Genomic DNA, 72089 nt, shown 5'->3' on the forward strand with positions numbered 1-72089 from the left:
AATTCTCCTTCTTTCTTGAAGAGGCTAGTGTCCTTCTTTCTGATCTCCACCAGGAATCCTTACACTTTTTGTGTTAATGTTTCCCTATAGTTAGTCTGTTATTTCATCTCAAAATGTTTTCAGGATTTCCTTTTCTTGACATTAGTTATTAACTTAGCACAATTGTGGGGAGGTTTGTACTATTTGAAATTTTCTCAGCTCAGCTTTTTGAATATGTAGGGTTTGGCTTCAAGCTCCTTTTGTAAATCTAATAACAGAAAGGTTGGGTTTATTTGTCTTTTGTCCCACAGCAGCACAGCCTTGTTGTACTTTGGAGAATTTATCTTTTGTTTCTGCCTTCTTTCCTCCTGCTGTTCATATACTAAATTCACTTGAGTTTATTGATTTTTGTCTTCCTTTGCCTCCTACCATCAGCACATCCAGTGAATTTCACTTTCTGCTACTATATTTTTCAATGTTACATTTTATATTAGTTTGGTTCTTTAAAAAAAAATCACTTTCTTTTTTGGAATATCTTAGTTTTTCAAATGAACTTATGATTCATTATTAAATTATTAGGATGGTTACCATAAAAATTCTTGACTTTTGATTTTTTTTTTTTAATGTTAGCATTAACTTTTTTTTCCATTCAAATTGTAGTTTGACTGGTTCTTGGAGTGACAGGTGGTTTTTCGATTATCTGGACATTCTATGTCGTGTGTCTATTTCAATACTTTATTGGAGCACATAGTTGAGGGCCTATCCTGTGACAGTTAGTGCTAATTGCAGTGTAATTTTAAGAATCTTTGTTATATTACTTGCTTTGCTTGGTTTTCATGATTACATTTTGTCCACTGATTCTTGCTACTGATGCTTAGGACACGTCAATGTTTCCCACACCAAGCCACAGTGTTCCTTAGATTTGGGATTTAAAAAAACATCTAATTACTGAAAGAGGAATTTTAGAAGTTTAGGCATAGGGTTTAATTTAAAACTCCTGTATATATGTAAGAGGAAAAGGTAAAGGCACTGGTTCAAGTGTTCCCATTTTTTTCTATATGTAAAGTACAACTTTTAGGAGTTAAGGACTAAGTTCTGTTTGAGAACATAGGTGTTTATATTTTCCCACAGAGTTATCTTTCTGCATAAGTGCTTCTTGGTGCAGAAACAGGCCACTGCTCTCACTGGCACAACCCCATATTGGAGTCACGTTCGGAGAACATCAGGAAAGCAGGTGAACACCTGCAATGACCTGTGTGGTGCCCACTAGCCTTCGAGATGTGCAAAGTGCTCAGCATCATGCCCAACATAGCCTGTATTCCTTCCTCTGGTTTAATCTTCACTTAATAAAATTAAGAAAAAAATGGTGACTCAAATGCAAGAAACAGCCCAGAGAGATGTGTATCTGCAAGACTCCTGCTCAGAGTCCTGACGCCCACAACCATAAGACAATAAGTTATTTTTTTCTTTTTTAAAAAATGTATTTATTTATTATATATACAGTGCTCTGCCTGCATGTACACCCGCAAGCCAGAAGGCACCAGATCCCATCATAGATGGTTATAAGCCATCATGTGGTTGCTGGGAATTGAACTCAGGACCTTTGGAGGAGCAGCCAGTGCTCTTAACCTCTGAGCCATCTCTCCAATGAGTTATTTATAACCGCGGACTCTTTGAGATCATGCCTTACTGTGTAGCCCAGGGTGGCTTCTAATTGGCAATGCTCCCGCTTCTGCTTTCCAGTGCTAGGTTACAGGCGTGTGACACCACACCTGACTTTTAATGGCCTGGATGTGTTTACACCACTAAACGTGCAGCCATTTGTCACAACAGCAATAGTATGCGTACGCGTGTGAGATGAAGGCATTGATGTGTTTTGCATCTTCAGGGAATGAAGAAATTGTACTTTTTGCACATGTACAATGAATGTACATCAATTTAAGACAGGTAACAGTTAGGATCTCAATTTTATCTCATGAACAAATAACTCACAGCCTTCTTTACCAAGAAGGAAAACCACACCTGGGTCATTTGAAAAGTCTATTTATTATATACCAATATACACTTTCTGTAATAAAAAAAATCCTCCCAATACATTGAATTGTCTTATAAATGACATAAGAAAATATAATTTGTATCTGTTTACAAAGGGGTTAAATTTACCAGAACAAGGCGCTCTGCATATCTGCCCTACAGCCTGTATGAGCTCTGATCCTGAAAATGGCTACGCAAAAGAACGGTGCTGTGTGTAGTCTTTGGCACTGTCAAACTGCTCTTGGACATTTATATAATTACACATGTGGATACTTTGAAGTTAGTCATTCTGCATGTAAAATATTCAAAATATATACAGATTTTTACAGGCTTCCAATGTTTTTTGGATTAATCTTTTATATTTACATTTAAATATGTTCAGGTTGAACATATTTAATATTTGCAAGACAGTTTTCCCACCTTCTGTCTTGGTTTATTTGTTGGGCAATTGAGAACTGAAAGACATCTTAAAGATGCTGTTTGGTGATTTTTTTTTCCCTCCAGAATCATAAGAATTTAGAAGTTATGATCATTTGTAGCAATGCTCAATTTCTATCACAAAGCACACCATTTTATAGTATTATAACTCCAGAAAATGATACATAAAACAAATACATGTTTCTTAGGCACACTGCACAAAGGCTGTTTTGGTGTGACAGTATGATCATTGCTGGTGGGGGCGGGGGAGGGTGGTAAACACCAGGAGCTCTAGCCAATCGATGGCAACCAAGCCCCGTCTCCTTCCTTCCAAGCATCTGCCGACAGGAACTAGCGCAGAGGCTGGGTTCCAGTGCGACCTGTTGGCACACGGGCTTCTAGCCACTTGACATTCCATCAACGGCAGATGCATGTCAGCAAGTTCCCATGGGAGCTAAAATGAACTGAACCCTATTCTGGACATGCCAAGGTCAAAGACCATTGTCAGCACTGAGCATTATTTACAAACGAGGAGCCCCTTTCTCCGCTACTTTCCTGTAGATGGTTCTAGTGTTGTAAACAGTGATGAGCATTACTGAGCTATGTACAACTTTGATTTTAATTTTTAGATGTCTCCAATGGACAGATTCATACGCATGGATTTTTGAGCCCACCAGCTTAATTCCCTGTCCCACCCCATAATATAAATTTTTTGTCTGTGAAGAAAGAAAACTACACATGTAAAAAAAAAAATCCAATGTACCATATGTCAACATTCTGATAAGCACAGAATGAGATTATATACACAAACATATAGCAAAAATCACAGTTTCCTGCACTGAATGTTTATCGAATAAAAATGTATCAAACAATACTGGGTAGTGTGTCTCCACACAAACTGTGGTCTTCTGAAAATTATGAACGAGAATGGAAGACAAGAGGGGAAGCCTTGTTCAAAGACAAAAATGTGACAAAAGTATCAGGAACCACGTGAAAAAGCAGATGTTTCCTCATTAGGCATTTTAGCTAAAAGCATTAATATTTTTTGTAGTTGTTTCTTGATAATTAAATAATGCCCCCTCTATGTTTAGTGAAATGTTAAAACATTTACAATTAAAAAAAAACTGAATGAAAGAGCCACTAATTCAGTGTAACAAGCAGCCTGGGCAAACTGGTTCTTGAATACTGACAACTCTAGACTGGTATCCACCATCCATGCACCTCGCGGGGACAGTTCCCAAGACACACCCCTGCCTCAGTCAGTCAACAGACCTTAGTGCTGGTGCAGAGTGGGAGACGGCCTTAAGTGATGGTAGCTTTTCCAACCAGGGCATCTTTGTTTGATGTTCTGAGAATATAGTTATTTGTTACTGTGGGGTGGTGAAATGTGGGGAGTGAGCATGGGGCAGGGCTTGCCTGCTGACCAAGACATACAGCCAACTGGATTCTGCTTGCACAGTAGCAAAACACGCCTTGGGCGTCACAATACTGCACTAGAAGACCTGGGTTGAAATGTGTGCCACGGATTTTTAATACATCATTCGCCACTCCTGAAAAAACCCATAATTTTCTCTTCCGCAGGTATCAGGTGATAGAGCTAGAAAAGGTCTTTAGAATCTTTCTCGCTATTTCGTCTGACTAAAATCCCAATCTAGGCAACTAAAATGTCCTCTGGAGCTTGACTTCAGCCATTTCTGTTAGAAAAGCCTTCCCCGGCCGGGGTTAGTGATGCTTAGGGTTCGGAGGGTTGTAAATCCAGTCAATTATAATGAGCGCCATGCTTCCCATCATGAAGACGATCCCAGGTCACAAGGAAGACCAAAGCCTGCAATTCAGAAAGAGCACGTCAGGGAGCAGAGACAGAGGCCAGCACAGTTTGTGTCAGGACAGAGTCACGGGGTGGCCGTGCGCCCTGCGTGTGCTTAGTGAAAAGTGGCAAGCCGACTTAGAATGCTCGTTGGGAAAGGAGGAGAAAAAAACAGTGAAAACACATGGCACAAAGGCCAAGAAAAGAGTAAGGGGTGATTCATGCGACAGGATGATCACTGATGTCGGAGACACTCGTGCTCTTTTGAGGGGAAAGAGCTGAGCGCTGTAAGAGGAGCGTGTATGATGTAACCGATAAACCACAGGAAGAAAATGAAAGCCCCAATGTGTGCTGAATATTTCCGGAAAAAGAAAAAAGAACAAGTATAGGTGTCTTTGTACTTAGGAAAATTGAGAACACATCGGCATTTCAGAATTTTAACTGGAAAGGGTCTTAAATATTGCACGTAGATCAGTCTTCTAATTCTTCCTGTTGGAGAGCAACAGGTGAAGGTTGTCCTTAGCAGGGGGCCTACGAGACAACCTTACCCACTTGACATCTGGTCACAACCGAGTGGGTGCTTTTCCCCAGGGCACACTGCTGCAGACAGCAGGCAGGGTAAGACACAGTCCCAATTTGAGGAAAAGAGACAGCAGGAGAGGGTTGAACCATCACACTGCCCTGGTGTTCCTGCGCAACCCGGGAGGTGAGTGAGTGACACAGACTCAAACTTGGATTTACAAGTATTCTTTTCAAGCTTTTAATAGAAGACCTATTTTAAACTGGTCACCGAAAATATTTAATTATTGGTAAAAGCATCTTTTGTAGTGTACATTTCTGTGGTATTTATTATGGAAAAATATGCAGTCCACAGTTTAACAAGATGATATTTTACACCTGAAAAGATTAACTGGAAAAGCGTGGCTTCTGTTTGTTTGTTTGTTTTACATTGCGATACAAACAACAGCGCCTATAGGGCATGCTGGAAGGGAAGTGGAAACCATCTTTGCCCTTGTGAATCTAGCAAATGGGACTAAAACACTGGCATCACCCAACACTGGGAGGGAGCCTGATACTTTACCACGTCACAAATCATATGCAGCCTGGCCCTGAATACGAGTAGTGTGCACATGCCTGTGGGAAGTCTACCAAGCCGGCATTTACCCCATAGAAGGAACTCGACAGAAATATATAGATATTTGCTACGTTGAAGGAGAGGGTTCTCCAACCATTGTGCCATCCACCCTCGGCTGGGGCGTCTCGTTTACTGTTTCGTTTGTCTAAACAATGTGTGTCGTCTGGCGTACTCTGAGTAACCGAAGAGATATTAACGGCAGGGGATGTTACGCGTCTTACTTACCCCAACCTTCTGAGGTGATCTAAGAGGTTCTTTCTTGACGAGTTTGAGATAAAAAGCGGCTGGAAGAATGAAAATCAACATAGTGGCAGAGGAAGCCCCTGAGGAAAGAGACGCGGGGTGCGTTAGAGTCTCCAGAGGCTGCTTGTCCTGGAAAAACAGCCGTCTGCAAGCACTGGCTTCGGGACAAGCCCGCGCAGCGCTATTTTGTTATTCCCAGCATGAAAAGCAACACTTAAGTCATCTTGATTCTGTACTTCTAGAATGGTGTCTCAGTAGAGAATGTTAAAATATGCCTCACATTATAGTCTTTAAAAGGCCCACCAGTATAAGTTGGTAAAGACTTGGAAATATAGCTACACAATCAAGAGGCTGAGCTCATCGCGCATGCTCACTGCCCAGTCTTACTTTGCAATTTATCCGCACCCTGCTCTCGTAAATCATTCTACCTTTAATACCTAGTAAACCCTTTGCCCACACTGAGAAATTAAGTGTACCAAGAGACTCTGAAATTTACCTATGAACCCAAAGATGTATTTGATGGTGGGCACAAGAATGACCAGGACGTTGTTGAGGGCGATGAGCACTGCGGCGATCAGGAAATGCTTCACCCAGCTGAAGGGTCTTTTGGGGAACAGCAGTGTGATCACTGAGGTACGAATCTGGAACAAGGCGGTTCAAAAGCACAGTCACTTCCTTAACTCTCATTTTTAATTTTTTTTTTTGCTATGATTTTAAGTATTCTAATCTAAAGTATTTTGTTTTTTATCTTACTCCCCCCCCCACGCCCACACACACACACTTAAAAATATTTCACCACTTTCTTACTTTCGTTCTTACTTTCATAATGTGGAAACACACACAGAGTAGCATTTATCACCTAAACTCCTTCTAAGCTTGTACCATCCGGCAGAATTAAGTCTGTTCGGATTGCTGTGCAAACCTCGCGCAGAGTTTTTCGTGTCCGGGAGTGATACTTTTCCTCGGTTGTATTATTATGCATTCACTTTTTTTGGATCTTAGAATTCTTATTTTTAAAAATTAATCTTGGGCAGAAGAGGTCAAGTGGTAGCTACAGACAACTTGGCGGCGGCAGCGCCCTTGCTGATAGCTAAGTGCGTCTTATTCTCATTAGACCGGCCTAAGCATCAAGGGCAAGACACAGAAGACCCACACAGGCTGGAAAGCAATTTCCACACGCCTGGCTCTTTTCATAGTTTTCCATTTTATTCAACTTTCTCCACTGGTTATTTTGAAAAAGAAAAAATGTGAAACTTTTTGGGTCTCCCCCTTTCTCCCCACACATTAATAGATTACAGATCCACAAAAGGCAAACAATGCGACTTAATAACCTCAACATTCCGCAGAGGCCCTTGCTCAGTCATTCGCACATAGCAGACACTCAGTAAATGCCGAATAAAAGTGACAGCAGGAATCCTTTCACTCCCTTTGGGGTTCTAGACAGACTCCAACCCTATTTCAGCAGCTGAAGTTTAAGTACGCGAAGGCGCAAAGGCTCACGGGAGGCTCCGCTTGCAGCGAGCCCCAGTAACCGGGTAGTGTCGGTAGATAAAGAGGTCACCGTGGCAGAGGGACAGAGAGCATTTGGGTTCCGACAGCCTGACACAGAGACATGCTTATCTCTGAGATCTGTTTATGAGGACACTCTTTCTGGACGTAGTTGAGTTACTCTCTCCGCCTTTCGGTGAATAAGCCCTTCGGGTTTAGCTAGAGCTTTCCCTGTCCGGAAGCGATGGGAGTGGTTTTCATTTAAAAATTTCAGTCCCGAACTCTCATAACAGTGCACAGGCGGGAATAAACCACAAAGACAGCAAACGTGAACTCCATTTTGAAACACGTATGGACAACCAAAAATGCAAGCTAAATCACCCACAGTTTCTCCTGCGGCATTCCTTTCATACCGTCGTCGGAAAATTAAAGCCATCTGTGTAGGTCAAAGGGAATTTCGTTTCAAGAACGGCAAACTACACAGTCCAGTTGTTGCAAATGGTTTAAGAGTTTGTGAAAGATTTTAAAAGTGGGATTAGTGGAAAACAGGAAGCTTATTGGGAAAGCCACCCAGAGGAAAGCGAGCCGTTTGGTGGCTGTCCCGGAAGGTGGGGGGGGGCGGGGTCTACATTCTGACTTCTGGTGATGAACGCCTGATATTGACCATTGTGGGGCCAGTGGGCTTGCAGTAAAGGTCTTGCAGTAACTTTGCGTTTCACTCAGGGGTATGTCTGAGTCTGGGAAGCAAGCTGAATGCAGACTCTTGTTTCATGAAGACACCATGCTTATGTTTGTTGTTGTTGTTTTGTTTTGTTTTGTTAAAACGATACACTCAGTTTAAAAACAACAACAACCAGAGACAAGGGCAGCCCTGTATGTCCAGGGCCTCTGAGAGTAAACACAGTTTCATAAGGTCACGTAGAAGATGAAGGTTTGGCCTACTGGAACGACAGGACAGGGAATGTACAGGAATAAATGTAGCTTTCATGGTGACTGTGCAGAAGAGAAGCCCTCACGGAAGTGAGGGAACATGGAGTGTTAACACTCGCCTGAAGAGGGCAACAGTGCCAAGAAAGAGGCAGGATGCAAGAGGTCTTGGAAAGCATTAGAAGGAAACTGGTCAATACAGCACTCTCTTTAGGAGAGAGGGAGGAAGCAACTGAGGCCATTCGGGCCCCATTACCCACAATGCCCTGGACCGCTTCCCCTTCTCCATGTACCAGGTTATCTCCAGATGCGAGCTGATAGGGATAAAAATGTGGGTCAGATGCAAGCCAGGCAAGTCCCAAGCACCAGCTAGGGCCCCTGACCCAGAACAGCTTCAGGAAGTTTCCATGCACTTCTAGGTAGAATGTCAGTTGTTCCTACACAGTGTCTGGGGCACAGCCTGTGAGGAGGCACTCTGTGCTAATGTGGGGGACCCCAGGGTGAAGATCACAGACAGTGAAAGTCAAGTAGAAACTGACACTCTCAACAAACACAGCTTCTCCCATCGCGTAGAAATGACTCCTTGTTTGTGTTACAGGATTGCTTTGGGGATGACACCTTTGGAATACCAACTCTACTGTCGTGTGTCTGCCAATGTTCCCCCAAATTTCTATTCCTGTGTCTGTGATGAAATAGAAGACACTGGAGAACCCGAGAGGTGGTCTTCTGAACACATCACAGATAGAGCATGGGCCCAACCACTCAGGATGAATCATAAAGGCTGCTTGTCTTCCTGTCCTTTGGTGACATGTGAGCCTCATGGCATGCAGGGAAACACAGTGGCAAGTGTTATCCTCCATCCTGTGGAAGGAGGTGCATCTCATAGTGGACACGCCCCTCCCAATGCCCCACACCCCTCAGGAGATCCGTGTTAAGGTGCTAGTGGAAAGCTAGCTTCAATTTATTCGAGTTCTGCTTCTTTCCAACAGACATCACAGACGGCTCCGATACACTTGTCCTAAGAAGCCCAAGCAAACTCGGGATGACAGGTAGGACTAGAGAAAACCGAGCAGACAAACTCTTACCCTATCCTGACATCTAAGAAAGGGCCCAGTTACTGTTTGCTGGAAGAAAAACAGTGCAACTTAGTAGCTAAAATTGGTAGATTTGAACCCAGACCTAGGTTTGTTTTATTTCTTGTATATGGGAACATTAAGGCCAATAAAGAAGCTTCTTGGCTGTCAAGCTGTTCTGAACGCAAAGAAAGCCCTGTGGGAGAGCCACGCCCTCCCGGAGAGCCACGCCCTCCCGGAGAGCCACGCCCTCCCGGAGAGCCACGCCCTCCCGGAGAGCCACGCCCTGTGATCGATTCACGGAAACCCTACCCACAAGTTACAAGAAACGAATAAAAACGCTACCCACAACATCTACCTCTTTGTCAAAAAATGCATCAGAATTTGGCCTTTTAGAACTTGACTGGGACAATGAAGTTGCCACTTATATGTCACTGTCACATCCGTGGCCATTCGATCTGCTTGCCCCATCTCACTCACATGGATTAATGGAACACCACAAAGCTAGAAAAGGCAGTTCATACATTTCAGAAAAGGCAAGCTTCACTCAAAAAACGTTTTTCACATCCAATAGCGCCAGTGCATCCTCTGTGCCGGCCACCATCCTGTCGGTGACCGCTGCTAACTGTGGCAGTGGAAGATCATGCCGTGCATGATGTCATACTGCTAACACCGAGTGAAAGCACAAGAAATGGCAGACACCGGTTATTTTTCTGGATGTTGGCTCTTATGCCCAATTTTGGTCCTAATGGCATCTTCACACGGACGAACTGCTGCAGTTCCTGATGATCCGATCTAGTCCGGGGCATTTACTCTTACACAAGATAAGAATTTTTAAGAGAGGTTTGGATTTCTGATGTGACAATGGGCCTTGCATTAGCTCAACAGCTATCTACTAGCTACGTGACCACAGTGACACCCATCAGTCTCTCGAGACTATGGCTCAAAAACATTGTATTAAGGGCTTGCCAGTAAAGCAAAACAAAAGCATGTTAAATACTTAAACAACAGTGCGAGTGTCTCTGGTATTCCAAAACGTAGGGACTCACTGACTAACAACAAGGACTCCACATAGGCTTGGCCCTCAGTAGCTGTCTCCTAGAAATTTTATCCTGTAGAATATCCTGCTCAAGCCTGAGCTCGCTTTATGCTAAAGATCCACATATGAATCCAGAATGCTCTCAGATATGTTAGAGGCCAGGCGCTATTTGAGAGTCAAGTATTAGCCACGATGGTAACAGGGATTTGATTTCATGCACTCATGAAAAAGGAATGTGCCAAAATACACTTTCAGCACACAAGCTTTGCTTAAAGTGACCGCGGCACATTATTTAAGCAGCTCTCTTATTGCCGAGTCTTGTGTGGAACATTTTGTACGCAGCAAAGCTGGCTACTGTGTCGCTTATTTTTACATCCCTAAAATGGATGAGTAAACTGAATGTTTACAAAAGGGATAGAGTTGGCAGGAGGGTGAAAACCCACACTTGTCCTTAGGTGGTGTTTAGCTCATGTAGCCCACACCCTCACCTCCAGCCCAGTGCTATGGGACACACTGATAGATACCCTGACCAGAGCCAAGAAGCAGGAATCTCAAATGCCAGAGGGCATGTGCCAGTGTTGATGGGAAAGGTCAAAATATCTCTTCTGGTACGTCGTCTGCTTAAGGAGTCTCCTTGCCATCAGCCATCAAGACGTCAGGTTCAATAGTCTGACTTTTAGATGCTTGGTACCTCAACACAACAACCGAGAGGAACAACTGAAAAACCGTCAAAACTACAACAAGCTGCAGTGTGATGTTTAAGTTTATGTGGCTTTGGCGTCTACGTTTCTGGAGTCAGAAGCACTTCTCTTATTTTTATTAGTCTATAGATAACAGCCGAAGCTCTGCTTTTTTTTTTTTTTTAATTAAAAAAAAGTTCATGTTTTTTCCCCTCATACTTGAAAAACACTAACATTGCTCACTGTGCATGCACATATATGCTTTAAGTGGCTTCTAAATTCTATGAGAAAATAATAATTGGCTGGGATACACAACTCCAAACACACAGATACCTAAATTAACACCGAGTCAGAACATTGCCGCAATCCCTCAGAACTCCGTGTACTTACTGGGAACAGGACGATGGGCACCGTTAGTGTCACTGCCACCAGCACTGCCAGGCGTACCATGAGAAGAGGGGTATCAAATGTGTAGACTTTGCTGTAAGCATGGAGTAACTCGTCCTCAACTTCCCCTGCAAGATGAAGAGTTGTGAGGTTGCTGAGTCGGCTCTGGCCACTCACAGACACACAGGGTGTAATGGAGGAAACAGGAGGGCGGAAGTGGGCCGGGGTGGGGATGCATATGGTCCTGATGCTGGGAAAGCTGAGGATGAAGAGCTAAGAAGCCTCCTGAGATTGTTTGCATCGTAGTAAACCTAGGTCTGCTACAAAGAAGCATCACAAACCAGGACAATGTGCTCTGGTTAAGGGATGAAAAACCCAAGCGGTACCAGCCTGCCCTGCCTGCGCCACCACCACCCTCAGACTTGTCTGCCCAGCTACTCCTGGTGCAGCTGCTTGGCATCCAGTGTGGAAACTCTAGGACTGCCATTTGTGTGTATGTGTGCACATGTGTTTGGATGTTTGCACATTCACCTTTGGGAACATGTGGAAGCCAGAGGTTGAGGGTGAGAAGTTTTCCTCAATCACTTTTTTTTGTCTTACTCTTTGAGACAGGGTCTCTCACTGATCCTAGAGATGGCTGTTTTGGCTAGGCTGGTCAGCCAACAAGATGTGGGATCTATCTCTCTGGTCCTTAGTAACAGGGTTTCTGACACATGCTTCCACCCAGATTACAGGGGGACTGGGGATCCAAACTCAGGTCCTCGAGGGGACTTTAAAAGTTTGCTGTGTCATAGAAATCATTAGAAACACATACAAGAATGAATTCATGTTTTCTTCTTCTTCTGGCTCTCTCAGCCGTTTTACTCTAAGACTTAGCTGATGCCTTCTTTGAAGACAGCCATTCGGAAGTCCAGACACAAATGCACACAGATACATATGAAATGCAGACACAAACAGCACATAGATGCATATGAAATAAAATATAGCCTGGTTTCCCCTCTATTACTCTCAAGATGAGACAAAGAGAAGAAATGCACTCAGTGGTACTGATCTTGACTTTCACTAACATATGTCTAACCAGTGACAAATCAGTACTAAACGCAGGGGAAGCTCTTGGTTAACAGTCAAATATTAGTCAAATAGAAAAGACACCTAAGCAAATGATGCCCTCCTCCCAAGTCATTTCCTTCTCAATTTTTTATGCATTCAATTTAATTTACTAAATCAGCTTTTTAAAAAGTTGAGGTTCTAGGAGGAGAAAGAACTAATTTATCTTACAACTCTGCAGTTAATTTTTGTATTGTGTATGCACTATATGCACATTTATTTTTCTATTTTAAAATAACTGAAATGTTTTCTAAAGTGTTGTGTGTCTTGCAATGAACACTTGTCAACAGAACTCAAAAAAAAAGTTGGAGGTGTTTATTAAAAATGTTTACTTGTATTGACACCTGAACTAGTGTGAAAATATGATAACTCACTTACATTTGATTACAATGACTTCTCCATTGGGCTACACTTTCTGGAAGGAGTAAATAATGTTAACTCCTTTGTGTACTGTTAAGATGCCAGGCAGAATGTTTAACTCGTACTGTGGCCATGCCATTTATACATAAATAAACATTTATATATAGAGATATATAAATATATAAATAATATGTGTGTTATTTAAACATATAAATAAATGAACCTGAAATGCACACACACACACTACACACACACACACACACACACACACACCACATACAATTTAGAATACTCCCAGATTGAAGGAAATTCTTTCATATCTTTTTCTTAGGAAATTATTACTCTAATAGAATTAATTAAAATAAAGCAGACATTTTACTTAATGAATTAAGATGCCAGCCTTAACCGACTGGTAATAAAGAAGTGGGTTCAAACCTAAGGACTGCAAGTTTTGCCATTTTCTTGATAGCTGTTTTTCCAAAAAAAAAAAAAAAGTTTGCTGTATATACTTGGATTCATTTTCACTGTGTCTAGCCTGAGCTGCACCAGCAGACTAGACCCCTGTTCAGATCTAGCCAATGGACAGCTCATTCTCCATGGTTGTGGGGAGATTGGGGACTGCCCCTGACATGATGCCTGGTGCCCCCGATTTGACCACTTCCTCTCAGTGGGGAGGCCCAGCGGCACACAGAGGAAGCAGGCTATCCAGATGAGACCTGATAGGCTGTGGTCATATGGTGGGGGAGGAGGTCCCCTTCTGTCACAGGTCTCGGGGAGCAGAATTGGGCAGAAGAGGGAGGGAGGGTGGAGACGAGGAGATACAAGCAAGCGGATAACAATCTGGATGCAATATGTATAAATTATAATAAGTAAACATTTTAAAAAGAAATATCACCTATGCGTGGAGGAAATTAATTTAATTTGAGGGGTTTGGTGTGTGTGTATGTGTAGGTGGACATACATGTGCATGCGCATGCGCGTGTAGTGCTAAGTGTCTTCCTTAACTGTGCTGCTCCCCTTATTTCTTGAGGCCCGTCTCCTACTGACCCAGAGCTCACAGATTTTGTTGCTTAGCAGGTTTATAAGTCTCACAGATTCTCCCGTCTCCACTTCCCCAGTGCCGGGACTATGGTCATGCAGGACCGTGCCTGGATTTGTATATTAGTGCTGGGGATCCAGACTCAGCTTCTCACACTCAGACAGCAAGGACTTTACCTACTGAGCCATGATCCCAGCTGTCATTTAAGAGATTTCAAACAAGAAAATCAACACGACTTCTTCGTAAGTTGCTGGAATCTATTAGCAGGGGGATCCAGAGTCCGCTTCCCTTGGAGAAGTGGCAAAGCTAAAGCGAGTCTTAATTAGGAATACGGCATCTATAGATGGCAGTACCCACGGAAGGAATTAAAAAGAGCTTCACTTATCCAGGTGAGTTATCGGTCCAACCATGAAGAGAATGCCTGGGACAGAATGACCTACCGTAGAAAGTTAGGTAGCCAAAGAGAGCGGCAAGCAGGTACATGACGAGCATTCCCGTGATGGAGATATTGGACACTGTTTGCATCTTCCTCCGGGACCGGCTAGGAAGAAAAATAGCATCAGGCTTCACTTTAAAAACCATCCCTGTTCAGAAAGAGGTTGTGCCGCCTCATAAGGCATCTTTGAATAAGTGAACACGTTTGCAAGTCAAATTAGAATGCCTTACTCTTTAAGCTCGCTGTAGATGGGCAGGACCTCAGGGTGACAGACGAAAGCAAACGCCAGGATTGGAATTGCATAGGCTGTCTGCAAAACACAAACAACACCGTATGCTTAGAGGTCCGGCATTGACGTTGCTCCCAGAGAATCTCAGTTTACGAAACAAGATTCAGAGACCACAGTGCCGGGCCTGTTAGAGGTCCGGGTCTGTAACTTACTCTCGAGTTGAATACAAAGTATTTGGGTTGACATTTGTCATCGCTGTGGACTTCATACTCCACCCCACTGCCATGAAGAGGGCCTGTGGCCTGGTTCTCTTCCAGTCCTGCAGGGTTGTGCTGACTGTAATCCATCATGAAGTTCACACCAGTGCTCTCCGAGTTGTTGGGTGACGCAATCACGTGCATTGGAAGTGTGTTGTTGAACGTCAGGTTTCCAGGGTTGTGATCCAGAATAGGCAAAGGGCAGGGGATTTGAAATTTTTTGTAAATTACCTATAGCCAGCCATTAAAAATCAAAAACAACAAAAACAATCAATCTTTGAGGGGAAAACAATGACGTAAAATCTATCTGTGTGTCTGGCGGGGTGCTGGTAAGAGAACTCAGTTGAGGGTTTCCTTAGACTACCAGGCCACGGCAACTCTTTTTAGCCTCTGCTCAAAGGAAAGAGCTGGAACCGTGATTGGCAGCACCACTTTCTAGTCAACAGTACCAGGCTTTGTTAAGTCCACTCCAGGCCTTTCTGGCTCTTCTATGACAAATATCATTTATTCAATACCTTTCTTACCAAGATCTCATCAAAAATTCCTTCCTCTTCCTTTGGGGGAAAATGATTTACAAATGTTGGATCTATGGTATTTCAGGGAATTTCTCCTTTGACTTCTTCATTGATCCCACTACAGTTATCCTCTCTTACTGAGTAGAAAGTGGGATGGAGTGGCTGGTACAATGAGATATGGCCCCAGCCTACTCATGTCCTGCTATTTCCATCTTCTTAAACACTGGATCACTACCATGGTCCTTCATTTAAGTGTTCACCCAGAGAGCCTAGAATATGCCATTGGTTATGGCCTTGGCATTCTAGCTCAACTATTTTTAAACCCATGACTGTCCCCTTTCTCACTCCAAATTAGAATACAATAAAAATCGCTTGTGATGTAAGAACTATTTCACGCTGATGAAGTGCTGGGACAAAAATGAGGACGCTAACAGAGCACGGCACGCTTGCCAGGCCGCAGAGGTCATGTCAACAGAGCACTTACCACACTGACAAAGAACACCATGCACGTAAGGGAAAATCCACTGGTGTAGCCCAAGTAACCTAGGGGTGGGCAGAAAGAGTTTGGAAGGTGACTATACCATCTAGAAGCGGCTTGCCCATTAGAACAACAAGTAAAGATGCACATATTTTCAGTTAGGCAGTGAATTAATACCTAAGTTTTTGAGGAGAGACAGTGGGAGGATAACCCCCACGGACACAAAGACGACGAGGTAGTTGCCGTTGAGGTACCATTCCCTAGAGAAGAAAGAAAGAAGGTGTTGGGAACAGACAAGATCAACAGGACAAGCCTCCTGGCATGGCAGAGAGAACGTGAGACGTACCCAGTGTTTTCTTCAAGTCCCATGAACGCTCTGATTACTTCAGGTAGTTCGTATTTGATGATGAAGAGGTAGCTTGACATTGCTGAAATGGACAAAGGGACAGATCAGTGGTGGCGCGCGCGCACACTGCCATCCCATGCATGCTGTGAGGAGTCAGAGCCTTTGGGGCATCCATTCTTCTTGGCAAGGTGAGCAGCTCGTCCCTAAAGCAGAACAGGAAGGCCCCGTGCGCGCCACACAGCATCCAGGTTCTCTTCAAAAGCAGATGTCTGTCCTTCCAGCTCATACACGAGGGGCTGCGGTTGACAGTGTCCGTGTTGATTCTGGATTAAATCCAACTTAGAAGCTCCCTGGGAACTTCAGGTCCCATATTTTCACTCGATAGAGATCAGCGTGGACTGTGTTGCGTGTGTCTACGGACAGTGGTTTGACAAAAGAAGGCAGAGGCCAAGCCAAGCGAGCACAATTGTATAGCAGGCCTCTGGGCATTCCGGTCACTCTGGCTTTCCCCAGGTGACACCTGTCGGGTCCTCTGAGGTCTCCCAGAGCTACACAGAGAAGACTCTCAGAGCAGTGGCCACTGAAAGTGTTCCAGACTGACAACAGAGTATAAGAGAAAAGGACTCTCCTCACCCCCACCCCACCCCCATTTTGTCAGTTAAGAATTTGGGCTTTTTCCTCTCATTCAGTTTCCCACTGGTCAAGAGAAATTACAGAAAGGATCAAATTTCAATCTGCACAATTTTGAAAATATCACAAAATCTGTAAAACCTCTCCCTGCATAAATGTATGTGTACATACGTAAAACATGACAGTTCACCTCTAACGGCAGAGATTTGTGCAATATTTCTTTCCTAAATCCACCATTTGGTGCAACTTGATACTAATTTGTTATATGACACACGGTGAGAGATACAATTAAGGATAAACCCACAGGGTTGAGGCTGTAGTTCAGGGGGTGGAAATGATTCCCCAGCATGCTCGGGGATCTGGGTTCCAGCTCCCACGGTCCCGCACAGGGAAAGGCCAGTGTTACACGGAAGCTGTAAGTGTGAGCATGTGCGACACCCTTCTGTTGTGGTTGTGTGAACAGGCCTCTAAGTCGGACACCGAACTGTGACTTAGTTTCGAATTAGTCCCTAAGCTCCCGTGGAGGTAAGGATGGCGCCACTTATTTCTGGCACTATTAGGTTCTGTGGATTCATCATTTGATGGTCTGAAAAGCCTTGGAGAGGACAGGTGTGTGTCACTGCCCGTCCCTACAGCTCAGGAGTTTGAGAATTTCAACAATACAGCCAACATCATATTGCTTGCCGAGGGCAGACCCCTGACTGCTGACCTGGTGTGTCGTCCCAATGAATGCCAAAGGGAAATGATTTCTCCAATCCCTGCCGTGGCTCCCACCCACGTGGTTTGGTTAATCTTTACACAGTCCTTGGCTCCGGCAGAATCTTACAGAGCGTAAACAGGAGATGTTTCTGATGAGCTAGCTGGCTGAGGGACCGCTCGATTTTAGAGCTCTTAACTGCTGAGTCTCAGTGATGTCACCAGCGTTAATGTGTTTGGTCTTTGGAAATTCAGGGTGCTCCAGACCTGACCGGGTAATGTCAACACCACCCTGCTGATGTTAAAACACCAGTGGCAAGGGCCAGTTTCTTAGGGAGTTGAAAAAAAACCAAACTGTTCTGAAAGTGGAGTTGCTAATTTAAGAAATACAAGTGGCTCCCCTTATGACAAATTGCTAATCACATGAAAAGAGCATTTATCTGAAGTGGCAGTGTGCAACCTCATCTCTCTTAAAGCCACACTGCTTGTCTTTGGCTCAACACAGACACCTGCAAGGGTAACAGTGGCTGTACCAATGCTTTGAACACTCATGGTGCCATCACTCATCCTGGGCAGTGAAAGGCTAAACACATTCAGGTCACCTTATTTCAATTGTCACAAACTGGAGTAAGTATGAGATGAACTTATGAAATGCTTGATAATTTACATCTCTGTAAGGCAGAAGATTTTAACCAAATATACAACAGATTCTTCGATGGGCTTGATGCTTATAGGCCCAATCCAATTAAAAAAAAAAGACAAACCAAAGACAAACAAACAAATAACAAAGACAATCCTAGTGATTCTAGAGCTGTCCACACAAGACTTAAATCTAAAAATATCAATAAACACACCTGGGAGCTGGGGGAGTAGCTCAGAGTTAGAGCTCATGCATACTCCAAACAGGGTGGGTTCAGTTGGGTTGGAGCTCATGCATATTCAAAACAGGGCAGGCTCAGTTGGTGGTGGTGGAGGGAATTTGGTGAAATTAAAAACTAGAATGTGGCATGGCATGGTGGTGCACGCCTTTAATCCCAGCCCTCGGGAGGCAGAGGCAGGTGGATCTCTGAGTTTGAGGCCAGCCTGGTCTACAAAGCAAGTCCAGGACAGCCAAGGCTAACACAGAGAAACCCTGTCTCAAAACAAAACAAAACAACAACAACAAAAACTAGAATGTGGTGGTTTTTCTGTAAAGCGCCTGTTTGTTGCCAGAAGTTCTGTTGTTTTTTATGGAGCATCTTACAGAAAGTACAAGTGGTCCACTGCAAGCTCCTCCCTTACCTCCGATGTTCTGCATCGTAATAGAGACAAAGGCTCCAATTTTCCCAGGCCATCCAAATGCCTTCTCCCCTAACTTCTCATAAATTAAAGATCCTATAAGAGAAGGTGAAATTGCCATGTTAGAGGATCATTTTCACGCCTCTAGCACTTCTTTATATAACTCTGGGATATTAAGCATGTAACTAAACAGTACAGAGAAATGATAAGAACCAAAGGACGAGACCTCAGAAACCAAATGGCAGTGTCACAAGTAAGTTGTGCACAGCTAGTAACAGCAGCTATCCTTCCATTTGCCAAAACCCTTTTTTTTTTTTTGTTTTTGTTTTTTGTTTTTTTGGGTTTTTTTTTTGTTTGTTTGTTTGTTTGTTTTTTGAGCGCCTGTTTGGCTTGCACCTGAGCCAGTCAGTTTTCATTCTTGACTCTCACTTGCCCAATTAACTAACAACCTTGAGAGACAGTATTGCTGAGGTCATAAAACAATAAATGGACCGAGAGGCTGACTAACGCTTCCCTTAGCTTATAACGCTGTGTGTAAGTGGAGGGATTCTTTCATGAGGATCAAACTAGGCGAATAGCCTTTTGGCTGAAGATGTGGACTCAGGGCGGCGGCATACCTCCTTCCTTGGCGGTCTTCAGTAGAAGGTGAACCGAATAGAGTGACAGTATCGCCACTGTAAGCAGCATGATTCTGTAAGGGAGCACAAAGTGGATTATAACAGGTGAGACACTGTTGTGCTAAACATGGCCATAAACTGCAGTGATAATTCTGCCTCTTCCAGTGTGAACTTTGCAAGAGAAATAAGGATTTGGAGGATACCGGGAAATGCCTCTTGCGCTGCCACATGTCCCCTTGACAGCCATACAGCTAGGACTTTCTACACCACACAGGCTTCAGCTGCTACCCGAAGCCTCTTACACTGTGGTGCACTATACGTCACAGCTGAGATGCTAACGCGCATACAATTAACACATCTCAACAACATGCTGAGCTCCCAGAGGTATGCACTCGGTATTTGCCTCAACTAGTAGCAGCAAAACGTAGAAAAGAATAAAAAGCAGTTAAAGCCAAGAACCTGACTAAGCCTAGGCTTAGACACTCAAAATGAGAAGATAAGGCACTTTGTTCAATGGAGGGTCGGTCAGGTACATTAAAGAAAGTGGAGGAGGGTGAGTGCAGAAGCCAGGCAGGACCAGTCCTTGCTCAGACTCAGCTGTCAGGGCCCTCTCAGGACAGCATGTGTGAGCAGCCTCTGTATGTTTAATACTGATCAGTAGCTCTCCAAAACCAAGAATTAGATCATAAAAAGAAGAGTGTGGTCAGAGCCAGACATGGTGGCACACACTTGTCATCTCAACACTTGGGAAGCTGAGGCAGGAGGATTGTCAGTTCAAGGTCATGCTGGTTACAGAATGAGACCTGGTCTCAAACAAACAGGGGAGGGGGGGGGGGGAAACGAATGTGGTAGCACCACGCAGATAATAAACGGAGGGGCAGTGTCGCCATCTCTCAGAGAGCAAGCCTTCCCTTTGGTCACTTTATGTGCAGACGAAGGGACAGCGCTGCAATCTCTCAGAGAGCAAGCCTTCCCTTTGGTCACTTTATGTGCAGACACACACTTTCCCAGTCTATCTGAAAATCCCAGCGAGATCCCTGCTGCATTATGGGTACTCAGACCGTGGGTCACATGCTTAGAGCTACTCTAGCTGTTGGTGTCCCCATCTTCCAGAAACCAAGTCTTCTAGAACAGTCTAAGCAATGGCTTACTCGTCTATGCGGTGTGAATAGACCCATTTTTAAAGAATTATGTAGTTCAGGTTACACAATTTTGTCCCATAAGGGGGACTAATGAGGAGCATCCCTAAATCTTAAACACGTGCTTTGCTGTGGTATATGTTCTAAAAAACAAAATCAACGGAACACTATGTCTCCTGCTTGAAACTGAGGGGGAAACAGCCCAATGCGGCCCATGCTTCTTAAGATACACAAAGCACATCGCATGGTGCTTAGCAATGTGACGGGCTCTGGTCTAGTTAGCCTGCTAAAAGGAGGGGAAGGCTTTGCTTCAAGTGTGGAAGGCAACATTCTCCAGAAGGCGATCCGTGGCTCCGTGGTTGGGGAAAGTGTTTCCGTTTCCACTCCTCGGTGGTCTGTCATAATCTCTTAGCCACTTTTAGTGGCGTGGATGACTCACAAGAAGGCAGTCTTTTTGTCTCAAAGGTTGTGCTCCTTACACAGGCATATAGATATGCAAATATATGATGGGCCTACTATGCGGATGGTAAGTGGTTAATTGATTTCCAACACGGTTTATCGAAGTTGGTATAAAAACCTGTTCCACTAAAGACTATTATACATAAAATAGTCCATTTGACACAAGATAAAAGTTCTGATCCTCGGTCCTTAAATGGCTGTATGATTACATCATCCTGTGTGATGTCAGAACACAAATAGCACATGTCTAACAAAGTGGAGCTGTTACATTCTTAGACCGTTAGCTCTCCAGCATCGTCTTTGGGACCACGCCCCACTTTACCATGACTCCCAGTGCATAATGTGACTACAGACCAGCGTGTCTTGGGAAATACCAAACTGTGTGTAACCATGCAAACGTCTGTGGTTGTCCATCACAGGCAAGGCCCCTGTCCAAACACCCTATTGGTCAGCTGTGAGATGCTACTAATTTTAGGCAGCTTTTGACCAAGTGGTAAAAGTGCACAGGCTTTAAAGTAAGCTTCAGTTGTCCCCCCAATATCCTCCATGCCAGGCACTGTGTTAGTGGGTAGGCTCCCCCAATATCCTCTGTGCCGGGCACTGTGTTAGGGCTTAGGAAAGGTGCATGCCAAGACATGGGGTCAAGCCTCTGAGTCTTATAATCTAGTCAAGAAGATAGATATTATGCAAATCAGACACACACACAGGGGTGTTACAATCGAGGCATCTGTCACAGAGGTCATGGAAGGCAGCACTGAAGTTACGCTGTGCTCAGATGTGAGGGCTTAACTAAAGAAGAAGAAGCTGGTGCCATATACAATGGCCAGTGCACCGGTGTCTAGTGGCTAGAGGCATAGGGAATAGCACCAGGGCATGTGGGACTCCTAGATGACATGAGCTATTTTCCCCTAAGATTATTCAAGAATTCAATTTGCTTTGCAGGGGGGATATTTCTGATTACCGAATGCTATGCTATTTTAAGTATCTGTGAAGTGATGAGATACTCAGTGAAAGGGTTTCTTCCTTCTGCGTACTGAGGGGCTGCCCTCACATTTTGGAGGCAGACTACATAAGCACTCTGCCACTTGATTGAAGACACTCGGATGGGTGAGCACCGTGAGTACATCCCACCAGTTCTCCCTCGGGAGGCAGATCTCCATCAACGCAAGGGCAATTTACCAATATCTCCTCGGTGCCCTTAGAGAGCTCCATCAGGTGTTGGACTATACACAGCCGTGGCACTAACCACACACCTGTATCTTCACTTACATAAAAAGGACGATCCCCGTGTTGGCCATGGCGTAGGACAGGCCCAAGATCCCACTGCCCATGATGGCATTGCTCAGGTTGAACGAGGACATTCCGAAGGAAGTCGTTCCAGGGTGCTTGAAGAAAAGAAGTGCGGTGTGAGCAAACGTTTGCCAAAGGGTCAGCTCCCCTTCCGTCACCCTGCTCACATTCTACCTCCTGAAAGAGAGTGGATCCCCCAAATGAAAGGGTAGGATAGAGTCATAGCGAGTAAAAGCCATTAGTTCCTCAGAGCGTCAGGAAGCACATGCCATTTTGAATGGAATGTAAGGCCTGTCTTCAGCATAGGTCGCGCAGGAGAAGCTGGAACTGCAGATGAGCCACAAATAGAAGGGAAAACAACGTATGGCTGCAGATTGCATTTGGGTCAGAACGATTTCTTGAAAAAACAAATAAATTTCATAAATGATTCATGCAGCCATATGGCAAACGGGGAAAAACAAGCCTCTATTCCAGTAAGGGCCTGAATAAACAGAGAATGTGCTGATGAAGGGGTGGAAAATTTTAGCCGCACTGTTTTCCCTCCGAGACCTGGGCAGGTCAGACACCCTCTGTCCTGTTTACCTCCCGAAAACAGAGCGCCACTTACATGTTCGTCGGCGTAATCGGCTAGCTTCTTCTTCCCCAAGAACCCATTTGTCAGGAACTTCTGACTTTCGGCATCTTCATTAGCAAATTGGCTGAACAGGCACAGAAAAGGAAAGAGGAGAAAGGTGGGGAGGTGTCTCAGTAAATGCATTTAAGACCACGATGACCTAATGACGCGAGTCAGGGATGACAGTGCCCAAGTGCTCTTTCTCCTCTTCCTTCACACTAGTGCTCCTGAGAGACCAACGTCTAAACTCTTAATAGGTGGTTTTGGAGAAGGGGATCGGGGTCACAAGGAAGGACATACTTTGAGTTGGAGACTGTGTATGCCATTTCCTCCCAACACTGACATCTCTAGAGAAAAGATGAACCGAGCTTAATTTTGTCCCCTCTAGGAACCCTTACAAGGAGGTGGTGCAGAGTCATGATCCTGACGTTTTAAAACTACTGTCATCTCTCCCTTCCTTCCCCTAGTCCTCAGAAAGGGGAGCCCTCCTCCCCTGACATCTGACCTCATTCTATCAAGTTTCATCTGTACTACCTGTAAGCTCTTTCTCTGTAGCCTGGCAAGGCCGCCCTGCCAAGGGGAATGATCAAAGTTTGGTGGCCAGAGTGCCTGTCTGGAGTGGTCCTTACTCTCCATATTGGGCCAGAAGGCTGAAGAAGATGCTTCAACACTATAGAGCGTTTTGGGTGACTATTCAGGTAGCAAACTATCTCTGTCATCTTCTCATTTAGAAATCTACTAACCTGTATCCCGGTACACTCAGGTAATCAAGTTTATTCCTGCTCAAGTCTTTGATGGTGCTGAAGACCAAATAGTTCAGTTTTACAATTAAGCTTAACTGTTTAGGGGTTAAGATGTTTTTACATCTAAATAGATGTTTTAAGTTGATAATGATGAGATGGGATAGATACTGATTTACATTCAGAATTTTCAAAGCACCAAGATAGGAGAGATGTTTTCTTCAAGGCTGCCAAATACAAATAGCCAAAACACTAAGAATGTAACATTTATATAATTCCTGATTATTTCATGATTCTTCTTGCTATCGGTGGTTTATTGTATATATGTGTAATAATATAAATGAATAAGTAAAAAATAAAAATGTTTAATAAAAAAAACTACTGTCACGCCACAATGAGACAATACTTTTATTATTGCTTATTTATGTAATTTTTTATGGTACTAGAGATGAACCCTGTGTCAGGCAAGGGCTCCATTTTAGCCACACACTCCTCTGATTTTACTGATGTAACAAATTCTCAGGCACTTCACATCTGATGCCCAAAATATCCCTGTGGGAGGAGCTTCTTTGGTCCTACTTAAAGGTGATGTGACTCCGGTCAGGAAAGGGAAGGAGCGTGTGACCACTGGCCAGACCCGGCACCCCTGTGGTCCTTCCCAGCATCACACAGTCTCAGCAGGACTCCATAGCTACTGTTCCCTCCTTTTCAGTTGCATCTGCCTGTGCCTGTGTTGCTTATTGGAGAACGGCTGCATTGCAACTCTGGGTGATATATGGTTGCATGTGTGTGTGTGTGTGTGTGCGTGTGCGTGTGCGTGTGTGTGTGTGTACACTCTGAAAATGTATTTTGGCTACTATTATGTAATAGATGAATCTGAGAAAGTTATCAATGAAACCCACTGAACTGGCAGGAAAGTTGAGAGAGAAAGTAGACTTTAAAAAGGCGTGAACTGCTGGGTGGTGGCGACAGCGGTGGCAGCGCACACTCAGGAGGCCGGTGGATCTCTGAGTTGGAGGTCAGCCTGGTCTACAGAGCAAGTTCTAGGACAGCCAGGGCTACATGTAGAAACCTTGTCTTGAATAACTAACTAGCTAACTAACTAACTGGCATCGGGCACAGAGGCAGTGTGATTGTGATCTGCCCAGGCTCAGACTAGAGGCTGCACAAACGTCATTGATGCCGTCCTCTTTCTGTGCGTCATATGCCAGAAGCTTTGAGGCTATGGCCATGGGGCCAGTCTCACTTCCAAGAGGTCTGACCAGTAAGGGAAGCTGGCAGCATTGTAACCTTATTGACAAAACTGGAACACAAGTCTTTGTTGTGCTCAGTTCTGCACGCTTCTGGAAAAGACTTCCTAGCCGACACTTGGTGGCTATGAAAGGCATTTCTCACACTCAAGAGTAAGACCAAACAATCAGAGAACAACGGCTCAGGAAGATAATCCTTAGAAATAAAATAAAAGATGGATTTCTGGAGGGGACCCTTACAAATTGCCTTTTATAACAGGAGCTCTTTCCAAAAAAAAAAAACCACTTCAATAGGGAAGAGGCACAGCAAGTGTGTCTGGCAGGAAGAGGCACCACGAGATGACTCTCGGACAGCAGAGTACAATACAAGGTAAAGCTAGAACAGCAGGCACCCTCACAAGTCCTTCTGCCTGCTTCTAGGAACCACAAAGCAGATAGCTCTGTGTGTGAGTGTGAGGAGCACACTGTGGCTTTGCCCCATGTTGCTCACAGGAGGCACAGTGCGCTCAGCTGCTGTCTTCTTCCATGTCTGCATCCTACCGTCTTGATACGATTTAACAGTCTGCATTTAATATTCTAGGTATGTGGAGGCTGTTATACAACGTTCACAGTTGGAACCTGGGACGACAGGATAACACGGGATAAAGGGCTGTAAACACAAGAGCTTCCTCCCATGCAAGCTAAACTGAATTGTATCCAACGCTTTGACTTTATTTTCCTCAGCAAATTAAAAGATCCATTTGTGGGAGTGGTTCTTAAAACTGAGAATTTGATCGTAAGCATATTGCATGTGTCTGAGGCATTTGCATGTTCTTATTTGGGTGTTAAGATGAGACGCAGACACGAAACAGACAGATTAGAAAGTATGTGAGAAATGCCCTGAGCATATTAAATATTTTAATACCAGACCCAACGTCTATTGAAAACACAAGGAAAACACTACTACAGATCCATTCCGAACCAAATACAAACAAAGCCTGTCTATTAAAGGTGAATGTTAAACCACAAAAATGACATCATATGCATGAGCCAGCAGCTAGAAAGTACAACACTGTAGTACCTAAGATGATGCTGGTGGCTTTGAATGACAGCATTCACTGTGGACTCTAGGGCTGGTCTTGGACTAGATCCCCTTCACTGCATCCACCCCCTGCATCCTCATACCTGAGTGTGCTCTCTGCACCCTCACACCTGAGTGTGCTCCCTTTAGGATCACAAGAGCCTCCGATGTGGGCCAGCCTACTAAGAGCAGTGATGTGGAGGAAAGGGGAACACAGAACTGCTGAATATCGCTTTATACTCTGACCCCTCACTTATTCCTTGGAAAGGATGTGTGTTAGTTTGCTGGTCCATACTTTGAACAGGAGCTCAAAAGAAGATAAAGAAGATAAATTGTCCTCTGGGTCAGGCAGCCATTTTTTCAGACACCACTGCCCTGTGTTTGTTTGTTTGTTTGTTTGTTTGTTTGTTTGTTTTTTAGCACACTCAAGAGCTACCAAGTTCAGAGACTGTCCTCATTTACTCTTTGCTAGTCCACCAACCCTACCCTCACTGCACATGTGGGGGAAATGCTGCCTCCTCCTGCCTGCCCCTCCCTGATAGCGTGAAGGAGCCCAGAAGTCCTTATTAGAAATGACATGGGTGAGCTGCGTCAGTTCTGCAGAGAAAAGTGGTTGGTGGATGAACACAATGCCCTGAAACTCTGAGGGAAGGCTAAACAGGCTGACAATGTGTCGTGTATTTAATGGGTGGCCCGGTGATAGTTTGTGAATCAGATTGTTCAGGACAATGCTTTCGGGGCAAAAACCAACCAATCAACCAAACAAACAAACCCTCTGTAGACACACAACATTGAAAGTGTAGTCAAAGGAAGAAGAATTTAAGGGAGAAGCCCTCTTAAAGTAAAGGGAGCAACAGGCTGGTGCCAGTGACTCGTCGGTTACCCTAGCAATGGAGACAAGAACGTTACAACGTCAGCTTCCGATCAGTCACACAAAGGATCAGGGAGCTGACGTGTTAGGAGCATCATTGCTTATCGCACATTTGTCCACAATAAACCCAGTCTTTCCACCAAGACCCTAGTTTTCCCAGCCTCTGGCCCATCTTATTTTTCTGCAGTTTTTTTTTTTTCCATCCCATACCTGCTCATGGCTGCCTTCCCGGAGTTTCCCAACCCCGTGTAACTGTCTTGAATACTTTCTCCGCTGCTGCTCTCCTCGTCGTCCGGTTCGATGTTGACATTTCTCAGCTCCATGGGGTCCATCTGAGCGGTCAGCGCTTTGCTTTTTCTGTCCGCACAAGAGCTTCTTCAGTGTAAACAACACACGGCACCTTCAGCTTAAGGCTCTCCCACTTGTGTGAACACTCAGAACACTCTGTTCTGAAAACAAGAGCACAAAACGCATCGTTATAATTTGCTTTGAATTGGATCGATGAATCCGAATCCCCTACTTTCTGGATGCTTGCTGTAAAACATGGGAAGGAGTGAAGTCTTTGGAAATCTCATAAAAACCTGCCCTATGGCTTTCCCTCACCTACTACCAAAAGAAAAAGAAGGAAAGAAACAAAAAAAAAAAAAGGAGGGAAGGAAAAGAAAAGAACGTGAAGATATTTTGCAACTCACCATGAGGAATAAAAAAAAATCAAGCTGTGGCAGCAGTCATCGTGAAGACTTCTGTCTTTGTAGGTGATTGCATAGTTTTTTTTTTTTTAATGGAGGGGAGAGGACAGAAGTAAATTATTGACAAAGGAAGGTCTGCCAACTATCTCTACGAGCAGTAACTAGAAAGAACATTAGTGCCTCAATTTAACTGAGCATGAACGAGTTCAAGTCACCAAAGTGCTTGGTAGTACGCAGTCCTGGACAGGACGGAGGGTTAAAGCCACATTCTAGGCAGTTGGAATGCAAGCCCATAGTCAAAGTAAATGCACAAGTTGGCCTTCGAATTGGCATTAGACGTTCGTCTACATCAAACTAAAATGTGTATTTGTCTTTTATACTGTGCTGTATCTAAGTCATTGGGTCTCAGCACAACTTTGTTTGGATTTTGTTCTCCTCAACTGTAAAGTGAGGAGGGCGATTATCTGGTTTTGCCTTTTCTAAAAATACCATAGAGCGCCTTGATCTGTTGATGGGTATTTTCTGAGACACAGCTAGATCCTTTCAGTTGCTGTTGGGCCTTTGTCCTAGCAGAAATTCAACCATACACAAAGGGAGTGATTCTAACATGTGAGCTGTCCATCTGCTAAGTGCATACTGAGCAGAGAGACACAATCATGGAAATCGCTCAAGAACTCAGAAAGCTACAAATCCTAAGAAACATGAAACATACACGTGAAAATGCCCCCATCAGCTCCAGAAGTATATGTGTGGAAAACAGTTCACACACATGAGCTCAGGGCCCCACATTTTGAAAGTTCAAAACACCTGTGGAAGCTCCCTAGTATGAATGTCAGGAGGCACAAGAAACAAGATCCCCAAGTAACATAGCAATATTAAATACAATAATAGTTTTAAAATCTAAATAAGAAAGGCTTTTAAAGTTATATAATAATAATAATGATAATAATAATAAATAATTTAAAAATCCAAATAAGAAAGTAGTGTCTATAAAATAAGTATATTGTAAAACACGAAAAGTTTAGTTTATGGAAAATCAATTCTAAAAATAAGAAAACAAATGCACCTATAGAAGCAGAAGTCCACTGAAGGAATAATTAGGAAAGTGGAGATAGAGCTGTAAAAAGTCACTCAGATTGTAACACCAAGAGACAAAGAAACGTGAGGGAGAAGTTAAGAGACTGGCACAGGGCCCAGCAATTGTCCTCGCCGGACAGAATCTCAAGATTACAGAGAAAGACTAGAAAGAGAAACAGACATAGAACTGGTTTAGAACTAAGGAAAGACAGAATTTCAAAGGCGATGTGCATTTCAAGCCAGAGGGATGGAAATTAGTCCTTTATTAATACAAGATAGAATAAGTGAGCAACATAAAGCCCAAAGTCAAGAGAAGACTACTTATGAAGTTACAATGTTTCTAACTCTAAACGATATGATCTCCATCTGCCCTCACTAGAATTTTCATCTTTTCTAGGGCTGTTATGACTCCATTAAGACACTAGGCGGCAGTGGTGAGCTCCAAGGTCCATCAGCCCTGCCGCCATGAGAGTAAAAACAGCCAGTTCTCTACAGTTTGCTGTGCTTGCTGGTCTTGAATGTCCTTCAAAGGCCCATGTGTTGAAGGCTTGGTTGTCAGCCTCAAACACTACAAGGATGTGAGGGAACCTTTAGGTCCCTGGAAGCTGCCTTTTGAAGGAAACTCCCCTGTGTTAAACACGCGTCTTTTGCCTTGTAAAGGACATCTCTACAGGTACAGAAGAAGAAGAGCAAGCAAGTGAAAGCTCTGAAACTGTGAGCCCTAATACACCCTTACTTCTTCAACTTGATTGCCTCAGGTGTTTTGTCACAGTAACAGAAAGCTGACTTGGACGCACTAACTGCATCTTCATCTTAAGGATATTTTCACCCTTAAAATAAAGAGATGTATCAAGTTGTTGATTCACTGCAAATCAAGTAGCAAACCTGGCTTCCATTTCTTTATCTTACTCGCCCACACTCAAGAATAACCTCTCAATGTCATGTCCGAAACAGCAATCAGACCTTTGGGTGTATTTTTCAACCTAGCTAACAATTCAGTCTTTTCCTCAGCCGTGTTCAGTCTCCTACTTTCTCTCCCTGCTCTGGACTCTTCCAGATGTCCCTGCACCAGACTTTAAAGTGGAGGTTTCAGCAACAGATGTGTAAACTGAGATGTGGCTGCTCCAGGGCATGGTGAGGTTTTTTGTTTTGTTTTGTTTTGTTTTAGTTTTTTTTTTTTAATCATAGACATGAGGGAGAGTACAGCCAGGGGCATTTGGTAGTGTCCAGGACAGGGAGAGAAGGCATGGCCATGAGAGGAGAGAGAAGAGCGGGAGGGCGAGAGAGGAAGAGGAAGAGGAGAAGACAAAAGAAAGAACCAAGAGAGAGGGCAAGAGAGGGGGGCCAAGGGAGCACACGGCCAAACTGGCAGGGTTCTATAGGAATGAGAGGCTGGGGGAAGGAAGCCGGTGAGCTGAAGAAGTTTAGGGTAGGGGGCAGGGCCAGAAGAACCAGGGTGGGGACATGGTGTCTGTTAAGAGATATTTGTGACATTGAGGGCATGGAGGCCAGCGTACACTTTGGTGCGCTAACTGGCACCACAGTTAGCTTTTGATCCCTGGTTTCTTTTGGACCCGACCAAAACTCAACTGATTTTTTTTTTTTTTTTTTTTTTAACCCTCACCCTCTTCTTTATTTTTCTGGTCATCTTTCTGTTGTCTTACTTTATGGACATGACGTTTTCCAAACTCTTTCTAAAGCTGTTGACTTGGCATCTCCAGATTTCCCCACTGCTCTCTAGGTTCCATGTTTCGTTTAGAGAGCTTGCGCATGCAGAGTCCCACCCCCCTCCCCTCCTCCCACACACTTCCTGTCCTCTGCTGCTGGTGTCCTTCAAACACTTGTGATCCTAGACTCTCTGCTGTCTGAAGAAAGGTGTCAGTTGGGTTCTAGACAGCTGGATTTCTGGCGCTGTGGGCTTGTTCAGAGCTACCTGCTGTTCTTTCTGACTCCTCTGCAGTGTGTACATGTAAGGAGGCCCTGAGCGGGGGAGGACCACCCCGCAGGGCTCACTCCTAATATACAGTTGCCACAGGGGCTGGGTTTCCATCCCTACTTGGTACACTTTTTTTTTTTCTGTTGTCAAGGCACTAACATTCACCAGAGAGTCCTTTGCAGGGTGTCTTTATGGAGTAGATTACAGAATTAAGGACCAAAATGGCAGACCACCCTCCTCCTAAAACAATGCAATTTCTAGCTATATTCTAGACTCTCTGCTCACAGGTAAGTGTCGCTCTCTCCCCTCACCACAGAAGCTTCTTTTTGCGGCATATAGAGGCTAAGGTAGCGATGCCCAACTGGCCAAAATGTAGAGAATGAGTGACCATGGGACGCACAGCGCAAACTGGTGCGTCTACAATGTAAATCTTAGAAGTAAGATTCAGGGAATGTCATTAAAGAAGGGGTGGGGGTGGGGGACTGGAAGGGCCAGAGAGCCAGGCTTCCTGCATCAAATAGTATCTTCCAGACATGATCAGAGAAAGGGCGCCCATGAAATCTCAACGACAGGGTTGCCTAAACAAAACCTGCACAGGGACCACACCAGCAGAGATGCCGAACGCAGGGGGCAAATCTCACAACACCCGCCCATAGATGAGGAGCTACAGGCAATCAATGGCTGCTGGGAGAGAGAGAAAAATCAGTCTCCTCCAGGGACGGGCCCCCTAACGGGCTATTTAACCTCAGCAGGTCAGCCCTAAACACATGTGCAAATTAGCAAAACTAAGTATCTGAATTTATGTGCACCAGTTATAACCATAGTGAACTTGAGAGAGTGTGGGACACAGGAGAAATTGAAGGGGGGAGATGGAAAGGATGGAAATTATATAAATATAGTATTTACATATCAAATTCTCAAAAGAAAAAAAAAAAAAAAAAAAAAAAAAAAAGACAGTCCAAACAGACTACATACCCCCAAGCAAGGTTCTTTGGTGACCACTGTCATTGGCCACCTGTGGCCTATGGCCTATGCTGCTCTTTGAATATGTTGACAAGCCTTGATGTTACTACAGAGCCCCCTTTAGAAAAACAACATGCTTACCCTGAGGCTCCTTCCCTCTCTCAGATTTCCCAACGCTATCTCTTTTCTGGCTTCTTTGAATTCTTCAAAGCTGCCTCCAGCTGACAACATCCCCAGTTACTGCTTGTCACACCTTCCACTGGCTTGTTGGCCACAGAGCTTTAAGTCTCATTGCTGGAGTCTCTAGAGGCCTTGCCCCGGACCCCCTCCTATCTACCTTTAAGACTCTAAAGTATGTTAATGGAGCTAGGGGACAGGCAGAATGCAAGTAAGACACTGTCCTTCAAAGACAGCGCCCACAGATAAGTTTCTGGAGGGAGAGATCTTATTGAAATCAATAGACCCAGTAAGGTAGCCAGCCGTTCCATCATGAGGCCTGTGAACCTGGGCTGATGCACTCAGAACCTGGACAGAACAAGATGGTAGAAGGAGAGCAATTTCACCTTCTCTCCCTAACCTCATATGTCCACCATGTTTCCGGTTCACAGGCCTTCTCGCGCAGGGGCTTATGCACATTACGGCCTGGCTCTGAAGCCTGTAGCCTCAGAATAAGTTATTCAACCAGGATTCCTAGCTCTTTAACTAGCAGATGATGGATCTGTGCGACCTCTGAGCCCTCATTATCACACTGGCCAATTCCCTCAATATATCGTGATCACGCCTATTAACTATCTGCTTACCTCCTGCTTACCTTCTATTTGTCCCGTTTCCTTGACTCGTAATGCATAGATGTTCAAGCTGCATCTTTGCTTGGGTTTCCCCTCTAAGTTGTGCTTCCACGTGGCCAGTGGTCTAACTGACACCTGCATGCCTCAACATTTAAGTTCCGCGTGTCTAAAATCTTCTTTCTCCACTTCAAGCCACTCTGCCAATGTTGCCAAGTGGGGGCGGCTATTTGGACCAGAAGCAGGAGCCCTTTACAAAGAAGCCTAGATGATTCTACAGGCGACTCAAGCTTTTCTCAAACTGGCCTGCCTTGTTCCATCTTTCCCACCATCACTTGTACGAGTAGACATGACCTAGTTGAGCTCGTTGCAGCCATTCTTGCCTGCCCTACCCCATGTCCATTCTGTGTGTGCGCACACACACGTACACATGCACACAGGCATGCACGTGCGCACACACGTTTTCCACAAAGAAGCCAGAGTGAAGTTCTGGACTTCATCGTATCCTTTCTTTGTTGAATGTCTTCGAATGCCACCCACATTTTCACAACTGTGCCATGGCTTTACCATCTACACAGCGTGTTTCTCCAGTCTCTGGTCTTACCTCACTCTGCACTCTCCCTGACTGGTATCTATAACTACACTTGCCTGTAGTTTTGGACCTCAGGCCAAGTGCATGTGCCAGTCACAGTGGCCAAAATGGTCTTTTTCCCTCTTCTGTTCTATCCTTTTTCTCAGCTTCCTCGGCTACAGAATTACAAGCAGTTCTACACAGGGTCCAGGTTGGTCTGAGAACCACAGAAGGTTCCTCTCTGGAAGCTCGGGGCTGAGACCTTTGCCCACAGTCTGGGAGTCTCAGCTAGAGTCCATTTCACTTTCTTGTAGGAGCTTCACGACCCTGTTCCCCTAAAACCATGCTAAGCTCAGGATCAAAACCAGAAGACAGACACCCTCAGGTGGCTCCCACCCTGCATGTATGTGTGTACAGAGGGCCAGCGTCTCCTTTAAGGCCCTGTGTACATCACCCAGGCAATCCTATCAGCAGCCCTCTCAGGTGTTCTTGTTCTCATTTGCATATACAGACGAGAAATGGACACTTGGGTTGAGTGGCCTTCACCTACTGCTCATTCTACAGAGAACACGGGGATGAGGAACAGGAACTTAGGCTTTGGTGGCAAAGACACCTAGGTATAAATCTTGGCCACATTACGTAACTGATGAATTCCATGCTTTTGAAAATAGAAGGAATATTATTTACCACAGAACTATCATTATGCGGGTTTAAGTGCGGGGCATGCCAAGGGTTAGCATGTAAGAGGGCTTTGATAAGCTCTAGTCCTTTTCCATCTTGCACTAATCAGAATCACACCCGTGTCTATAGCTACATGTCAACATACAAAATTCTGTCTTCGCCATCCTGAAAGGGGCCTATCTCTCACAAACCTCGTAAGCAGAGTGGGGAAAATTATTGTTAGAGTGCTTTCACTGTACATGAAACACCTTTTAATTCTTTTTTGAGAATGAAATGCTCCATAAAATAGTTTGTGCTCTCAGCTCCCAATCCTGATTTTGGCCATGACCAGGGAGCAAACAGTAAATGTGTAGCCCGTTTCCATTTCTGGATAGCCCATTACTGAGCTAGTTAGAGAACCAGAAAGTGAGAAGCTCAATTTAAACAGCATTACAACATCGTTAACACATGAAACACTTTGCCTGTAGCACAAAGCAAGCATCTCGAAGCATCTTGGCCACATCATTGTTGCCAAAGTGTAACCTCATGTTAGTCACATAAATAGACTTCAGGGTGGAAATGTTACATAGTGGCACTCATCAACTCATTCATCAGACAAATGACAAACGCTGAGAAGGGAACGCAAACCAGAAACTTTGGAAATCCCAGAGAAAGACTTAAGCCAGAGCCCTGAGCTCCAGGAATTCACCCTATGAAAGAAGACAGATTGAACACAGCAAACTTTTACCCAGAGTACAGGCAACATCTTTGCTATTTTTCTCTGACTTAGGATGGCATTGCGTAAGTAAGAGAAAAAAGAATGGTGCTGGCAAGCCCCTTTCTGTGGGTCTCCATCCTGCTCCCTGCCTCAGCTCATGACAACTCTCTTTACTGGGTGCTCCTTGGATGCACATTGACACGCTCCACCCCTCTTTGTCTTTGATGGTCTTACTCAGGGCCACGTGTAACTTCCATTCGTCCTCCTTTCAGCAGTTATTAAGAGCACACGCACCTCCATCGCTGCTCCAGATTACTAACCTGAAGGCATGCCCCTTTGACTTTCTGGATGCCATCCTCTTTAGCACCACAATGCAATCACAGCTGCCATTCACAGAGTCCCTGGGCATCTCCCGTTTCGCATCGCCACCTCGGAATCTCTTCGTGGGCTGTTTCCTCTACACGGCACTCTCTTCCCTGTACTCCCGAGGAGGCATCTCCAGGGCTCAACCAGGGCAACTTGAAGGACTTAGAAGCCGTGTGGCTGGAAAGTGCCTTCGAGACACACACATCTGAACCAGATGAACTAGACCTCCCCTGTTCTTTCTCATCATGTGTTCTCCTTCCTCTGGCAGGACACATCACATCCTGTGCTTACCTGTGTGGTTACTTGACAAACAAACAGCTGTCTAAACTAGGGAGCAAGCTTCATGGGAACAGAGTGGGTGCCAGGTTTGCAGACTACATACTCCCAGCATCTGGCATGGTGCCTTGCTGCTATATTCTGCAAATGCCAAAGAAACTTGAAACTGTATTCATTACAGACATGAGTGCACATGCTCACTAGTTTTGGGGCGGTAGGGGGGGGGGACGACTAATACCTCAAAATAAAGCAGCAAGTTTATCTGATCACCAAGATAATGAACAGCTTTGCTGCCCCCCTCCCAATGTTCTGATGCTCTAAAAGTCAGATTTTGGACAGTGTTGGCTGTCCTTCAGCCTTCCTTTTCATCGAAGCTCAGTCTCCCCATGACATAGAGAAGTCTTACGGAGACAGGCTAGCTTAAACTGCGCAGCGCTCAGCAGCCTGACTAACAACGCACTATTTATGGAGATGCAAAGTCAAAACTTAAAGCGTCATAAGACACTGTCATGTTAGTGTTGGGTCTCATTACCTGGGAAAATGGCTGAGGTGCCTATTTAACAAACCAAAGTGGACGCTGGCCTCCAGCTTCTCCCTAAACCCTTAAGTTCCTACCTGTTACAGGGCCCTACTGGCTGGCATACTCCGCCCCTTACCCCGAACTCTCCAGCCCAGGGGGCTGGACTGCATTTCTCTACAAAACCCAACCATTTTGGCTGCCTGCTCTCTTTGTGCTTTGGGCCGCCTGGCTGTTGCATCTGGCTCCCTCTCTCTCTAGTCTCTAAACTGTCTCCCCCACCATACCCAGGAGCAGTCATGTACTTTTTCACTCACTCAGCCGAATTTCCATTTAGCACACTCGTTAGCAGGAGTCTCAGGTAGTAAATACCTTACATCCAGACCCTGGTTATCAAACATGGTAGAGTTTGACCTGCAGCTAAGAAGCTCATGGTGGGGGAATCCTCAAAAGAAGACATTTCTCAAATGTTGTAGCTGTGGCTCAGCATCAAACCAAGACATCAACAATGGTAAACAAAACTGCCCTGCGTTTTTGCAGACACCAGAGTGATGACCTTCTGCAGGGACTGCAAACATTTGTTCTGCCTGATAAGTGAAAGTGGAAGGGGAGGGAGTGACGTCAGGGTGGACTTTCCACCGCTGCCATTGGTCTGTTCCTTCAGACTGTCTCGGTGTTGACGAGTCTGCACCAAAAGCCTGGCACAGGCAGCAGACAGCCAACGTGGCAGTGACCCTTGTTGGGTAAGTGAATGGCAGCTGCCCATGCCACTCAAAACCAAACTTATCTTCCCTCTGAGGAACTGACATCAAGTCAGAGCTAAAATGTGCCTCAGACAAATGACTATAGTGCTGGCGTGAAAACCAATCTGATATTACCTTCCTGTTATAGCGTCCAGCGAGTTTCCCCAGTGATATGGCCCTACTCACACTTTGGTAGCTTCAAGACAAAGCAGTCCTCCAACTTGCTGTTTCTCATAGAGGCTACCTTCCACGGGAACATCTCGGGGCTGGAGAGATGGCTCAGCTCACAAAGTGCTCATTGCTCAGGCATAAGGACGTGAGTTTGATCCCCACGTTAAAAAAAAAAAAAAAAGCTAGACGTGGGCATCTGCAACCTTAGCACCAAAGAGGCAGTGAGAGGAAGGCTCTTGGGATGTACTGGCCAGCCAGTCTAGCTAAGTCCATAAGGTGCAGGTTGAGTAAGCAATCTTAGCTAAAAAATAAGGTGCAGCGTAGATGAGGAAACACCCAGTGCTGACCTCTCTCTCTCTCTCTCTCTCTCTCTCTCTCTCTCTCTCTCTCTCTCTCTTCTCTCTCTGTGGTGTGTGGTGTGGGGTGTGTGTGTGTGTGTGTGTTCTGTCTGTCTGTCTGTCTCTCTCTGTCTGGCTTCCTTCTCTCTCTTGTCTCTCTGTCTGTCTTTCTCTCTCTCTCTGTCTTTCTCTCGTCTCTTTCTCTACCTCTCTGTCTCTCTCTCTTTGGTGTTGTGTTGCCGTGTGTGGTGTGTTCTCTCTCACACACACAGAGACAGAGAGACAAACAGAGAGACGGAGAGAGTCTTCAGATGCCCTTAGAAGAGAAGGCTCCACCTTATTTACTTGAGTACTTTAGTATCCTTCTTCTGTCCCATACTTAGATGCTGCTGAGAAATAACCCCTAGGAAGACCTAAAAAAAATTTTTTTACAATAAACTGCCCTATTCTGAGGCTTTGTCCTCCACAGTGATTGCATGCTTAGCCAGGTGAGGGGCGTGTGACTGTAAACCCACCAGAAGGATTGCTTTGAGTCTGAGGCCAGCTTAGTCTGCAGAATGCATTCTGGGTCAGTGTGGGCTGTTGTGTGAAGCCCTATCTCTGAAACAAAAACAAAGCAAAAAAAAAAAAACTCACATGCTTGCTAATAGTAGGGATAGAATGGGAGTATGCTCTCTTCCTACAGATTTTTTTTTCTGGGAAAAGACATAGTCAACTTAGTCCTTATTTTCCCGTAAGCCAGCTTATGGGACATACAGGGACACAAAGCAAGTATAATCTGCTCGGAGGAAACCCATTGTGCCACTCAGTTTAGTTAGTGGTGCCTAAGAACCACCATGGCCATGAATACAGGAAGTCCCTAAATGTCACATTCCATAACAGGTTCAAGCCCACCTCCAGAGATGCCTTTTATGTTGATTTTTCACTTCCTTTGAAGCAACTTATATATTAAAAACAACAACGTCAATAACCTTTGACATATATTGTAAGACACAGTTAAAGAAGCCCTTTAAGTTTGGCTATCACAGCCCTAAATGATGGCGTCATATGTTTTAGGAGTATAAGTTCCATCATGAGAATTCTAGAAATAATTAAAGTATAAATCTAGACCAGAGGCTCTGGGGTTATAAAAGAACTGCCATCTTTTTTGGGAAACGTGGCTAACGTCACATAACTTGTCAAGAAGGTTCTTTAAAGCCACTGTCTCAGAATATGAACTATTTCTTGAGGTTGAAATGCTTCCTCTAGGGTATAACACTCCTGGTTTTGCTCTGGTTGTTTTAGTGGAAACCGTCACCAGTTTCTCTATCAGATTCTCAATGCTCTAGAGTGTGTGAGGTCCCAACCCGCCGGGCCCATGTGAGAACAGCTGTTTCTAGACCCCCCCATTCTAGACCTTCAAAACCCAAAGTCCTATTTATTCAATCTCACAGGTTCTTCTTATGACTTTGATCTTTTTAAAAAATGTTCTTTTTAAAATTGTGATTTAAAAAAAAAAAACAGGAAGACAAAACTAACTCTCTCTCTCTCTCTCTCTCTCTCTCTCTCTCTCTCTCTCTCTCTCTCTCTCTCTCTCTCCAGTAGCTAGGACAAATACTTTTCCATTCCCACCTTCATTCGTGGGACATTCTTTCTTTGATCAAATTTCTGTGGATTTTGTTGAATGGTGTTACCTGAAGTCAGGATTTTTACAACTACATATCTTTTCCTAACTTTTATTCTAGCCAGTGATTTGCCAGAAACCACAAGTAGGGAAACTGTCTGTTGGTTTGGCAATGTTTCCTTTTCCTATTACTCACTGTCCAATTTTTTTTTTTTATCAGCCCTAAAGCCATTTGCAAAAGAACAGTGCAACCAGGATCTGGATAAATAATTTCAATGTCTGATAGATAACATATTGAACAGATCTTTTAAGAAAAAGGCTATCCATGTAGTATTTTCAAGCATTTTAATTTGTAACGGATAAGCAATCAACACAATATAAAGAAATCAAACACTCCTGTCACTCTGTGAACATGTATGTAAAGCCAACTGTACCTTAATTATTTATCCAGTCCTGTGCAGTCTTTCATGAATTGTTTGGGATGGCAGACCCCTGTCACAGAGGTGACTTATCTGAACTTTTGGAAAGCAAGGCAATGATTTAAAGGCCAGTGGGAGTGAACGACATAAGCCAATCAACACTAACACCTGGCCTCAACATCGCCCTTGGTCCAGCTTGCGTCACCTTAAAAGACAGGCACTAACTTGGTTTGCTATTGCTCACTTGGCTTAAACACTGGTCACACCAATTTCTGTTTGCTTTTAGAATTTTGGCTTTTATACAACGAAGCTCTTATTGAAAGTTTTACTTTGCTGTCACATTGCATTAAAACAAAATCTATTGTGTGGTCAGAGGATGATAAATCTAGAAGCATTAACTTATCAGGTTTTACGAATTGACAATATAAAGTTTAAAAAAAGAGAGAGAGAGACATTAAACAGTCACACTGTTGAATGTCCTAGTCAGAATGTCAAGATGATTCTGGTTACATAGGATTGTCTTCCTTTGCGTTGTTGACCTGCTCAGAAGAAATTTTACAGAACGGCAGTACCTCTGACAGTACCGAGCTACTTGAGGTGCCAGATGGGAGATCCTAAGCCATTGTCAACCATTGCTGCCTCCCCAGAGGTGGTGTGCTACCAGAGCAAGCTCTGGGATGTTCCAAAAAAAAATTTCTAAAAGCGTATATTTTCTCTTTAGAAGAAACAAATCTATTTAGCACCCACACACCAGAAGAGGAAGTCTAATGTGGTGGCAAGTAACTTATCTGCAGTAAAAATTGATCAACTAGACATTCTAAGGGGAGATGAGAAAGAAGTAGAAACCAACGCAGATTCAGGCTCTTTGCCTTTTAAATATTTATGACGTAAATGGTCTCACAACCAATCAGAAGCTCTGTTACAACAGGCCATCAACTCCTGTCCCTATAAAAACTAAACATTGCCCTCTGGTTAAGAAATACCCAAGTTGATGCAATACACAGAACACTGGTGGCACATGGGCATGACCGTTCCTCACGGAACACTCGTGGTACACGGACATACCCGGTCCTCACGGAACACTCGTGGTACGTGGACATACCCAGTCCTCACGGAACACTCGTGGCACGTGGACATACCCGGTCCTCACGGAACACTTGTGGCACGTGGACATACCCGGTCCTCATGGAACACTCGTGGCACGTGGACATTCCTGTTCCTCTCTTCCTCATTAGTCTGGTTTATTTACTCGAAGATGGTATTTTTATTCTTACCTATAATGGTGTGTTCTCCGCTTATAGAGTTTTCTCTTGGTTTCGGTTTGGGCCTCTCTCTCTCTCTCTCTCCCTCTCCCTCTCTCTCTCTCTCCCTCTCTCTCTCCCTCTCTCTCTCTCTCTCTCTCTCTCTCTCTCTCTCTCTCTCTCTCTCTCTCTCTCTCCCTCTCTCTCTCCCTCTCTCTCTCTCTCTCCACACCGCCCCGCCTCAGATGAGAGCTATTGTAATTCAGTGAGAAAAGAATACTACTCACATGAATTTCAGGGAAATCTGAAAAAATGCTTTTCAAATGACTGTGTCCATCATTTAATTGGATTTCATCCTGTCTGCAAGCTTATCAAATAAAGCTGAGAATAAGCAAGCAAAGATTTGCAAATTTGCAATAATAGTTAGAAAGTTGAATGCTTCTAGCAAAATTCTATTTCCTAGTGGGCCAATTGAGCCAGCATAGATGTATTCCCGATAGAACTTTATTGTATAGTCTCATATTCAATATGGAGCTGATAAATGTGGATATACTTCAAACATTTTACTTTCCTTAATATTTTATGTTTTGGCTTCCTCCTTATTCTCATTTTCAAGTGTAATGAGTAATTAAAGAAATTAGCATGTTAGATTAAAATTACGAACATAGTTCCATGGCCTTTTCTATTCCAAACTTCTCTATGTAGACAAATTCCAATCACACAGTTTCTAACACTGACTTAAAATCAAATCCATGCACGTGGAAACTAGCTCAAAGGGCCAAGTCCCTAATTGTTGTTAGAGACAATTTGTGTTTTCATAGACCATTTCCACACATTCAAATGTGGCCAAATAGTGAAGAAACTGTATAGTCTGCCCTTGACAATAGGCGGATAACCAGACTTGTATAGGGTACTGTAACACCTGATCATTTCTTACAATCAGGTCAGAGTGTGATTTCATATGCATCTCGTGATAGATTTATGCTGGTTTGACTTTTAAAACATCCTAAATACAATATGTTCAGTCATGTTCTGGGATGGTTGAAGTGTCATTACAGAAGGAGGTATGGGATCACAAAGTTGATCTCTTAAAAGTGAAAATTATGGGCAGGCATGCTCGCACACACCTTTAATCCCAGTACTTAAGAGGCAGAGATGGATCTCTGAGTTGGTGGCCAGCCTGGTCTACAGAGCAAGTTCCAGAACAGAGACCGCATAGAGAGACCTTTAAAGGAGATTGTAAACGTGTGTTACTCTCTTACACTATTTTATTTCGGGCTCCTTAACGCCTCTACCACCCTTCCAACCCGCCTTCCACTACATAATGGAGAGAAAACCCAGGTAAAGAGGTGACAAACACTTTAACTGAGCCCCTTTCAAAGAACTCACAAGTAGATAATTCTACAGATGGGGCAGACACATTGGTCTATGTGGGCACATGTCCACGTGAAGACACCCCTGGCGTCCCAGGCTCTGTCACAGTTAACACCCTGGCTTCCCAGGCTCTGTCACAGTTAACACCAGCTTGACTGCAGTGTTCCCTAGGGACTTGTCAAATGAAGAGGAATTCCTAGAGGCTGAGGTGTTCCAGGAAGTTTGGGGCCTCTGGCTGAGAAGAAAGGGCATCTGAGATCCCACTGGGCAGAGAGAGGGGACATGTTCTGACAACGTGAGAACCCTTGTGTCCGGAGTGGAGACCTTCTGACAGGACAGGAGAAGAGAATGAAGGAATCTAGACGGACGAGACTGAGCCTGGCGATGCGGATGCTCAAGATGAAAGGCCCAGAGTCTTCTGAAGAACACACTATGGCTGCCATGATAATGCACAGAGGGTTGGTAGCTGGGTGGGACAAGGCTGACTGACATGATGGTTTGGGATTTATATAATTTGCCTGTCTGAGAAATGATGGAAGGAGAAAGAAATAGAATTCAAAATGAAGTCAATAGGAATTTGGCTTTTTTTTTTCTTGAATTTTTTTAATCATTTTTTTCTAGTTCACAATACAGGCTATGAATTTTATGACTACACTATGAGAAAGAAGAAACTTGAAATCAAACCTTTTCCTCACATAGCAAAGGGCTTCCACTCATTTTTTTTTCTGTTATCTTCATGCAGAGAAGATCCCCGAAAGTACATCCCAAGAAAATTTTACTAATTTGAAAGCACAAAACTACCGAGTCACAAGAGACTTAGAAGACGACAGTGTGTGGAATCCAAATTAGCCTCTGCCATGTTTAAAACCGCTGAAGTATCCTGTTGGAAATGTCAGCTTCAACGGGGCCCTCAGGGGACTTTAGCAGGAGCAGCTTAAAGCTGGTCAACAATGAAAACACACACACACACACACACACACACACACACACACACACACACACACACGGCAACCTTAGCCTGACCACCTCAGCATGTTGCAATGGTACAGGAAGGTCACGCCTTGTTCTCACCTTGATGGCATCTGCTTTTCTAACTTTAGCCGTGGAACAAAATAATACTTGGAAATGGATTCTGGTTGTGGCAGAATCCAGGAAAGGCACACAATCCCGGGGGTGACTAAGAAACCAGGTGGTTTACTTTTTAATAATTTTGTAACATCCACATGCTGTCTTTTACCTGCACATGCACACTTGGTTTTTTTGCTCCCACTTTACTCTCTCTTTGTGTTAGCCAACCCCCGTCTTTTGGCTGTTGCTTTTCTTCTTCTTCTTCTTCTTCTTCTTCTTCTTCTTCTTCTTCTTCTTCTTCTTCTTCTTCATCTTCTTCTTCTTCTTCTTCCTTCTTCTTCTCCTCCTCTTCCTCCTCCTCTTCTTCCTCCTCTTCTTTTTCTTCTTCTTCCCTTTTTAAAAATAACTTTCCTATGCTTTATGTTACACATTTGCTTAACTCACTCATTTGTTTATAAAGACAGGGTTTCTGTGCATTTGAACTTGTGACCCTCCTGCCCCTACTACTCAAGCATTATGGGTCTGTTCTATCATGTCTGACTTAGCTATAGCATACTGTATTTGTGGTGCGCTAGTCTTCAAGACGAGTCGCTGCTGGTCATTTCTAGCCCTTAGGGTCATAAACTCAACTAACTAAGCAGACAACGAGCTCTCTGGTTTGCTCTCACGGCGTTCACGAGCCAGTTCAGGTGTTTTCAGAATGGAGGTGAACAACTACACGAAGCACTCATGTACCCAGTCTCTCCCCACACGTGGAAGCTCACGGTATTCAGCGGGAAACAGTCTGCCGCTTCTCTGGGGCGGGTGCAGTTTGAGACGGGAATTTCTCTGTGTAGCCCTGGCTGTCCTGGAGCTCGGTCTGTAAACCAGGCTGGTCTCAAACTCACAGAGCTCCACCTGCCTCTGCCTCCTGAGGGCTGGGATTAAGGGCATGCGCCACCACCGCCTGGCATTAAATCTCTTTTTATCAGCATTCTGACCTCTACTATCGCGCATCCCTCCTCACCGCCAGCCCGGTAGTGAAGGTGCGCGCGTCCTGTGCGGACACCTTCCCATGGGTCCTACATTCTTTGCCTCAACTTGCATTATAAAACAGAAACAAAAGAACAAACAAGAAACATGTAACAGATTTTAAGATTGAATATTGCCTTCAGGAGCCACATACATCACATCTATTGTAAACCGAAAGGTGAGGTTGTTTTTCTTTCTGTCTGCCTTCCTTTCTCTGTTTCTCTGATTTTGAGGCAAGGGCTCACACATTCTAAGCTAGCCTCCAACTTGCTATATAACCGAGGGTGACCTTTCTGGTCCTTCTGCGGCCACTTCCTGAATGCTGGCATTCCAAGAACGCGCCATCATACTCCGTTTAGTCAGCACTGGGGTGGAACTCAGGGCTTCACATGCGCCATCCCTGGCATGTTGGCCTACTAGAATTTTTTGTTTTTGAAGCGGAAAACACATTAACCTTACAAAAATCTGAAACTGTAGTACCATTTGGAATTTCAGTACATGTTTTCCATTGTAACCACCCGTAAATGTCACAATGTTGTCCAATTCTCCCACTGCTTCTTCCCAGAGTCCTGCTGGAATTCTGCAGTAAACTCGAGGCCCCTCATCAGTTTTCCAAATGTCTTAGCACACGCACACTGTAAATTACTCTATGGGTAGCTTCGTTTTATGAAATCTTCAAAAGTCCAGATTTGTGACCCTCCTAACGAGGAGACCCCAAAGGACTTTTCAGCCTAGGTCCCAGGATGGGAGAGGTCCCAGGATGCTCGGAGGAAGCTGCTACCCACCTAACCCAAGACTTCTGAGGAAACTGTGAACTTGAAGGCACCTGCCTCTCTTCAACCCAGCCTGCGCCACCTCTCTGGTTATACAATGGGCTATTTTGGAAATGTTTGAATAACCAACGGCTACCTTGCAAAATTAGCAAACAAGTTTGGTAAAGGTTGACGAATTTATTGACTTTGCCACCGACCGAAGTAAAAAACCGTATTTAGCCTTAGCTGACAGAAGTTCTCTGTAGAAGGCAGTTTATGAGCTTGATTTTTTTTTTTTTTTTTTTTTTTTTTTTTGCAGTTTTCCCCTTTGAAACAGATCTTTCTGATTTGTCTCATTTCTCGAAGTCACGTTGAAATGACAGAGAGAAAAGTGTCACAAATTCACTCTAATCTTTCACTCAACTAGACATAGTGAATAAAGGCAGCAAGGTCTTTAAATAAAATTTATGGAAACTAAAAACTTAATCTATGGAAATTCTAAATGTTAAAATAGACTTCTTTAAAAAGCTTATTTGCAATATGATTCTTAGCCCTTAAAATGCCGACTAGAGGGCGGTGGGGTTGGCTTGGGGGGTAAAGCACTCGCCATGCAAGCGTGAGGACCCGGCTTCCCATCTCAGAAAGATGGGCACAGTAGGTGCTCCCATAAAACTGGTGTTCCTCTGACAAGATGGCATGTGGAGGAAGGAGAACCCTCAGGAGTTCACAGGCCGGCTAGCCTGGCATATGCAGCAAGAAAGAGATGGCCTCAAGCAAGATGGAAGGTGAGGACTCACACACACACACACACACACACACACACACACACACACACACTGGGAACACTCCACATACGTAGATTATATACACACACAAAAATGCCTATTAGATAAAATAGCATGGCTAAAAGGCGCATAATTATCGCAATATCTCCAAAACAACTGATTCTGGTCATACTGTTTATGTTCTTCATACCGATAATGAATAGAGTTGAGTTGGTTGCCTTTTCTGGCAACTGGTGCTTTAGACAAACACACAAACAAGCAATAAACAAAACCAAAAACTTGACATTCCTCGGGGTCGCAGTGCACCCACCACCCTTGCTCTCTTTCACATTCCCATCTGTGTTCCCATTATGAAAACAATTTTTCTAAAAGAACGATTTAGTTTTGCAATTCTGTTAGCTACTGAACGTGGTAACTCTGATATTGTGGTTGGGTCCCCAAGGGCAGTGTTCAGAGGTGGGGCTTTCGGTGACGCCCGGATCTAACCCGTGGATTAACCCCTAGGCACAACAAATCATAACCGAATAGATTACTAGTTGGTGACAGAAACTGTTTGTGAAGGGTGTATCTCGCCTCCTCTCCCTGACTCTCACCACGGGCTCTACCACGTGTTTCCCAGCATGGCGGTCTGCCTCGCTCTGCGCAGGCCCAGAAGCCACAGACTGAGACATCTCAAACTGTGTGAGTCACCAGGAATCGTTTGTCCCTTAAGTTGATTTTTCTCAGGTATTTACTCATAATAACAGAAAACTAACATCCTTGCTTAGCAGACAGCATTGTTCGAAGGTCTGTGTGCGGGGTGTGGGGAGGGCAGGGGTGGGAGGGGAGGGCAGGGGCTGGAGGGCAGGGGCGGGAGGGGAGGGCAGGGCCGGGAAGGGAGGGCTCTTGACAGTCTCCGTGCACATATCAGTGACTAGGGGAGGATTGTTTGAAATGAGTCTCTTCATTGGAAGGAGCACAGAGACCGCTTCCCCTGCCGGATTCCAGGATGAGGTCACACTGCACCCTGAGCCCTGCACGTGCTGCCCAATTGCCGTACTCTTCTCAAGGAGCTGGGCAACATAACTCAGCTTTGCCTGTTCTACCGGTTACTTTAGTTAAGAGTTATACCTCTGGCCCAGCGGTGGTGGTGCATGCTGTTAAGTCCAGCACTTGGAGGCAGAGGCAGGCAAATCTCTGTGAGTTCGAGGCCAGCCTAGTGTACAGAGTGAGGTCCAGGACAGCCAGGCTGCACAGAAAAAAGCCTTGTCTCCAAATTCTATGTACATAAATAAATATATACAATTTATATCTATCTATTCTATATATGAATTATAACTCTGGAGGCTGGGTGTGAAATCAATGTTACTAATCTTCTTTTAAGCAAACGTCTTGACCTATCCAGTGGCATAGCAGCAGAAGGGAGTCATTCAGACAGATGGTATATTTAGGTTTGAGGAAGGGTTTAAGTCTGTCTAGACAGTCAATTTAAATTAGCTATAAACAACCTGCCTTGTTTACTTTGATTAATAATAGACTATGCCTGGATATAGTTGGCACTGTATAAACGTTGAATGAATAAAAGTTTTTATTAAAGGCATTGGTTCAAGTTGTCCATCCAAACTTGCCTCTAGAAATTATTTATAAGGTGGCAATGATACATACAATGACAATTCTAACTGGGGTGTGTGTGTGTGTGTGTGTGTGTGTGTGTGTGTGTGTGTGTGTGTGTTCCTCTTGGATCAGAGCCCCCTATGAGATGCTGGAGTGAGTGAGCACTTGACCCACAGGGGGACTGATGAGCCCCATACAAGAAAGCACCTTCTCATACGGCAGCAACCATTCAAAGTACACGGTCAGAAAGGGAGACATGATAACTTACAGAACACAAGAATGAAACCCTGTACTGCTATGTTATGTCCCCAGTGTTATCTTAAAATGTATAAACATGAGGGCTGGAGGGTAAAATCACTTGCTGTTCCTCCAGAGGATCCAGTTTGGATCCCAGCACCCACATCCTATGGTTCATAACCAACTTTAAATCCAGCTCTGGGGGATCCCATGCCCTCTTCTGCCCTCCTCAGGCATCCAAGCATCTGTACAAACACACACACTAAATAATAATAATAATAATAATAATCATAATAATAATAATAATAATAATAATAATAATAATAATAATAATAATAATAAATTTTAAAGACCATATAAATGTAACATAAAAATATACGACGAAGAAAATGCCTGAAATAACACACACCAAGTAGTTATTTCTAGTATATGGAAAGGTAGATAATATTCATTTTGGCTCATCTATACCTTTGATCAACCTTTAAAAAATTATGAATTACTGTTGTTTTCAGAAAAACAATGAAGATAATTAGAAACAACCAAAACCAAAGGGCTACTTTCTGAGGTTTTTTCAAAAACTGCTAATCATTGCTCTTCAGTATCAACCACTGAACCTCTCTTTTTAGTGAGAATATTTTAGGTACTTAGCTATCAAAGTGGTTTTTTTTGTTTAATTCCTTCTTGCCCTGTTTCAGCTTCTGTTGCTGAAATAAACAACTGACCAAAGCAACATGAAAGAGAAAAGGGCTTCAACTTAGAGCTCCCAGTCCATGCCAAGGGAAGCAAAGGCAGGCACGCAAGGCAAGAACCTGCCCTCAGGAACTGAAGAGAAGCCGTGGAGGAACACTGCTCACTGGTGTGGTCCCTAGGCCCTGTTCAATCTGCTTTTTATACAACCCTGGACCACCTGCCCAGAGGTAGCAGGCAACACTGACATTGGGCTGAACCCTCCCACATTAATTTCCCGACAAGAAAATGCCTCACAGACTTGTCTACCAGCCAAGCTGATGAAGGTACTTTCCCAATCGAGGTGCCTTCTATCCAGATGACTCCAATTGACAAAGACCAACCAACACAGCATCTATGAGCAATCCCAAGATAAAATGGCATTCCTGAAAGGCTGGGCTCCCTAGCTATAAGCTGTGTTCTAGCAAGCCTCAAAATACTGTCCCAAAATACGGAATTTGTGTGTGTGTGTGTGAAACTGAAAGATAATCAGTTTCTGTGGTGCATAATAAGGAGTTATTCATCTCCATTTACTCATTCAATAACCAATATTGATTAAAAACAAAAGACCCAGTTTCCGTGCTCAGGATCTGTTCCCTTAAGAGCATCTGTTGCTGAAATGGTTATGATGGCATAACATAGTATAAACACGCCCACTGGAGGGGAAGAAGTATGGTACCAAGCCTGACCTGAAAGGGACAGGGATGAGCAGCCTAGAAGAGATGATGGATTGGCTGAAACTGAAGGAAGAAACAAGAGTCCTCAGAAGAAATACTGCATGGAGAGCAGATGGCAAACAGAAAACACAGCATTCACCTTTGAAGGACTTATGAGGTGCCATTGGCTGCTAGCAGCACCTGCCGTGTCGAAGGACAGAGAGCTCACTAGAGGAGTCACGTGTGACTTTGGGTATCAGGTTTTATTCTTACTACTCAACTAGAATCAATACGTACAACAAGCCAATGCACCTGCACCACACAGAGTTCAGAGATGCCAAGAAAAAGGGCTGATGAAAGTGACCATGGACCATAAACATCACTAGCACATGCCTTACTTGCTGGCTCAGGTCGCTCCTGAGAAAGCAAGCCTGTGCTGGCTTGGGCGTCTGCTCTATATCTGGGCCATCGAGATATCCGTGGCATATACTTGGTCAAGAAGGAAATAGTTCAGGTTTGTATGGTAGAAATGCCCCTTAAGGTGAGGCACGGTGTGTCTTCATAAGCCCACCGTAAGCTGAAGATGTACTTACGACATTGGTTATTGTATTACTGAACATCATAGATTAGGCATCCACTTTAAAGCCACCCAGACATCTACAGCTGGACATTATGAGGGAAGATGGCAGTAGATAAATATAGAAAGAGAGTAAATAACAGTAAAGATGTCTGGAACAGTCATAAGGAATTGTGGCATTAACCATCTACTGAAAATACTTATAATAAATACTTGTAAGAATGGGAGGATACAAGGGATGGGATAACAATTGAGATGTAATATGAATAAATTAATAAAATACATCTAAAAATACTTGTAAGTCTGTGTATAAATATACTATACAGTCTAAATAAAAACTTCTTGCCTGGGCTGACAATGCTCTCACTAAGATTCGTAGACAAAAGCCCCAACACTAGACATGAGAAGCTTTCCGTTGAGTCTTAGGTTAGTTGTTCAAGAGACCCCAAACCATTACAGACTGTTGCTATTGCCTTTGGCTGACCTCCAGAGGTGGAAGATAAGTCCTTATTGCTGAACACAGCATACACTTCAGACACAGAGGCTCCTGAGCTGGATCTGACCTGAATGTCTCCTCCCTGAGGACTGGTTCTCACAGTGCCAGAAGGAATGATGCAAGCTTCCGATGGAAGGAAGCAACAAGTATCTTACCCAGCTGTAATGCCTATGAACCACAATAATTGATAACCCAGAGGGTACAATAGTGGCACTCATACCTTGGTGGTTACCAACAGCTCTCTAATTAGTCTCAAGACCCACCCAGAAAGAGAGAAATTGTGTGCCTGGTGCTGTCAGCCTAGCCAACTACTCAGGCCTAGTAAAGTCGTGGATCTCGGAGGAGAACCCACAATTGGTTCATTACTAAGCCAGCACAATCCTTAACTGCATTGTAGTCTCCATTGCTCATCAAGAAAACTCCTCTTTCCAATGGGCAGAAGAGATTACAGAAAACCACAACCCATGGAAATACATGGCTGTGGAGCCCAAATCCCAGCTGACACTTCAACAATACAACACTTGCACTTAATGCTCACGCATCATCTAGGAAAGTGGCAGGGGCCAGCGGTGGAAAAAATTGCAGGAGCCAGGGGATCTGGGGGTTTGCTGTAAGACTGTGTCTCTGAGGAATGTCAGAGGCTGCACCCACAAACTCTCACCAACATGCTTAGAAACATGAGCTGAACAAGGACAACAGCAATAGACGTGCTAATGCAGATGGGAAAAGCCCATGATGCCTCAGCCCTACACGGAGAGCCACAAGCAACTAAGGATGCTAAGATCAAGAGGAATCATTTTTCTTCAGGAAAAGAGCATCAAGTAGTTACCCAGTACCGACTAGTCAGCCCTGAAAACATTCCTACAAGTACAGAGCGGGTTGTGCTCATATATTTAGGAATATCTGTAATAACAATGAATGACAAAGGCCAGGAATTGGGAAAGAGAGCAAGGAGGGTATATCGGAAAGTTCATAGGAGGGCTTGGAGGGAGAGAGGGGAAGGGAGAAGTGATATCATTGCATTATAGTCTCAAAAATATCAAAGAAATAATTTGTAAAAGACATGTAAGCCTTCGGGCAACAGACAAAGCCATTGTGAGAAGAAGCTACATTCCACACACTATGTAAAGAACTAAAAAAAAATAAAAAATAAAAATTGAAACTTATGAGTCTTAAACACATGGTACACATAATTTTAGCTCAACCTGACCAAATGTCTTTCTTCCGGCGAAGCTCCTTTGCCGCCATTCAAACTAAAAGCTCTTTAACGGAAGTGGCAACTGTACTCCCATAAAATTCAAAGAATCACCAGAATGTTTGTTCACCAGAAACTCTCAAAATACAATTCTCTGTTGGCGTAAAAATCTCAATTTAAAATATTTCAATTTAATTCTCCTATTCAAAAGAGAAGTGGCCTTTAGTGCTTTTGTATATTTTCCTTCCCTGCTTCCAGCCAATCCACTCACCATCCCATCAGCAAGCATTGATTGGGCACCAGGTGTATACAGCCGTGCTCCGTGCCTCTGTGGCCCTGGCCGTCCTCCTTCCTACTTCTGTCTTACTATGATGGGTCAGAAGCTGTGGGATTCTTGGGGAAGCCTTAGAGTTGAGCTGATGTACACAGAGCTCTTTGACACAGACATATGGGTGCATCGATGAGTGCATGAAATTGTGGGTTGTGTTATGGCAGGCTCTGTATACATGCTTCTACATTTGTCTGTTAGGCAATGTACGGCTTCGTGTCCCATCCACAGAAGCTCAGCTTCTCCTTTGTCTCTCTTGTTCTCATTCAAGGACTCTGGTGGGAGCCCTGCTCAGCTCCTCCCAGCTATAAGAACTTAGACAAGGTCTAGAACCTTGTTCCTTTGTGTTTCTGCCTTGTGCATGCTTGGGGACAGGCTCACATGTTCATATTGTCTGCCTTCTACAAGAGCATGGCTTGCCCGTTTTCCTGAGACTCCTGCCTAGACTTGACTCTAATCTGTATCGCTTCTTAGCACTCTGACTTTGGGAAAGGTTTTTACCATTTCTCTTTGCCTTTTCCCTTGCCTCGGTTTCCCCACCTATAAAAAAGGAAGCAATAATGCCTGTCTCACGCTTCCTTTATGAAAGTTAACTGAGTTAATAATGCTTGTGCAGTGTTCAGAGGGGTATCTGGCCCATGGTGAAGATGGTTCAAAGAGCTGTCAGCATCGCTGATGCCCACTCACCCCACCATACACGTGGTTAATAAGGCTTTGTCGTGTGTGTGTGTGTGTGTGTGTGTGTGTGTGTGTGTGTGTGTGTGTGTATAGTGGCACACACCTGCAATCCCAACACTCGGTAGACTGAAGCAGAAAGAACATTAAGTTTGAGGCCAGCCTGGGCTACATAGCAAGAGTGCATCAAGCAAACAAACAAACGAAACAAAAAGCCAAACAACAACAACAACAAAAGCATTTCGGAATCCCAGTTTTCTCTTTATAATTGGATCTAACAAAGCTTATGCCAGCGCACTTTGAGAGTTAAATGTGATAGCAGATAACAGCCATTTTCATGTTCTAGCTAACTAAGGTATCTTATTGTTTGCTTGTGTGGACGATGTGATGTTCCTCAGGGTGCCTATAGGATTAAGTCGGTGTAACAGCTCTGGCTTTGGAAGTGTCGCTGCCCCTTACTGCTATGTCACCTGCTAGGCTACTGATCAGCACTGTCAGAAAGTTGGAAAAGGACAGTTTTTGGCCCTGACCCGTGGAGCCTCAGAAAACAACCTTGTAATAAGACATGGTCTGCAATGTGTGTTTGTTTAATATTAACCAATATGTGAAACAGAACAGCACTGTGGTACAAATCTATTTCTGAACCTGTCTTTAGCAGTGTTTAAACACACCCACACATGTCCAGGCAGATTTAGGGGTGGGGGTCTTGCTTGGCGGAGTTATTATTCTTTTCGGTGAGTCTGACAAAACTTCAAGACACGCAGATGAATGAAAACACATTTTCCAAATGCCAAAGTACATTGTCACTTGCATTCTGAGCTTTGAGGACACCGGGCCATCAATCTTGGTCCCATCCATTTCTGAGGTAGTCCCAGCAAGACAAGCCCAGCAACACCCTTTAATGCATACAGAAGACAGTATGAAGAAGTGTATTACATGGGAATGTGGTGTGAGATAATTCCCTATGAACTATAGATGACATAGTGTGCATGAATTAAGTAGATTTGAGAGCAAAAATGACTGTAAAGGATTCTAAATGGCTACAGAGAACATTTCCCCCTCCTTTCTTTATCCTCCCATCTCTCTCTCCCTCCCTCCCTCTGCCCCTCCCGTGTGTGTGTGTGTGTGTGTGTGTGTGTGTGTGTGTGTGTGTGTGTGGAGTAATGAAACAATTTATGCAAAGACTTAGAACACTGAAGTAAATACAGTAAAAATTAAATACATATTGCTGCTCCTGTGGTTTAGCTCTGTATGGACCACGTAAAGTAGCAGGCATTGAGTTGACTATATTTAAGGGAACCCACCCATTCCTACGTAGTAGATTACTTTTTGATTCAGATTACCGGCTATACGTAAAATTACTGAATTCCAATTCAAATGTTTCATTCCACATCCTTGGCTAAAATCCAGATGGTGTGTTTAACTCCCAGGCTTTTGGACCAGCATTTCATGAATCATTCCCTAACTCCTGACACTTAGAATGTTAACAGGGCCTTGGGACAAATGGCTTCCCCTTTAAAACACCCAGCCATTGGCCTGATGAACTTCTTGAACAGTTAACCTTTTATAGGCTGAAAAGGGGGTATTTTTAAGAGAGTGCAACCTGCCTGGTCATCTGCAGTGCAGCTCTGCGTGCCGTCATGTGCCTTTACTCTGCCTGGTGTTTAATAAAATATATGAGCTTGCCACAGCAACTTCAGCAACGCAAGCCTGTACATTTCTAAGACAGGAGGAAAATCTTTTTTAAAAACATACAGACATGTTTTAGCTTATATGTGCAAACTAGGTACTTGGCAGAAGAGAAATGTGTATTATAGTAATATCTTACTATTAGACCATATAGTTTTAAATCTTTATTCTATTTATCACGTGTATTATTTTTAACAAATGGAGTCTTAGTGGTAAGCATATCTGGGTGATGATAAAGAGCACGCAGCCAGAACAGTCCCTGACTTGGGTTCCTGGCTCTCATTTTAGGGAAAAAGCAAAACTGTACATGTAAACAGATTTTATTTTTGCCTAATGTCTTCTGTTACTTGCTAAAGGTAAACCTTGAAGAGATTTTTAAAACAAGCAAGGAGGCAAATAATCCGTTATATTTCTAAGAATGAGAAAATAATTTCTGCATTGGTGTCAAGTCAGGCAGTTCAGCCCCATCAAGACCCATCAAGGCCCATCAAGACCCATCAAGGTCCATGGGCAGCAGAGTGTGTAGCTATCCCCCCAGCTCCCCCTACCTCCCATCTATTTTGGTGAAGAATAAAGGAATTATTTTTTTATTGATGTATATTCTCATGAACTTATTCATTATTTTGTAAGATGATTTACAAAGCATTTCACAAAGATGGAAATTAAAATTCTGGAGTGGTATGTGTGTGAAGTGGTGGGGGACGGGCATGAGCCTTATCAAGGGAGTTACTTTTAGTTTTTATTCTGAGGGTTCTTTTAATAGACTTTGTAGAAATAACAGCATAGAAAAATCAGGCTCAAATTCCTGAAAGACTAGGGACAGAATTACAGAATGAGCTTTTTATGTCCTTCCACATGGCAATAAGAAATACAAATAAGGTACTTTCCTACCTGGATAAAAAGTTTCTAGTCTCTTTCTCTTAGAGCTTCAACACTTGGAAGTTCACACTAGGGGACTATTTTGGGGTAATCTTGGTGCCCATTGTCTTTCTGCTTCCAATGGTAAGGTTGAAGCCAAGGCATTTAATATGCTGGGCAAGCACTCTACCACTGAGCTACATCGCCAGCCCCTGGTCCTACACTGATCTATATCGTCAGCCCCTGGTGCCACACTGATGAACATCCCCAGCCCCTGGTGCCACACTGATGAACATCCCCAGACCCAGGTACTACACAGAACTTATAGATTGAAGCTTGCTTGCACTCTCTCTAGGTGTGAGACCAAGGAACAGGACTAAGTTGCTTGCTAATATGGAGTAACTTCTGGAAACTTTTAATTCACCTACGAGGCCTGGATAAGGTTTTGTTTTGTTTTGTTTTGTTGTTGTCACTTTGCCTCTCAAGGCAGATCTTTTATTTTGAATGTGAAAAATGAAATTGCGGGACACAAATGGCCAACACTTCTGCAATGGTGGCTGCTCCCTCCTCACCAACTAAGGCTCAGCCTGAGGCCGCACTCCTGGGCAAATGTCACATGTCCAAAACCTTCATCCCAAAGCATCAAAGCCTAAGTATAAGCTGTAACCAAGCCTAGGAGCCACCTGTGTGTGAGTCAGAGTCTCTCCCATTCCAGGCTATCTCAGTGCACTCACATGCTGACTTCAAAGTCGAAATGTGTCTTGCTTTTAGGCAAAACACACTTGCAGCATGAGAAACGCAAGTCCACTGCTCCTCACACATGCCTTTTTTTTTTTTTTATGATCCTCGGCAAAAAAAAAAATATATATATATATAGATTCCCAAAATGCCTCATTAATTTGGATAATGTAGTATGACTCAGCCTCACTTTTTAGTTTGGACAATTTCAAGTTTGCGTAAAAGTAGACAGTATAAAATAATGTGCATCTGCGCAGCCTCCTCCGTGGCACAGTTAACCATGGCCAACCTTACTCCATCTAAAGCGCTGTTCCTCCTCACGGTATTACAAAGGCTGTGTCTTCAGGATGTTTCCGTATATATCAATAATAAAAGTGCTTTTACGACACGGCCACATGGCACAAGTCTTAAATCAAAACAAAACCTTGCGTTTGCGGGTTATGTTTTGCAATCTTTGGGGAAAGTTGAACAAACACTTTCTGGTGAGCAGAGCAGGACGCATTTTGAAACCTGATTCAAAGTGCATTCCTGGTCAGCCACATCCTGGGGGAAGATGTGTCAGGAAAATCGCAAGCTCAATGTAGGACGATGTTGGGCAAAATTAGAGTTACATGCTGAACCGTCCTCGAGGCAACAAGCTAAAGAAAGCACAATTCTGGCTTTTCTTTAAAAATATGGAGAATGCTAAATGACAAATCACTAAGATCCATCATCAAATAAATTGCTAGGGGCGGGGTGAGAGGTAGCCGGCCTTGCGCAAAGACACTTGGGAGGACCGCCAGCCATCACCAGGAGCCCTGCTTGATTTCTGACTCAAATGAGCTAAGGGTCAAGCCGGGGAGGGGTCAACTGAAAATTTCAAGCATCTCTGAACACTATCTGGTTGATAATAGCAAGCAAGTGTTGACGCATTTAAACTGTGGCAATATTTTACTTATTCTTCAAGGGCTCTATGGGTGCAAGGCTGCACAGCAGAGCTTGGTGAGCTGGAACCTCCTAAAGTTGATCACCACTCCCACACACACATTTCTCCTCCCCATACACTCTACTACCTCTGGTGTGTTTTATGGCTCCCTGGTCTTGAACTATTTTAGTGACCTCCTACAGGTGGAATCTTCAGGACTTGCCTTGAAAAACTGGTGTGTTTCACTTAGCACAGTGTCCTCCACACTGTCTCAGCGGCAGCCTGAATAAGACCTCATCTTACCCAATGGCGTACGTTCTTCCGCCATTCACCTGCTCATGGACAAACAGGTTGTCTGTGACTTGGTTACTGTCAGCATCATGGCCACCTGTCAGAGATCATGACTTCAATTCTTTGGAATAAGTACCAAGAAGTGGGGGTGCTAAGTATCACAGTAAACCAGCTTTTAATTTGGGGGAAGCCCCTGCACTGTTTTCATAACTTTCATAGCAGCAGCAGCAGCAACAGGTCCGTATCCTTCCCAGCGCTTTCTGCCTTCTGTGATTCCTTCTGAGTCAGCCATTCTGACAGGTATGAGGCGGGACTTCACCGTGCCTCTGCATTTTCCTCAGGGAGCCGCTGGCCTGCCGTACGCTTCCTTTGGAAAACTGTCTTCAAGTCTCTCTCTCTCTCTCTTTCTTTTTTTTAATTAATTTATTCTTGTTACATCTCAATGGTTATCCCATCCCTTGTATCCTCCCATTCTTCCCTCCCTCCCATTTTCCCCTTATTCCCCTCCCCTATGACTGTTCCTGAGGGGGATTACCTCCCCCTGTATATGCTCATAGGGTATCAAGTCTCTTCTTGGTAGCCTGCTGTCCTTCCTCTCAAGTCTCTGGCCCGTTTTCAGCTGGATTATTTTTATTTAGTTTGGACACTGACACACATGAGAGGTGCACTTTGCAAACCTTCTCTCCTAGGCTACAATGCCCCATTCTCTCATTTCCTTTGCTGTACATTGAAGCTGCTTAGGCTAATGTAGCCTTGCCTTTTCCCCTACTGCCAAGGCCAATGTCAAAAGCCTTCAGCCTATGCTTTCTTCTAAGATTATAGTTTCATGCCATATGGTCATGTTTTTTAAGCCATTTTGAGTGTGTGTGGGGTGTATGCGTGGTATGTATTATGAGACGAAAGCATAGTTTTTCATTGCTTACTGCGAAGTTGCCAACTTTCCCCAACACTCTCTTTTCTCGCGGGTGTGTCATTATCAGTCGTCTGAACCTCAGCCAGCTGTGCTGCACGGGTTCAACTCAGGCCTTCTCTGTTCCAGCTGGTTGATTACATCACTATCTGCACGGCCAGCGTCTGGTAGTCTTAACTGCTTAAGCTTTGTAACACATCTGGAAACCAAGAAATGTGACGCCTCTGATTTTGTTCTTTCTGAAGGCCACTTTGGTTATGTTGAGTCTTTTGAGGTACCATATTGATTTCAGGGCTGATTTTTCTATCTCAGTGGGTTCTTGTTTGTTTGCTTGCTTGCTTGCTTTGCTTTTTAAGTGAGTGGGAACTTGAGAGGGCCAGTGCTGACTACATTACTCTGGGTCCTATGAACATTTTAGTAACATTAAACATCCCATCCATGAAGCCAAAGCTTAGTGTTCCCATTTGTTTGCCATCATTAATTTTTGTCGTTGATGTTTTATAGTTTTCTATGTGCAAGCTTTCGACCTCCCTGCCTAATTTTATACCTAAATACTTTAGTCAAGTGCTATTTTAAGGGCAATTTGTTGTTGTTGTTGCTGCTGTTGCTGAATCCTTTTGGGATATTACATGTGTAATGTAGTTAACAGCAGATGTCTGTATGCTGACTTTTCAACATGCGACTTTATGAAAGTTACTCATTACTTGTAACTCTTTTTGTGGAGTCTTTAGGATTTTTCTATACATATGATCATGACAGTCAGGGAGACAGCTCAGCAGGTGAGATGCCCACTGCATCAGCCTGGCAGCCTGAACTCAGTCCCTAAGAGCCGTATAGGGGAGTAGAGAAAAGCATGTCCTCAGAGCCATTCTTTCACCTCCATACTCTAGCCATGCCATGAGCACACAGAGACACGCAAGTGCACGCGCACACACAACAACAGCAGCGATGGCATTGTGAGATTCATACGTATCCACATGGACCACTCAGTAACCAGAGCTTGGGGACATCCTGGGAGGATGTTATGCCGCCGTACATGTCAGCACAGATTTCCTGTCACTTAACAAAGAAAAATTACTCACGGCGCAGCCCTAGGGATCGGATTGAGTTGGAAGCTGTGACTGAAGACCCTTCCTCAGATTCTCTGTTGTTTAAAGTAGTTCAGTTCTGTCTAAATGTATGCTATGACTTAAACAAGACAACATTAGCTCTGTAGCTCAGAGCGGGAACGGGTCATTTGTGTCATCAGTGTCACCAGTAAGAGCTGTGCTCCATGGAACACAACCAATTGTTAGAAAAGCATAATTTGTACCAGAAAGCATAATAACTTGGTGTTTTATTGATCAAATCAGTTAATCCAGTAAAGAGACATTTCACTTTTGTGTGGCTCTTCGCTGCTGGTTGAATCCAGAGACTAGCCAAAGACTATAGAATCCCGGCTGTAATTTGCCTTTTATCCAAGATGCAATGTGCAGCATCTAGACCTAAAAAAGGAAGGCATTTTCTTTCCTAATATCCATGGATAAGCAACGTTCCACACTTGTAAAATCCAGAAGGGCCCTGTTCCCTCTCATGTCAGAGATGCAGACACTAAAGGCCTAATAGTCAAGTTCTGAGGTCTATATTTTCCTTTCAGTCCATAACCTGTTAACCTTTTAAAGATGGCCCCCTCAGTTTCAAAGTCCTTATAACTAAATAAACCATAAAAATGACAACGACAGCATGACTGTCAGCCCAGCATTGTGCTGAGTGAAAACATAGCACTGGTGGTTCCCTCACTGTTGGAATATTATTATTATTACCCTAACCTACAAGTGAGGCAACTGATGCTGAGAAAGATTGAGTAACGTACTCCAAGTCAAACCAATGGGAGTAGCGACCCAGGCCTCACAGTGCACTGTCTTCAGGTACCTGTATGTGTTGGCTGCTGTACACTTAGTCAAATTTCAGGCAAATTGTCAAAATTACCCGAGACAATACGCTTAAACAAAGGAAGGGCTCATTTTGCCTCACAGTTCTAGGGGTTTTGAATAATGATCTCTTTTCTCTATTACTTTGGAGCTGTGCTAAGGCAGTAAAGTGTGGTGTTGGAGTTAAGATGCTCAGCTCAAAGCAGTCAGGGAGGAACAAAGCCTAAAGTAACTGATGTCCCAATGTCCGCTTTGAGGGCTCCTACTGGTCCCAGCTGCTCCAACACGAAGGTTCTACCACCTTCAAATAGTCTCAACAGGCTTCAACAGAGCCATGAGCACCCGGGCCTTCCAAGAGTGAGGGGTGGGCATTAATACCCAAACCATAGCAGATACTACGTACACGACGGAGTCTATGTCTCTGTGGTGTGTAGAGCAGAACCAGGAGGCTCAGCATGAGAGCGGGGCCAGGAGAGCAGGCTTCAGTGGGAAGGACACTTTGGCTTCAGGGAGAAAAGTCAGGGAAAAAAGAAGATTTACCCCCACTGTTGCCAAAACAATAAGTTCTGCGTTGCCCAAACTGGGAATGCTTGCATTTATTTGGTGGCTTGGTCTTCATGTGGGTCCCCTAGTAAGGGGAGCAGGGCTGTCTCTGACAAGGACTCTGTTGCCTGCTTTTTGATCACTTCCCCCTGGTGGGCCTGCCTTGTCAGGCCACTGAGGAAGAAGATGTACTTAGTCCTGCTATGACTTGATATGCTGGGGTAGGTTGTCGGGGGGGCTCCTCTTTTCTGAGGGGTAGAGAAGGTGGAATAGGGGCAAGAGGGAGGGAGGGTACAGCCAGCAGAGAGGACGAAGGGGACTACAATTAGGATGTAAAGTGAATAAATTAATTAATTTTTAACAACAAGTTTAAAAAAGAAAAAATTGGTTTAAAAGAGAAAGGAGTCACTCTTCCCACCATGTTCAAGAAAAAAACAAAGCCTGCAATGTTAGGAGCTGTGATCAATATATTTGCATTTCTTGTCATGTCTTCCCAATAACTGTCATCATTAGTTATGTAAGTAAAGGGCTGAGCACAAGAGACAGGATACCAAAATTCAGTGGGCCTTTTGTTCAGTCCCTGACTTACCACAGGTGCTCACTGTAGCAAGTTTATAGGACTGAGGTAAGTCCTGCCACAGGTTTAGGGTCTCCTGATCTCTCTCTCTCTCTCTCTCTCTCTCTCTCTCTCTCTCACACACACACACACACACACGCATGCACAGATACATGCACAGAGACATAGACACAGGCACACATTGATACACATGGAGACACACACATACACACACATAAATGCACACAGAGACAGACACAGACACACAGACACATACACATAGACACAGACACACACACACATACTGGACAATATTGTATACCTTTTTCTCCCCGCCCCACTGGGGGGGGGGTGGTGAACATCTGACTAGGGGAAGCTGAGGAAGATGGGAGAGATCCCAACTCTCTGGGCACTATTTGAAACGACATCACTCCCTCAGACATCTGCAGCTCTCACCAGTATGCTAAACAAGAACGTCACAGATTTTTTAAAAATATGACATGAAATATTGTTTAACAACGAAAAAACACAAAACTACTGGCTTATACATCAGTTTGAACGGATCTTAGAGCTGCATATAGACTAGGGAGAGTAGACTATGGCAGTCTCACAAAGAACATACAGGGATGGTTGCATGTATGTGACATCCTCAAAAAAGGAAAAAAGAAAGAAAGAAAAAGAAAAACTCAGCAACAGAAAAAACCTAGATCCCAGGGTAGGAAGAAAGAGATGGCCTTCGTGATAAGGGGCCTGCACAGGCCAGATCTTAGTGGCCATGCAAGTTCTGTCACTTGACTGGCTCCAGTCACACAGATCTGTGTGTGTGATAACGTGATAGAGAGACCATACCCACCTACTCTTATCAGGTTTCTGGCTTTGATGCTGTGTCAAAGTGTGTCAGAAGTGACTACCACAGAAAACTGGGACCTGCAGGTGCACGGTGGCCCCATGCTAAGACCACCAGCACACACGAGGCCCTGTCTTCACTCTCCAGCACCAGGCAGGAGGCAGAGGGAAGGAGAAGGGAAAGAGGAGTGACTCTGAGGGAAATATGAAGGAGATACCCAGCCTTCTCTCCCCCATTTGCTATCAATATGGAGACTGTGGACTCCTCTTTATAGAAAGGACAGTTAAATGACAGCAAGGCAACATGTGCCAATAAAGTGCCCATCGTGTTTCTAAAGTTTGCTGTTATAACAAATTCCTTGGAAAGCCAGAGCCAAGCCAGTGCTTCCTGGATCAGTACTGTCGGTTCTGTCCAGTTCTGTCCAGCTAACACTGTGGCAACTGAATGCTTCTGCAACATCTACAAAGCTCGGCTGGAAACTTCAGCTCTTAGGTGAGAGTACCTAGTAGCAAAGGTCAGGCTGGTCACACAGCTTTTAGGGGAGGCACTGCATGGGTGCAACAGGTCCCTCCTATGTGGACAAATAAGATACATGGCCCAGAGCAGAAGTTTCCGGCCTCTGAGGCCAGTGGATGCCTCCCTCACCCTCTGCAGATCTTTCCCACACTGCCCAGCCAAGTTCACTACCCCCGCTCCCCCCGCCCCAGCTCCGCGGGCTGGCCCTTCTCTCCAAGGTACCCAGTCATAGCAAAAGCAGCTGGCGAACCTGTGCGTGTGGTGTCCCAGCCAGTGACTTTGGTCCTCCTCGTTTCACCCGGAGGCTCATGCTGGGCTCGTGGACATCCCAGATACCCCACCGGGGCTCCAGCAGCCAGTGGCCCTGCGAAAAGCTGTGGGCCCAAGCCGCCTCCAGGTGAATTGCGTTCTTTCCTTTTCTTCTTCAACATTTTATAGCACCAAGATCATGCCCAGTGTTATACAATTATGCCAAAACAAAGAGCAAAGTCCTTGTCCTGAGGAGCAGGCCGTGGAAAAGGAACAAATGACGCAAGGTAAAAAAGGACATGACAAACAGCAGGCGCACCGGGCAGGTGGAAAGTTCAGGAGGAACGAAGGTAAAACCAAGACTCTCAAGAGCTCAGCACAAGGAAGTCACAGCCCCGTGGGCGACTGCCGAGAGCCAGGTGCAAACACCCCACCCAGTGTTTCCCAGACTCAGTGCAGCGTCCCTATAACCTATGAAGTGTGCACTGTTGTTGCGTGGCACTAGGAAACCTGAATGTCTCTCAGCTTGCACAGCTCGAGTGTTACAAAGTTCAGTGCAGGACTCCCACTCTGCAGACATGAAATGGTTTGCTTCCCACAGGTCCTGTGAAGCAGGAAGCAGCGTGTTCTCCAGTTTCACAGATAAACAGTGAAACCGGCAGGCTATCTTGCCCAAGGTCACTCTAGTACAAGACAGAAGAGTCACAGAGTGAACCCTGAACACCCGAGTGACCCAGCCCAGACACAAATCCTGAAAGCTCAGCCCTCCAGGCCTTGAGCACAGACTCCCTAGCCAAACACAGCCAATGGGCCCTACATGTGACCACAACTTATAAACTGGCACACTGACTGTCCGCAATGCACAGACCTTCAAGAGTTAAACACCCAAGTGCTTATTTGATGAACAAAGACTATCAGAAAAAGAAGCAACTTTTCCTTTTCTTCGTTTGTGCAACAAACGTGTACCAACTGTCTGGAGAGTGTGCGTAGCAATGAGTGTCAGCAATTAACAGGAGCCAAAAGTGAGAGAAAACGGAGCTGAAGACATCGTCCGTTTGAATGACAGAGGCACTTTTAGTCACGAGCAGGAAAGGCCAGCCACCAGGACACACTGCCTTCGTGTCCTTCAGGAAATGGCACCATTCTCCAGGCTGGACTGGCTAGCGTGAGACTTAGTCAGTCATTTTCCCCTCCTTTATTTCCTTCCCTTTAGTTGTGGTAGGTTTCTTTCTTTCTTTCTTTCTTTTTTTTTCTTGGTGTAGCTTTTCCTTCACACTTGAAACACGGTCCCCAGAAAGGAAGAAGGAGACCCGCGAGGTTCTGGAAACTAACAGAACTTTAAGGCTTAGGAAGTTCAGAAGGCGTCTACTAAGCAGTACACATTTTCCGGGAGGGGACTTTTCAGTAGAACTGCCTATAAACTGAGCAGGGAGCCCTGTGCATCCAGCTGGCCTGAGACCTCCCTATGCTGACGCGGGCTTTTGCGATATGCAGCGGTGGTCTTTTATTCATCCACATTCCTGCGAGTACCCGCGCATCAACAAATCACCCCAGGAAAACGTGCTAGTTCCCTCATCTGGGCTGGGGGGAAATCGCTGCTTTGCTCCATCACGGGTACTTATTGGAGGTGAGTGGACATGTTTCACTTTTTCCCAGGAAAAGTCACATGCACACATGCACACACATGCACATCCCCCCCCCCTCTCTCTTTTTCTCCCCCTCTTAAGGGGTTAGCTCCAGAGAGGGAGGACCTGAGTTCAGGTCTGTAGCACCTGTGTAGAAGCTGGGCATGTCAGTACATGTCTGTGGCTCTAGAGCTGGAAACAAGAGGAAACAGGCAGCTGCCCAGATCTCCTGGCCAGCCAGCGTATGAAATAGGTGAGATCCGGGCTCCCTAATAGATACTGTGTCAAGGAATAAAATGGGTCACGGTAGAGAAAGGCACCCACACGGACCTCTGGCCTCTACATTATGCACATCAGCCATTTGCCAGTACATATATACGAATCCACCAAATAGAAACATTTGTTAGCATTTAAACATCTCAAATAATGCTAGCGAGTAGTAAAAGCAATAGCATCCTTAGTAATAGCTATCTCATACTGAGTGCTGAGGGCACACCAGACATCAGAGTAAACATTCCACAAGGAATAAATTGCTCACTCACTTCTAGTCCACAGAGGCAGGCACCACTATCCTGTGTAACCGAGGAAGAGAGCCTGCTCAAAGACTTAATGCTAAGCTGTGATGCTTAATCTAGTGAAAGAAACATCTGGGGTACCTGTATGCCTCGATAACTCTGAACTCCCTCTTACTAGCCTCCCAACCAGGAGCTTACAAGTGCAGATACGACAGAGAAGCAAGGCGGTCCCCGATCCCCCAGAGAAAAGGCAAAACTGCTACAGAAGCTCCCTTAGGATTGACCTTGGAAGCTAATCTTCAAAATATATTTTGAAAAGCCATAAACATCTGTGGAAGCAGGATGATGTTTGTTGGTTTGTTGGTTTTGCTGGTTTGTTTGATTATCTGTCTCCCTGTTCTTACCATGGGGCGGAGCAAATGCTGTGTGCTCAGAAATGCTGGTTGAATAATGCCTTAGTCTCTGATGGAGGATAATAAAGTAAACAGTTAAGTCTGACAGTACAATTTGCTTTATGAAAGGGGGTGAGGTTTGAGCGCTTCATCATAAATTTGGGGGGGCGTCATCTCTTCTTTATCATGTGACCGTGATTCTGTTTTTCTGCTTCTCCCATGGCTTTCCGTCCTATCATGGTATACAGTACATGTCTGTATGTCTGTTTTCTTCCCTCCCAGTTCGCTGCTTTTAATGAGACAAGCAGGAACTTTGTTTCGGGGGGAAAATCTTGATTCTCGTGTCATTTATTTACCAAGTCTAGGGTCACTGGCTTTTTCCTGAAGGCAGTAGTCTTCAACTTTCCTGAGGCTGCGACACTTTAACACAGTTCTTCATATTGGGGGGAACCACCACACACACACACACACACACACACACACACACACACACACACACCCGGCAACGATTCATAACAGTAGCAAAATTATAGTTAGGAAGTAGCAACGAAATAATTTTATGGTTGGGGTCAGCACAACATAAGAAAGGGCCATAGCGTTAGGAACGTTGAGAACCACTGATTTAATTCTTCCATCATAGACCCATAGCTGAAAATCAATCTCCAGCTTCCTGGCACTCAAACCCCCAGGCACTCAAATCCCTCTAGTCAACCACCCTCGCCTGGGGCTCAGGTTCAGTTTGCCCCTCTTCCTCCAACTGGGTCAGCCCCACTGAAGCATCACAGGCCTGGGGGCAAGGGGGGAGGTGTTCTCTCCGCCTCTCACGACAGAGGTTCGCGAGGGTCCATTCCCACGAGCCCCACCCCAGTCCCCACCCGAAGAACCACTTGTGGGATCCACGGACCAAGACCGATATCTGTTCCCAGCAGTCTGTTCCCACTCTTGAAGTGCATGCCGGAAAAAGTTGCTCCTTACAGACCCTTCTCCCACCTTCCGTCCTCTGCCCCCCACCTCCCTGGCCCATTTCCCTCTCCTCTGAAGTCTTCCATCTGTGCCTGAGACCCCAAACTCCTGCTCCTGCCCGGTTTTGGTGCCTACTGTTTGTCCAGCCAGGCAGGTCCAAGCTCCAACCAGATCCCACAGGAACCCACCATGTGGAAAGCAGCTTCCGCTCCTAAGCTAGACCCATACAGACAACCCTCACTTTGCCCAAAGCTCTTGAGACTCTAATGAGTCTCCAAGCCAAAGCCCGGGCACTCCTGGAGCACACCGGTCTTCTGCCTTCGGGGTCCAACTATCAACTCTCAAGAGACCCAGAGTCTATTTAAAACCCTGCACCCTGCGTCGCCAGCCCCCCCCCCTCCTTCCTCACCCCCACCCCCTGGGAACACAGGCACGTTTCCAGCAGCTTTTTCCAGCGGCTCGGGTAACACCTTGTAGGCAGGATCCCCAGGCGTATGGAGCCAGCTCCGCGGAAGGGTCCGACCCTCTCTGCAAAGCAGTTACTGTGGTGGTCCCAGATCGAAATCCTACGACCCAGGGACCTCCCAGCCTGGGCAAACCGGTGCCCCAGTCTCCGGGAGATGGCCACGCTGAAGGCTCAGGAACCATCAGTGGGAAAAGAAGCCCCCATAACATCCCGCTCAAGTACGCACCCTCCCTCCGCCTGCCCTGGTTTACTTTATTTCAAGTCACTGTAGTTTTTCGGAATATAAGAATTAGGGACAATCAAAAAATTCTGACCCTAGATGATACCGAGACCTATATGCCCACGTGTGCGTGTCCCCACGCGCACACTTAAAAGTCCACACAAGCTAAGATCCAGCCCTAAGTGCCCACGCTGACACATTTTTAAAAGAGAAAATACACTATATTTCACTCACCCTCCTCTTTTCTACCTTCTTTGGGTTGGAATCCAAGAGAAGTGGCGGCAAGGGTTAGGTTGAAAGACCCTTCTTTTCTTTTCGCTTCCTAAAGAATGGAAATTTCCGTCCTATGATAGGGGGCAGCATCCCCTGGCTCCTTCCTGCGGACCCTCCCCTCTAGCCCAGCCACCAATAGCAGCCCAGCAACCTGAGCTGTCAACCGAAGCATCTTCCCAGGTGGAGCTAGCTGCCCAGCTGTCCCTTAGAGGGAAGCCTGGAGCCCAGGAGCCCAATGGAGGCTCCCTCCACCCGCCCTGGGCCCTTCTTACCAGTCATCTTGCTACGGGCTTATTTTCGACAGTTTAGTTTCTTCATTTTGGGGGGATTTTCCTGTGTGCAAGGACTCTCGATGATCTCCATCTTTAAGCAGGTGAAAGTATTCAGTGTCTAGTATTCAGTCAGGGACTGCAAAGCTGACCATCACCACGTTGAAGAAGAAGAAGAAGAAGAAGAAGAAGAAGAAGAAGAAGAAGAAGAAGAAGAAGAAGAATAAGAAGAAGAAAAAGAAGAAGAAGAAGAAGAGAAGAAGAAGAAGAGAAGAAGAAGAAGAGAAGAAGAAGAAGAAGAAGAAGAAGAAGAAGAAGAAAAGAAAGAACGAAAAGGAAAGAAAGAATAACAAGTAGAAATTTTGAGCACAGTAAAAGTCTCTTTATGCAAAACAAAGTTGGCCTTGCCAGGACTTACCTGTGGGTCTATCTTGTAATTTTCTCCTCTGGAGTCCTAACTTAAATATACATGACACCCCAGTATACATGACACTATAATAAACCATATCTTCTGATAATAAACCATATCTTCTGCTTGTTAGAGGGTCTTAAGGAAAAATATGCATGTGAAACCATTTTCTGATACTAAGCATAGTTTTTGCTTCAAAGAAAATGGATGTTAAATAAATAAATAAATAGAAAGCTCATGTTTATTTATTAATCATCCATTGTCATTCTTTTTGGGGAGGAGGAAGAGGTTCACCAGTGAATACTTGACCTCAGAGGATTTAACAGACTCACCAGGGATACAGAGTGCTCTCTGAACCCTCACACGCCCAATGTAAATTAATTCAGAGCTGCCAGTCTCACTGTTTGTCCTTATGAAGAACACCTAGCCCCATGAATTTTATAGCTCCTGAATTATTGGAGCAGTATTGTAATGTGGGCAGCACTTTAGAAGTTCAAAACATGTAACAACAGAAATGTATGCATACTAATAAGGAAAAGTCAAAATATTCTCTCTCTCTCTGTCTCTCTGTCTCTGTCTCTGTCTCTCTCTCTCTCTCTGTCTCTCTCTCTCTCTCTCTCTCTCTTTCTCTCTCTCTCTCACACACACACACACACACACACACACACACACACACTAGATTATACAAAACAATTCAACAGCAGGGTAGCACAATACATAACTTCTATCACAACATGATTTTGTAACCTCAAAAGAAAGCACAATATATAAGAAATATATAGAGAGAAATGAGAGTGGCTTAGCAAGCCTAGTCAAATAAGACATATACATTTTTGGGTTTCTCCTGGCAAGACGTTCATATTCTGTGGAGTTAGGAAATAGCAGAATGACTTTAAAGTCCCGTTCAGCTTGTTGAAACTGGATTTTATTTAAGCTATGGTATCTCTCTGCTGAGTCTTCTTTAATGAAGTGTAGTAAGTATGTTATAGTAAACTGTGAACAGGCCAGAGCGGCTAGGCCAGGAGAAGCAAGTCAGCAGAAGAAGAAAGTAGGTTTGCATCTCTCGGTGCCTGCCGCCCTAAGACACAGCAGAAGCAAAGGCAGGCCTGTAAACAAAGCATCAGCGATGAGAAAGCACGCACGGCGGTGGACAGCTCCTTCACGAAGCAGCTCACGACCAAGGTGCGTTCCTGTATAACAGCCCAAGTTTTAAGAAACAAAAATCCTATTATCCATTTTTTCCTTCTTGTTTTTTTTTAAATTAAAAACAATTATTTATGTATATGGGTGTTCTAGCTGCACGTGCATCTGTGTAACAGGGGCATGCTGGTGCTTCAAGCCAGAAGACGGTGTCAGATGCCCTGGAATCAGAGTTCTAGGAAGTTGTGAGGCAGCACGTGTGTGGTGAGAATCGACACCAGGTCCTATGCAAGAGCAGCAAGTGCCCCAACCGTTTGCTTGTTTGTTTGTTTTTCGAGACAGGATTTCTCTGTGTAGCCTTGCCTGTCCCGGACTCACTTTGTAAACCAGGTTGGCCTCGAACTCACAGCGATTCGCCTGCCTCTGCCTCCCGAGTGCTGGGATTAAAGGCGTGCGCCACCACCGCCCGCGTCCCCCTCCAAGCCAACTTTTTAATAAACGATTTAATCAGTTCTTGGCATCTGGACCTTAGCTAGTACAAAAAAAGATCAAAAGCTATGGTTCGTTGCCTGATTTAATAGGAAACTCTGGGTTATTCATTTATATACACTGGTAATATGAATCCAGTTGTGGGCTAAGGGAAAATGATGCTAATTTCATCTATAAAGCCTTGACAGTCTGATGAAAGTGCAAATCACTCATCCTTCGTGGTGACTGTACTTCAACAGAGTTGCAAAAGGTCTCACAGTTATGGGGAGGCAACTGAGAAGGCTTGTATCTCTGTACTATGAAAAGTTGATGTGAAAAGCCATGTAGCCTCGGGAGGCAGAGGCAGGTGGATCGCTGTGAGTTCGAGGCCAGCCTGGTCTACAAAGCAAGTCCAGGACAGCCAAGGCTACATAGAGAGACCCTGTCTCAAAAAACCAAAAAAAAAAAAAAAAAAAAAAAAAAAAAAAAATATATATATATATATATATATATATATATATATAAATAAATAAAAAGAAAAGCCATGTAGCAATGACCCAGTTCCTCAAGGGTTGTTTAAACCAGTGTTTGAAAGGACAGGAAACCGATCGACGAGGTGTATGAATGCCAGACCCCACTCTGAAACACATTTGGTTTAGGCATGAGATCATTCACCGGCCTTGGAGGAGACACCCTTAACTCCAACTTCACATCACCACCCTGAAGCAAATTAGTTACATTCTAGTGCCTTGGTTTCTCTGAAAAATAGACCATTGTTGACAGACTGTTGCCTAGACTAAATTATTTTCACACTATCACAAGCTTACCTGGTGCTGAAGGTGGTGTTAGTGCTTGAGAGGGAAGATGAAGAACCAGTTAGGGGCTGCTCACACTTCCTAAAGCTTCTCCGCTTAAAATAGCTCCACTCAGCCGGGCAGGGTGGTGCACGCCTTTAATCCCAGCACTTGAGAGGCAGAAGCAGGCAGATCTCTGTGAGTTCAAGGCCGGCCTGGTCTACAAAGAGAGTCCAGGACAGCCAGGGCTACACACAGAGAAACCCTGTCTTGGAAAAAAAAAACCATATATATATACACACACACACATATATATCTCTCTGTGTGTGTGTGTGTGTGTGTGTGTGTGTGTGTGTGTGTGTATGTATGTATGTATATATCTCCACTCAAAAATCTGGAAGCAGCTTTACATGCAGACAAACAGTCAAACACACCAAGGCCTCTACTCTCGTTTCCTGCTCTGACCCTCGGGGCACCCACCATATGCTTCCTAACTGGGTATTCTAAAGGCCTCAGTGGCCCACAGCTTCCTAAGGCCGGTGGCCTTCCACACGGCACTGTCCCCTCTTTCCCGGAAACACTGCTATGAGATTGTCCCTGTCAACCTTACCTTTTCTCACCACTCAAGCCTGAGCTCCTATGTTAGTGGCTAGGGTGGTTTCTCATGGCAAGGGCTGGGGGAGGGGAAAGGGGGTGTTGCCTCACCTACATGAAACACTGGAGAACGTGACACAGAAGCGCCTCTGTGCCCTCCACACAACTGCCACTGGTCCACCAGCATTCCCTTTCCTGCTTCACAGGGGGCCAGCGTCTGTCCCACCCCACCTCCGAGGGAGCTTCATAGAAAAGGTCAGCAAGAGGTTGGCCCTGGTCTCTCACTGACAGACCTCCTAGGCCTCTCCTGGGAGATCTCCTAGGCCAGCCTTCAAGAGCACATAAATTTAGGACCACGTGCATGTGGCAAGCCCAGAGAGCAAGGTGTCTAAGAAGAGCATTCTTGGCCAGAAATAAGGGCTCACCTGACTGCTAAAGGAACACTATTAGGTCATTCCCTTGGGTGCTCTCCTTTTTGAGGGGTCTCTTGCTTCTGGACTCTGTCTTGCCTATAAATAGCTCCAGATTTGTGCACTGTGACCTCCCTCCCCCATCACTTTTCCTCAGAAAACCACACTCACTTATTCTTCTCCCTGACAGACGTTGGCTGGGTGCCTGCTAACCAATAGGTATGAAAAGACAGGTGTGAACAGGGACAGTGCTGTCCTCGTGGAGATCGGCATGTGGTACAAAGGCATGTAAAGTGATTGCAACTGCCTTGGAGGGTAGACTTCACTAAGCGAATAGTGGCAGATAAGTACGGGGGCTGCCTGGCCTGATCATCTGGCTGTAGCTCAGTCACGCTTGCATGCCTGTGAGAGGCAGCTCTGTCTGGATAGCACTCCTGAGGTGGGGGGTGGGGGTGGGGGGAGCATATGGTCTGTCCCCCTGAAGCCATGGCCTCGGGATCAGGAAGAACACTTCACCTGCTCCTCAGGTGTTCTCGCCTCGTTCTCCCCAGAGCTTGGCAGACACATGGTTCCAAACACGGTGAAAGAGGGACTCTGGTTTTACTTCAGCCTTCCTGCCAGGCTGCCTGGGCGGGGCCTCATCACACAGAGCACCATGGCTCACTCACCATCAGGTTGTTCACTTGGCTTCTCTGAGGGGAAATGATCGCATTTGTGTGTGTACGTGTGGGGGTGGGGGTTGTGTGAGGGGGGGGGGGGGGGCGGATGCTTTCTGATGTGGAATCTTCTGTCGATGTGACAGACAAAGGAAAGATAAATTTCTTCCTCATCTTACCATAAAGAGTCCAGGGGAGGGTTTCGGAGCTGAAGGAATCCGTAACTGGGCAGAGTCTGGGTGAATCTGGCCTAACGTGGAGAGCCTGGTTACCTCAGTTTCAAGAAAAGCACAGCAGAGGGAGACGCCTTTAAACCTTAGACAAACAAGCAAAACCATGAGAGGGCCGACTTGAAGCTGTGATTTACAGTCAGCCCCACACCTGTTCTTAAACCTGTGTTGACGTATTGCAGCAGGCTGCGTGTTAGGAAAGACGTGTTGCAAGAGTCTGCAATATTTAATGAGTAAAGGACAAAGTCATGTCATGCTACCAAGTGAATTCATAGGAACTGGGGGAACCCTGTCTGATGAACTTGACCATTCCTCTTCAACGGAATGAATCAGTGAGTGAGTGAGTCTGTCACTGAATATAAATTCCAGGCCTCCTCATCATGTTGTGTCTTCTGTCTATAAACCCATTATTCTGCCTCCTGTGCTTTCCCTTTGAGACGATCCTACGATATAGGGTCCGTCTCTTTTGCTACACGCCTCTCCTTTCACACGGCTTAGATAGGTGCCTGGTAGAAAAGTACACTGAAAGGAATGTGGTGTAGGTACGCATCCTAACTTCTTCTAGCTTACAGGATCCCAACATGCCTGTCTGTCCACTGTCTTATTCACCTTTCCAAAGCCAGAAGGTTTGTTCTGGGGCCAGGGAGATGGCTCAGTCAGTAAAGTGCTCACCTCACAGGCAGGAGGGCCTGAGTCTGGATCCTGAACACGCACATTAAAAGGCGTTGCTTGAAATGCCATGGTTGGGGCGGGGGAGGGGGGCAAGGACAGGAGGAGCCTGGGGTCTGCTGGTCAGCCAGTATAGTGAAATGCTAAGCTGGAGTTTGAATGAGAAATCTTATTTCAAAAACTAAGGTGGAGTGTGATTGAGAAAGACACGCAAGATTAACCTCTGGCCAACAAGCACACACACACACACACACACACACCAGGGGAGGAGGAATAGAAGGAGGGAAAGAAGGTAGGTTGAGAGCACAAAGGTCATAACGCAGATGGCACTAGGAGAGCCAGGAATGTTAAATGCATGCAGGGCTGTCTTTTCAAGGAAAAAGATGCACAACTCGTTCTCTGCCCAGAAGGCTGGGAATGGAGGTTGCCTTGGTAACCTCTGTGCTATCTGTGGGGCCAAGGTCATACCTGGCTCCCCTCAGGCTCCCACAGCCAGGCCTGGAGGTGGCTAATAACCCAGATGACCTCTGTGCTTACCGTAAGGCTGAGCTCATGCGGGCTCCTCCTCTAGGCCCTTAAGATAACACACAGCCTATCTTGAGAGCCCATCTACCTGTCTTCATGCAAGTAGTGGCATGTTCCTTGGGAAGAGTTTTGAAATCATGCCTCCATGTGCACACGGGATTATCTGTTACACCGGGAAACTTCTTTCCAAATTGCACTGTACTTAAATGGTTCCTCATGTTGTGGTGACCACCACCCCCCCCCCCCCAGCTAGGAAGTGTTGCTACTTCCTAGCTGTAATTCTGCTACCATTGTG

General features: G+C 44.8%; 1 protein-coding gene across 1 annotated transcript; it reads right to left on the reverse strand.

Annotated features, from left to right (window-relative positions):
* Positions 1-4151: 4151 nt before the first annotated feature.
* Slc38a4 (solute carrier family 38 member 4) lies at positions 4152-38620 on the reverse strand. Its single transcript, XM_051160267.1, is given in 17 exon segments — positions 4152-4233; positions 4235-4255; positions 5598-5695; positions 6112-6256; positions 11213-11337; positions 14156-14256; positions 14382-14461; positions 14593-14868; positions 15637-15695; positions 15808-15890; positions 15977-16058; positions 18584-18676; positions 19198-19271; positions 22065-22180; positions 22693-22783; positions 26830-27068; positions 38467-38620. Coding segments are annotated over 16 exon segments (1647 nt in total). The 5' UTR covers positions 26952-27068; positions 38467-38620; the 3' UTR covers position 4152.
* Positions 38621-72089: the final 33469 nt, after the last annotated feature.

Source organism: Acomys russatus, chromosome 17, assembly GCF_903995435.1.
Source record: "Acomys russatus chromosome 17, mAcoRus1.1, whole genome shotgun sequence".
Taxonomy (NCBI): domain Eukaryota; kingdom Metazoa; phylum Chordata; class Mammalia; order Rodentia; family Muridae; genus Acomys; species Acomys russatus.